The sequence below is a fragment of the Lycium barbarum genome, chromosome 6 (assembly GCF_019175385.1).
Source record: "Lycium barbarum isolate Lr01 chromosome 6, ASM1917538v2, whole genome shotgun sequence".
In the NCBI taxonomy this organism is placed as follows: Eukaryota; Viridiplantae; Streptophyta; class Magnoliopsida; order Solanales; family Solanaceae; genus Lycium; species Lycium barbarum.
In genome coordinates, this window is record NC_083342.1 from 121,963,366 (window position 1) to 122,022,376 (window position 59,011).

The window sequence follows — 59,011 nt, forward strand, 5'->3', positions numbered from 1 at the left end:
TTTGCCTCCTATTATATGCATTTCTTTTTTATTTGCATCACATCTTTGCAAAAGTTAAATTATATCAGTAGTATGTAAAGATTGTAATAAGAGCCCGTTTGGATTGGTTTATAAGTTGCTTATGAGCTGTTTTCAGTTTTTTTGAGTGTTTGGCTGGCCAGCTTAAAGTCATTTTGTGTTTAAAATAAGCTCAAAAAAATAATTGGGCTCATTTGACTTAGCTTATCTAAAGCAGCTTATAAGCTGAAAACAGCTTATAAGCCAAAAAAAAAATAAGTTAGACTACCCAACTTATTTTTTTTTAACTTATAAGCTATTTGGAGCTTTAGGCATAAGCGTATCCAAACAGGCTCTTCTCATTCACAAACTATGTACCAAAGCTGCGTAATGCATCAAGAAGTCAAATCATGAGACTATGTTTTTTCTCCTGTCAAAACGTTGACTTTCCTTCTTCCCCCTTCTTTATGTAAACTTTATGTGTTAATTTTGACAGCCTAAAATCCTTAATTCCAGTTTCTTGAGCTTTGTTCTATGGCTACTGAACTAAAGTCTCAAGTGTTCTTGAGTTTCAAAGGCAAAGACACTGGAAATACTTTTGCAGATCATCTCTATGAAGCTCTGCTGGGAGCAGGATTTGCAACATTTCGAAGTGGTGATGAAAATGAGGGAAGAGAAGAAATCAAGTTGGAATTGCAAAAGGGTATTAAAGAATCAGGGGTTTCAATTATAATCTTCTCAAATGATTATGTGTCTTCAAGTTTGTGTCTTGATGAGTTAGTAATGATCTTGGATTGTAAAAGGATATCAAGGCGTGCAGTTCTTCCCATATTTTACCATGTGGATCCTTCTGATGTTAGGAAACAAAAGGGGAGAATTGGTGAAGCATTTGATAGGCATGAAAGTGGAAATGAGTGGAAAGCTATGGTTAGAAAATGGAGGGAAGCACTCAAAGAAGTTGCAGATTTGGGAGGAATGGTCTTACAGAACCAAGCTGATGGGTAAGTTCACTAACTTTAAATACACTTGAGCAATGCTTCATCGACGATTATGAGTTTCTTTTAAACACAAATGTCTACTTTGTTAAAGTTGAAACATGACGATGATGATTTATGACAATTAACTGAGAAAATGTATTTGATTGGGGAGCAATCCTAATTAGAAGAATAGAGGAATTAAACATTGCTAAATATAATTTGGTGCTTCATTCGTAAACGTTCTAAATCAAAATGCTAGAGTTCTAAAAGTTGAAGTTTGACTGTTAACCAAGTAAAACACTCCTCCCCCTCTCCAAGAGGGAATGGGATAAGAGGAAGTTCCTCTAAACAAGTTGGTACTTCAATTTTCTCTGCTTTATGACATCAATTCTTCTCTCTTCATTTCCTTTTGAACTAAGGAGAAGTTTTAATCTATGTTAGACTTTTCTATACCATTATCTTTATTATAATTGCTTAAGATGTCTTTCCCTTAGTCTTTCTGATAACAATTTATGTACACTCTATTAGGCTTCTGTGTTCCGATCATTCATGCTGCGTGATTTTTGTTAAAACATTTCAGACATGAGTCCAAATTCATCCAGAAGATCCTTAAAGTGGTTGAGAATAAACTGAGCAGGCCAGTCCTGTATGTTTGCCCTCATCTGATAGGAATAGAGCGGCGTGTTGAAAAGATCAACTCATGGCTAGAGGATGGATCTATTGATGTTGACACTCTTGTTATTTCTGGCTTCGGTGGGATAGGCAAGACAACAATGGCAAAGTATGTGTATAATTTGAACTTCAGTAAGTTTGATGGTAGCAGCTTTTTGTCCAAGATTAGAGAAAATTCAACACACCGTAAAGGTTTAGTTACTCTTCAAAGGCAATTTCTTTCTGATATTTGCAAAAGAAAGCAGAAACCTATCTTTTCTGTGGACGAGGGAATGGCTGAGATGAGAGATGCTGCAAGTTGTAAAAGAATCCTTCTTGTTCTTGATGATGTAGATAACCGTGATCAATTGGATGCTTTACTGGAAATGAAGGACTTGTTATACCCCGGAAGTAAAGTCATTGTGACAACTAGGAACAAGAGATTGCTTAGGCCTGTTGATGTGCATAAGCTTTATGAGATTGAAGCTTTGAATAGAGACGAATCGGTTGAGCTCTTAAGTTGGCATGCATTTGGTCAACATTGTCCTATTAAAGGCTTTGAAGTGTTTTCTGAACAAGTAGCAATCCATTGTGGAGGGCTTCCATTAGCACTTGAAGTTCTAGGTGCTACTTTGGCAGGAAGAAACATGGATATTTGGAGAAGTACAATACAGAAACTGGAAACAATTCCGAATCATCAAATTATCAGGAAACTAACAATAAGTTACGAATCTCTGGAGGATGATCATGATAAAAATTTATTTCTCCACCTAGCTTGCTTTTTCGTTGGGGAGGACAGAGATCTAGCAATAGCTATTCTCAATAGGTGCAACTTTTACACTGTAATCGGAATTGAGAATCTCATTGACAGAAATTTTATAAAAGTTAGTACGTCTAACAGGTTGATTATGCATCAAATGATTCGAGATATGGGAAGAAACATTGTTCGTCAAGAATCACCAGCCGAGCCTGGGAAACGCTCTAGACTGTGGCGTTCGAAGGATTCCTTTAATGTCTTAATCCAGAACCGTGTAAGGAATGCTCTCTTATATGTCTCTTAAAGTAACAATTCAAGGGAATTAAGTTGATTTTCACTGATAGCTTATCCTTTGCTAAAACTAGCGCTATTCATGTTGATTCAGTAGTTAACATAGTTCTCAATTAAGTTCAATAAAATGGGTTGAAGATGAGGAGTACCTTTGCTTCACAGTTATATATTCTTGAACCAGCAATATTTGTAAATTTTCATTTATTGAGCTAACTATTTCTTCTTCCTCTCAGGACTGGTTATGTTCATCATCTTCTTTTTTTGTCATTCCCTTCTTAATGCCTACTTGCCTTTACTCATCATTTTCTGTCCTCTATCTGAACAGGCCACTCAAACAATTCAGGGCATTATCCTCGACATGGATATGCTCATGGAGAATGACATAGTTAACTCAAGCTTTTCCGCCATTGATTTCAAGAAACACAAAGCAAAAAACTTTCTCAAATATTCTAATCCTGAGAGAGGTCAATTCAAACAGAAAAGGTTTGGTTTTTCTCCACGGCATTTGGCAGATGCCAAAGAAGTAACAAATGAGCTGATTTTGGAAACAGATGTATTTGCAAATATGCAAAAGTTAAGACTGCTCCAATTCGATCACGTTGAGCTTCAAGGATCTTTTGATGTTTTTCCTAAGAGATTAAGATGGTTGCGCTGGTCAGAGCTGCAACTAGAATGCGTGCCAATTGATTTTCCTCTAGAGAGCCTTGTAGTGATTGAATTACAACGTAGCAGCTTGAGGAAAATTTGGCATGGAGTCAAGGTGTGTTGATAATATGCTTCATTCTTTAAGGTGTAGAAGAAACTAACTTAGTTTTATCTAACACGGTTTTCATTTCTATCTTTGTCATTCAGTTCCTTAAATATCTGAAAATTTTCGATCTCAGCCATTCCTACGAGCTTCTAAGAACACCTGATTTTTCCGGACTCCCCAATCTTGAGAAATTGATCCTTCGATATTGTACAAGCTTGATTGAGCTTCATGAGACCATCGGATGTCTAGAATCACTTACTCTGTTGAACCTCAAAAATTGCAAAAATCTGCAGAGACTTCCAGATAGCATTTGCATGCTAAAATGTCTGGAGACACTAAATATCTCTGGTTGCTCAAATCTTGAATATGTACCGATGGATCTGGATAAAATGGATTCGCTGAGAGAGCTGAATGCTGATGAAATTGCAGTTCACGAAATGATTTCTACTGCAGAAGAGGTCCAACCATGGTATGGATTCCTTCGATCCTGGATGTGGAAGGGGACAATATGTCCTAAAGTTTCACATATTAGTTTACCTAATTCTTTGGTTACTTTGAGCCTTGCCAAATGCAATCTATCTGACGATGCTTTTCCAGTTGCTTTCAGTAGCCTCTCCTTATTGCAAAACTTAGATTTGAGCCAAAATAAATTTTGCAGTCTACCAAAGGGCATAACTTATCTTACTAGACTTCAGAAGCTAGAAGTGGAAAGCTGTGGAAAGCTCAAGTCGCTCTTAGGGCTTCCCAGTATAGAACATCTTAATGTTACTAACTGCAGGTTGTTAGAGAAAATATCATATCAATCTAAATCATCTAGACTGAAGGATTTGCTTGTGTCAAATTGCGTTGAATTAGTTGAAATAGACGGAAATTTCAAGTTAGAACCCTTGAGAAATACTGAAGCAGAGATGCTTTGCAAGTTGGGCTTGTGGAACTTGGCTCCTATGGACAATGTCATGATCAATCTTACATCTAATATACTGAGTTACTACCGAATACACGGTAAAGGTTGGACTCCATCAAGGAAGACGAAGAAAGTTGTTCTTCAGGTATGTCCTGCTACCTATACAGGCGTATCTTCTCTTAAATGCAACATATGCAAATGCTTAATTAGTTATAAAGGATATGATATTTTATTTTCACTTTATCTTGCTCGTCTTTTTTCGTCTTTTGTGAGCACACACCTGGAATATTCACATAGACAAGAACTTATAAATGTTTATGGGTTATTTTTTTGCAGGGACTGTACCAACCAGGTGTCTTTAGCACTTTTCTTCCAGGTGAACATGTTCCTTCTTGGTTTAGCTCAAAGTTTACAAAAGAATCACGCACATCCTTCAAAGTGCCTACCTGTAATTCCAGAATCGAAGGCTTGAGTTTTTGTATTGCGTACAAGCGTTCCACGATTGGGCTCTCACCAAGCATTCTCCGTCCCCCACGCCTAACTCCGTCTCCAAGAATAGCTCAACTTCCCATGCGCAAAGCTCAAGGAAGACCCCTTCGTTATCGGCCAGTGCAAAATAAACCATATGAATCAACTTTTGACTGCCCATGCATTACAGTTAATAACTTAACTCGGAGTTTGAAATGGTCTTACCAGCCCTTGTTCTACGGAGTTCCAGAAGGGAAGAAGGGAATGACGTGGTTAAGCCATTGGAAACTTGAGAATCAGTTGAGTAGTGATGATGGTATAGAGGTCACAGTTACCTCAGGAGATGGAATCACAGTTATGGAGTTTGGGATCAAAATTCTGCATGGTGAAGAGCCAAAAGTGCTAGGAGAACCAAGCTGCGAAGATGCAAGTGGAGAGAGAGATATTGTTAATCCATTCTGGGATGATGTTTTGGGAGATACTAGCTCGAAGAATACTTGTTCTGTTCGGCTTCCTCCTACTTATCGTTCCATACGTGCTGCTCATGAGCCCTTTATGGAGATGGCACTGAAGAGAAATATGTCGGACTGTAACTAGGAACCTACTAATAGGCAATTACATTTCATTATACACACTCAAAATGCATATCAAAGTAAGAAATATGTTTATATGTCTAGCCATGATGAATTTCAAATAAACTTTGGAGGCTTTAACTAGGTTGGACTTTCTAGCTTCTTCTTTTTCATCTGTATTCTGCTTTTAAGCTTGAGCCTCCATGTCTGTCCAATATGTTCTGAATGTACACACAAGGAATTCATGTCCTTAAGCGAAGAACACGAGGAATCTTTTGATGGAGGAGAAACAACAATCCAGAAAGAAATGGAGGAGAAAATACAATCCAGAAAGAAATGGAGAAGCGCGCGCACCCACGGACATCAGCTTCTATGGGGCAATCAATTGTTATCATCATCAATGTACTCTCTGGACATGCCTATATTCCTCTTATACCACACATTAGAAGTATGTTTTTGCAGTCATCGTTTGGTTTATAGCTTGGAGATCTATTCCAATTACTAAAGGCATGGGAATTAGGATACAACACAAACTGGGTAAATTTGTTTTCCACCGAAAACTAGACAGCTTGCGCATAAATTTAGCAAAATGGAGAAGACCAATTAAAAAGTAATTGATGCTGCTGGAATCCAGTTACACGAGTAGACTTCTATCTATGATACGTATTACCAAAACTCAGATCAAGACATGTTACGTGAGATAGATGTCCCGGAAAGCAGAAAACAAAGGAACTTCTAATTCATACATGAACTGCACCACTACTGAAACAAATTGATTGAAGGACAGGTAGATACTGCTTGATTTTGAGGTCAAGGAGCTTGAACGATAATGCATAAAAGTAACTTTCAATGCCCATATCCAGATCTCAAAAGATATCCCTGTGACAAAAGATGCTTGTATGCTTAAATCTGGAATACAAAGGACATACACTAAAAATAAATCCAGGGGAACCAACCCACATCAAAGGAAAGCAATCACAGTAAGGCCATTCTGATTTTCTGATATTAATAACGAAGATGAGAGTTTGGTACATAGCTCTCTAGCAATACTAACTTCGTTCACAAAGCAAAACTGGAAGAACCTACGAATAGAAAAAGGGGGTGTGGGTGGGCATACAAGCACTATTTTGAAGAGGTGAGGAAGAACGTCAAGACCAAGGTTGGAAAAATTGTACATTTATTCATCATCTTGGACTTTGGACTTCTTTTTCTTCTTTTTACTTTCAACTGCAGCTTGGAGTTCCTCTCCATTTTCCTCCTTTTTCTTCTTTTTCTTCTTCTTCTTCGCTGTTCCATCCTCATGCACACCATTTGCGTTATCAACAGTCTGATCCTCTTCATGCTCTGCCTCCTGTTCTGATTTCCGTTTCTCCTTCTTCTTCTTTTCGGGCTTTGGTTCTTCGGAGGCATCGCCATTTGTGTCCTCAATCATGGGTTGAGCATATTCCACTGTCTCAACTTTGGATTTCTTTTTCTTGCTTTTCTTTGCGGAAGTCTCATCGACGTCCATTTCTGTGTCTGCAGCACACAACAAATGGTTGATAGATACCCAATGCGGAAGCCAAAATATGTATATCCAACGAAAATTCTAGGAATTAATTGAAACTGATGTTCAGCCAATAAACATACATTTAATCCATCTTTAATAATGCATGCAGATAAAGCCTAATAGCATTTACTGAGCAAGTACAAGAGAAGCATGACACAACATTCAAAACTTTTATTATACTAGCAACAAGTTGTCAAGAATGTGCACCATTCAGGTATACTTGTACCAATTCCATCTATTTGAACAACATTAAGTCTATGAGCCTGTTTGGATGGACTTATGCGTATAAGCTGCAATACAGCTTATAAGCTAAAAAAAAAAAAGTTGGGATAGTCTAACTAATTTTTTTTTGGCTTACAGCTTATAAGCTGCTTTAGATAAGCTAAGTCAAATGGGCCCAATTATTTTTTTGAGCTTATTTTAAGCACAAAATGACTTTAAGCTGACCAGCCAAACACTCAAAAAAGCTGAAAACAGCTTATAAGTCAATCCAAACGGGCTCTATATATTCTCCTTATATCTTAGGAAATGAGCATTTCATTGTGTTACGTTTAGTATGTCCAGTGTAGAGATTGTAACTCAATATGAAACCTAGCATCATGCTCCCAAAACTCACCTTTGTCTTGGACTGTTTCAATAGCAGATTTCATCACATCTAGGTTTTTTCGTGGTGCAACCCCCTTGTCATAAAAGTCTAGGCGCTCCTCAACTTGTTCACGGAGTTTCTCTCCAAAAGTAGTAGTACTGTTATCTGTAGACAAATACGGGAAAGGAAGTGAGAACGAAAAAAACGAAGAAACAAAATCTTGTATGAAAACCATTAGGTAATGAAGTGACAGAAATGTTGGCCTCTAGTCTGTAAGACACTGACCTAAGAAACAGTCGAGACGAGAAGCAATAGAACACTTGTTTGCGAGATAACGAGCCATTCGACCTTTGTTTTTTGCAGAGGCACGGCCAATGAATGAAGAATGGAATATGAGTCCATATTTTGGCGTATTCCCTTTGGTTTTCAAGGCCCTGAAACAAAATGATAGGAAGTGACACTTAGAATGTGATTAGACAAAATGTTGGTATCATGTGTAGCTGAATGAAGCAAACCTGACATGAGACAATGAGCAAGTGCAAACTAAAATTCATAAGAGCAGATTACCTGAATAGTGCCTTCTCAGCACCAAGGATCTGAAGGGTAGAAGAAGGGCACTTTGCCAAATTTGTGAGACTGCCAGCATGAGAAATTAAGCGAGCACCCACAACTTCACCAATCAGAGCAGCCAAATTTGGTGCTATGTCGTTCATTTTGGCAACCAGATAATCATAAAGATTCTTCCTGTATTCAACAAGGTCCATTACCCTCTGTGCAAATAGGTTGACATTAATCATGTCAACTGGCGACAAATCCTGGCCTGGGAATTAGAACCAAACGAGTTAACAGAAGGAATAGGCATCTTTTCCATGACTTGTAAAAGGTTAATATTATACCCATGGATGCTTTTGCTGCTTCTACAATTTCTTTTGCTTTATCTTCATCTCCAACTATTTCGGTCAGTGCTGAAATTTTGTCTTCAGACAATTGGGATTTGTCATCAACAAATTTCACAACTCTGGCATATAGGTAATTGTCATTGACAATCTTGACCAACTCCGGGAAATGCCAAGAGTACCATTCTCTGCATCAATATGTATTCAATTCAGGAATCAAAATAGAATGAGATTGAGAGTGGCCTTCAAACAAACATATGTTTCATCCATATTCCAGAAAGCCATGCAGACGCAAGAACATCGGATCTGATACCAAATAGTGGCCTAAATATTTTTTGAAATATATTATCTGTTACTGAGATAAGTTGAACTGATAGAGAAACGGCAAGGAAGTTCCAAGCATGCATCAGACTCTCCATGCAATTACACGCATGTCATACAAACACATATTCATTTGAAGACACGAAAACTACAAACCAAGCATCAGCAATGTAAGTTTACATTAGTACCAATCTGATTATGGTATGGCACGTCGTCTGTATCGTGTTAATACTGAGAACATATGAGTCGAGATAAGGCAAAGAAGAAACATACCTGACTCTCATGGCAAAGGTATTTATATCTTTATCAAGAGTATCAAGTAGGACAATTGCCTGAGTAACCATATTGTCAACACGATTAACATTGAACTTGACCTTTGCTCTGCTGTAACTGTGACTCAGACCAAGTTGGGCTTTCTCCAAATCACCGGGCTACAAGAAAAATTGCAAAATAATAAGTAGGAGTTCACATATCTGAGAATGTTTTAAACTTTTAAGATATACACTGGTTTAAGATATATACTCCTGATTGGCCTATGTTAGATAATCAAGCAATAAAGAATAGTGAATAACAAGGCTCAACTGCCTGTTTGCTGTTCCTTTTTTTATCCCAAACAAAGGCCAAAATATCAATTAAAGGCCCAAGCCACTCGAACAGATGAGATAAAAACAAAACTAGGGATACTTCAAAGTGAACTAAGGCAAGGATAAATTGTTTGGCAAGCAAAGGGAGAAAATAAACCTTTAGGTTTTCAATGAACTTCCCAAAATGCGATCGTACTCCACGCAAAATCTCTTCAACAAACCCGTTACATTGGCATGGAATCTTAGTTACTTCATGGATATGAGACCCAAGCTTAGAATCTGCCACTCCTAAACTGAACTTAGCTTTCTTACCCTCCTTGACTTTTGGGAGACTACGCTCCAAGAAGTTCTGTAGCTCCTCAGTCATTCGGCCTGGAACACCAATTCAAAAAATCCGGTCAGCACAATAAACTAACAAACAAAACTGAGGAAAAATGAAAAATAAAGTACATCAAATAGCTCGGCCTGACAGACCATTGCTTCAACCACATTTCTCAGCATTTTAACACTATCCAGTTACTTAAAACCCAACTAAAAGTAACAATTAATAGTAAATGAGGATTGGACCTGGAAACTAAAGTAGGTTAATTCTAGTAGCAGTAAAATCACACCAATAGTGCAAAAAATTCGATACATTGCACAACATATCCAGTGAATAAAACTTAAAAACAACATATTTTCAGCTTCTAAATTCGTCATTGGTAATTTTGGTGCATAAATACTTAGCTAATGCAACACAAAAATATATCAAAAGCATAATTGTTTGACCGCATGAAAATCTTGGAACACGAAAAGATATACTCTCTCGTTTCATAATAAGTGGTGTTTTTATCCTTACAAAATCAAGATAGTAAGTAATAACCCTTTTTTTTCTTCCAATTTTAACTTTGTATAAATAAGTAGAGTTTTATATATTAAAGAACAACTTCTTTTTTTCAGGAAGTTGTAAGCCCTAAGAGTGAGTAGCTTTCTTAAGGGATAAAAACACAAAAAATATGAGACTTTCAACAGCATGCACCACAATATCACTAACTCAGAAAAATTTAAACCCCATTAACATAATAGAGGTAAAACCACACATGCATTCACACAAAAGTCATACAGAAGCAAAAAAAAAAATATGAACCTTCAGAAACAGCGTTGCATTGATTGAGAGCATCAAGTGCAGATTCAAAAGGGTTAAAAGCTTCAATCTTTACTACTTTGCCAAAGCGAACAAGGTCAGTAATAGAGTTCCTAACAGCCTCAGTGTTCTGACCAATTTCATCAATACCATGAGCCAAGAACAACCCATAACCAGACGCCGACTCGTACAATAGATACAACGTCATTCTACACAGTTGCTACGAATTTCGCTTCGTTTCTCCTGTGAGCAAATGTGTTAGGTTTAGGGTTTATAAGAAGAGGTTTATAGTGGGAAAAAAAATTACGGGAAGGGAAATAAGGCTTGGGCTGTTGAGAAAAATAAGGTTTGGGCTGCATTATTTAGGGCTTCGATATGAATTGGGCTATTTGAGATTAATATGGATCATTTTTTTCCGCGGATTGTCCTTGTTCGGCGGTGGTCTTTTAATTGTTTCCTCTCAAATTGCTGGTCTTAAATTATTGTCCTTCGCTTAAAATATTTCAAAGTTTTGGGTGCAAATTAGGCTCAGTAAAAAAATAATCACAAGGCAGAGTTTCGCAGAAAAATTAAGCCTATTTGGGTGAAAGTTAGGGCCTAGCTTTTATAGAATTCCAGCAAAGTCAAAAACAAAAAATTCAGCCTTGCAAAATTTCGCAAGGCAAAAGTTTGCCTTAAAGGCTGAATTTTCGCGAAGCCTTGCCTTATGATTTTTTTTTTTAACTGAGCGAGGGTTCGAACCCAAAACCTTGGAGTATTTTCGTTCACTTTTTTAGGCGAAGGGAAAAATCAAAGACTGGCAATTTGAGGGCAAAAATTAAAGATTAGCTCCTTTGAAGGGCAAAAAAAATACTGAAATAGGTTGAATCATGACCCGCCTAACTCGTCCCAATTTTTATAACTGATTCTTTTCTGCTAAAAGTGGACATAGTTTTAATGCATTGTGGTTAACACTATACATACATTAATAGAAATCAGATGTCCGATTATGAGAATTCATTGCACATTTCAAAAACTAACTCGGAAGTTAAAGTAAATTTACTATTTGAGACAAAAAGAAATGGAATCAAATACCATCAAAATTAAATCACCGCAGTAAAGTAAAAAAATTCATCTACGCTAACTATTCTCTCATAGAAAAAACAATAAGCAATTTCCAAGATTCAGAATGATATTCTCAATGGTCGCCATACATGCTCTTAAAGAATTAAAAAGGCAAAAGTCGTAGATAGCCCTAAATTTTGCCACATTTTTCATTGAAGCACTTAAACCGAGAGTTGTACTTATTTGGTACCTAAAATTCTCTGAATTTGTACCCATTGGGTACTTTTTGCTGATGTGGCAAAAAAAGTGAAGCACACTTTCCTTGGACGTGTGGGCCACTCTTAAATGTTAATTTTCTTTTTCTTTTTTTGATTAAAAACTCACCTTTTGACTTTTCTTTTTCTTGTTTTCATTAAAAACTCACCTTTTGACTTTAATTAAAATTAAGAAGAAGAAAAAACATTGGTCCACTCTTCAGCTCCCCTCCTTCCCTCTTCGTCTTCTCCACTTTGTCTTCTTCAATTTTTTTATTTTTTTTTAGTTTCTTTATATTTTGTTCATAAAAATTAACTTAAAAAAAGGAGGAAGACAACTGGACCGATCTTCCTCCTCAATTCTTCCATCCAACTATTTTCTCACCCCTCTATTCCCATCATCTCTCTCGATTCGACTTCTTCTATTTTTTTTTTTTTTTAGTTTCTTTGTATTTTGTTCATTTGGAATATGTATCAGATTTAAGTCTCAAAAATTTCTGGCGAAGCTCCATTTTTTCCGGCAAGATTGACACAAATTAATTATTTTTTTCGGGTGAAAGTCCGTTCTTGCCCCTCGTAATTGTGGGAAATGGGATGGGGAAAATGGTTACTAGTTGGGAAGAAGGTGAAATGGGGGGTGCAGCCAGTGGGAGTTGTGCCGGCGCCGGTGGGCGGTGGTATGGGGTTCGGTGGGGAAGAAGAAGTGCATTGGGGGAGGGGGGGGGGGGGGTTGTTTGGGGTAATTAAAAAAAAGTTTTAAATATATTTTTGATTTATTTTACTAAAGTGTCACGTGTCACATTCTCATTGGACAAAGTAGCCATGTCATAGAGAGTGTAATACACTCTCTTAATTTTGCTGATTATTGTGAAAAAGGTATTCAATGGGTACAAATTCAGAGGAGTTTAGGTATCCAATAGGTACAACCCTCGGTTTAGGTACCCCAGAGGAAAATGTGGCAAAGTTATGTTGGATGGGCTAAAAATCAACTCAATATGAAATTATCTTGTGTCTGACCTATTAGATTTTCCGTTGATGGGCCATAAGCTTTTGGGCCATATTTGTTACTCCTTACCTGAAGTGAATGTACTGATATGACTAAAACATTACAACAACAACAACAACCCAGTGAAATCCCACAACGTGGGGTCTGGGGAGGGTAGAGTGTACGCAGACCTTATTCCTACCAAGGTAGGACGGCTGTTTCCGAAAGACCCTCGGCTCAATAAAGAAAAAGCATAAAAAGAGGTCAGATAAGGCTAAGAGATTCAAAGCGATATGGAAATGAAATAATGCAAGCGACACAGATAACATAGGATAATCAAAGCACAGGAAATAACAGATAATAGCAGAAATCAGAGCACAAGAAATTATACTGCGATAATGCGACTACTAATAAGACAGGATAACGAGACTAAAACATTGTCTGAACTAATAAGTATCCTATATGTAAATATTTTCTTTACTTGCGCCCCATCTTTTGTTATGTTGGGATGAATTAAGAGATTGAAGATTTACGGAGATAACTTCCTTTCAAGTGATTTTAAGTTTACTCATCTCCTTTTAATACCTTAATTCACCATGATTTCGCACCTAAAATCGGGTGAATCTAGAGATCGACAAAAGGACATGACCGTATGAACGTAAGCCACCTTCTCTCCTTTTTATTCTCGATTTTTGCTACTTGCAGCTTCTTTTGAATGTAGTCATTTGCAATTGTATCTAATCTCGAATGACCACACATCCATTCTTAGCATATGCATCTCATTAATATCATCTCCTAGATATGTTATACATTAGTGGTCCCACACTTATTCCATATAACACCTTTTTGTCTTATAATTGCTTTATATAACCTATTTTTCATTTTGATAGGTACCTTTTGTCACATAACACTTCTCTATTTTGACAATCTTGTTCTGATCATATGCGCAGATCTTTATCCGACATACTATTTTCATGGAACGTTTAGCCTAAATTTCCAACTTGATTGCATTTACAATTTAGACGCCATAATCCCATTTAATCTCAATTCAACTTCAATTTTCTTAGCATGACTAATAGCATGTTGGCCAAGGTTCTAAAATCAGCTTATTTTAAAAAGTACTTTTCAAAAAAACACTTTTGGCGAAAAGCAGTTTGTGTTTGGCCAATTAATTAAAAAAACACTTTTGAGCAGTCATTAGTGTTTGACCAAGCTTTTAAAAAGCGCTTCTATTTATATTTTTCTCAAAAGTACTTTTCAAAAAAATTCTTTTGGGTAAAAACTGTTTTTTTAGCTTCTGAAAAACTGCTTTTGTTACTCCGTAAAAACACTTATTTTCTCTCAAAAGCTTGGTCAAACACCTCACTTTTTTTCAATAAGCATTATTGAAAAAATAATTACTTTTGGGGAGAAAATAAGCTTCGTCAAACAGGCTATAAATTTGCAATGCAAATTAGTCTTACATTTGCTTATATCATAACTTGTTACTTTATAGAGCGGTTCTTCACAATTCAAACATTTGATCGACATGCCTGTTGATTTCGTCAATTAACACCTCAATCATAAGAGAAAGTAGAGAAATCACTTGTTAGGAATTACTTTGCTTTTCCTGCTCCTTGGAATGACTTTTGTAAAATTTAAGTTTACACTCGAATAATATCTAATTGAGGCTGTAAACTTTAAGTTTACTCTCGAATAACATTTGTCCCCGCCGGTGAGCCACCATTAATCTCCACCATCCTTTCCTCTATTGAAATAGCCCAAAACCTGCATTAAAACCACCATCTTAACACCGCTCATCCTAATGGCCCATCGAGCCACCACTGACTAGCCAATATTCTTGTAAACGGAGGACATTTTAGAGCGCAAAGATAAATGGAGGGGATTTTTGTACCAAATTTCACGGTTCGAGGGCATTTTTTTCCGTTGATTTTGAGAAGGGCGAAATAGGATTCTCTCTTCCTTGGCTTTGTATTTCCAGCACTTGGTAATTAATAAAGTCTCTTTCAATTGCCAAACAAACAAAAAAAACGTTGTTTAGATAATACACGTATTAAGTTATGTTTATGTATATTTTATGCATATTATGTAAAATAAGAATACATTTATTAACAATACGAATATTAAACTATTTAAAGACGTAAATATGTTTTTTTCAAAAGTAATTAATCCATAATAATTTTTCATTATTAATCACCACACAAACAATTCTAGAATTATAATCCCCACCTGACTAACATAAAAATTAAACAGTCCCTTACTTGTTTACTGCTACAATTAATTTTAACGGTTTTGTACTTTTCCTAATCTTGGAATGAAGGTAACCACTTTTGTAAACTTTAAAAATCAATAATGTCAAAGTTTTATATTAAGGACCAAAATAATTCTACCTTTATATTTAACCTCATTTTCAAGCCTCGAAAAGAAAAATGTTCTGATAATAAACGCTTTTCTTTTAATGGAGTTTATGCATGTAAAATTGGATTAATCGAACTTTCAAATAAAAAATTATTTAACCAAAATACATAAAAGTTCTACACTAGGAACCAAAATAATTCTACCTCTATGCTTATTGACTAGTAATTAGTGCGAGAAATGTTTGTAGTGTCTTCACACCTCAAACTTAATAAATTTCAACTTTTTCCCACCAATGTTTAAACTAAAACTTTAAATACTATCGATAAGCATCTAAAATAATGAAGTCACCTTGTCAATTGCTCTCAGACTTTTAAACAATAAATTACGGTGAAAGATTTAAAAGAGAAAATATCGAACAATAAAATATAAGCTGGAAATCTTGGATATAATAATGGAAAAGAACACGCTTAGATAAGTAAAACATAAATTATACAGCCTTTTTCACTACATTAAATTTTTTGGTGACATAGAGTTTACAAAAAAAGGAGTAAAAGTTAATTGAATAGTTATAGAAGTAACAAAATTCGCAATTTACGATTCAGTGGTAAATTAGTACATCTTCGTGCTGAAATAACAGTGGAAATTTCACTGAGTCTCCCTAATATCCTCTGAAAAATTCAAATTATATGCAGACTTTTTTTTTAATTGAAAACTTATAGAACCCATACCAATAAGTTATATAGTAATATATGACCAATGTCATGCTATAAAATTTCATCTTTCTGACAAAAAAATAAAATAAAATTATGTATTGGTTATTTTCCAGAAATCTGTAGTCCTAGTTATGTCATTTTGGTTAACTTTTGCATTTTTCAACTTCATCTTAAATGGTGATGTTAAATTTTGAATTAGTTAGGTTAAAAACTCGGAAGTTCTTTCTCCAACGTCATGCTAATTAAAACAGAAACATTTCATTCTCGTAAAACCCTAGTTAAACCCATCCGCAACTTAGAGCCTAGCAGCTAAAAACGGCTTATTTGAGAATTGTTTTTTTTTAAAGTATTTTTGGAGAGAAGTAGTTTGTGTTTAGCTAATTTATTTAAAAAGTGCTTTTGACTCCTTTTAATAAACAGATTGTATTTGTCTAATCTTCTTAAAAAAATGCTTTTGAGTGTCAAATTACTGAAAAGGACAAGTATCAACAAATTACTGAAAAGGACAAGTATCAATGAAACGTTTACTATCAATATTATTTTACGGAGAGAAATTATTTTAAATATCTATTATGAAAGACTTCAATTAAGTTAATACTTTTATTTAATTCAAATTTAAAAGTACATATTAAAATGTTCAATTAGTATAATACATAGAACTAATAGGTTTGGTCTTGCCCTTCAGGTATCTATCTTGCCCTTCAGGTAACGCCTGAGCTCGATTAACCCCGTGCCCGGGTATACCTTTCTGTCCGGCAGGTGCGCAAACAAGATAATCTGTTCCAACTCTTCTACGGTAGACTTAGTTGCGTCCGAATAATCCGGTAGCACGAACGATCTGGGCACACCGAAATCGTCTTCTTTGAAGTTCAGGCTCATATCTTCCTTTTCTTCACTCGAATTGGCCGAGCCTCCATTCTGTAATTGCTATTTGGTGTCTTTTCCTTTATTTGGTTCAGTAGCCTTTAGGGACGGTTCCCTTTGATTAGGGGGGTGCTTTTTCGACTGTGAACATCTCCCTTGTCGCGGGTTGCTCGCCACGAACCGTTTTTATCCCTTTCGAGATTAGAAATCTCAATATTTGATGCAATGTCAAGGGTACTGCCCTCATGCTATGAATCCACAGTCTGTCGAGCAACGCGTTGTATTTCATCTCACCCTTGGTGCCATAGAACACCGTTGTTAAATAGTCCCGGCGATGTTTACCAGCAAAGAGATTTCTCCCTTAGTAGTTTCGCTTGCCATGTTGAATCCGCTGAGAACCGAGCCGCCGGCATGATTTGATCCAACAATCCAAGTTGCTCTACAACTCTCCATCGGATAATATTGGCCGAACTACCTGGATCAATAAAATACGTTTAACTTGAGATTTAAAAATAAGGATTGAAATTACCAAAGCATTGTTGTAGGAGTGAATGATGCCCTCTACATCCTCATCGTTGAAGGAAATAGATCCTTCGAGTACATAATCCCTGGTCCGTTTCTCTCGATCAACCGAAACTTTGGTCCTCTTCATCATCGGATCTCGTGGCATTTCCGTTCTTCCGATTATCATATTGATCACGTGTTGAGGCTCCATGGGCTCAACCTGTTTGTGATTTTCCCTGCCTTTGTAATGTCCTTTGGCTCAGTCACTTAAGAATTCGCGAAGGTGACCATTTTTTAATAACCGAGCCACCTCCTCTCTCAATTGGCGACAATCCTCGGTCCTATGACCATGAGTACCGTGATATTCACACATCATGCTTAGATCTCGTTGAGCTGGATCGGATCTTAGTGGCCTCGGCCACCTTGCATCCTTAATATCCAAGACAAGATCTGTGACGTTAATACTGAAGCTGTACTCGGATAATCTCGAGTTGTTCCCATTGTTAACCGACCCGCTGGCGTCGTCTCTCAATAGCAGATCTCGACTGCTCGGACCGCGATCAGTTCGCCCGTCACTCCTGTTCGAATGATGACTGGGATCGTTTTTTCCTCTTTCCGACCTAAAGCTGGATTTCTCTGGTTTAGCATAAGATCGGTATCTATCCTTCGATGGGCTCGTCTCTGATTCGAAAGTCCTTCTCGACCTTTCAGAATTCTTACTTCCGCCTATCGGATCTGGGGGAAGTTCAAGTTGATCATCCTCTACCCGAATATTGGATTCGCACCTGTTATGAACATCGGGCCAAGTCACTGCTTCGTACTCCAACAAGTTTTTCTTTAATTTAAACGAGGCAGTAGAGCTTTGGGGGTTGAGACCCTTGGTAAAGGATTGGGTGGCCCATTCTTCCGGGACCGGAGGGAGTTCCATTCGTTCCTTTTGGAACCTATTCACGAATTCTCGGAGCAATTCGTTATCTCTTTGGGTGATTCTGAAGATGTCTGCTTTCCTTGCCTGTACCTTCTTGGCTCCGACATGGGCTTTGATAAACGCATCTGCGAGCATATCAAAAGAAGTGATGGAATGCTCGAGCTGGTGGTTATACCAGGTCAGTGCCCCTTTAGACAACGTTTCACCGAACTTTTTTAGTAGCACTAATTCGATTTCATCTTCTTCAACGTCGTTGCCTTTTATGGCACAAGTATACGAAGTCACATGTTCCTGTGGGTCCGTCGTTCCATCATACTTTGGGATATTGGGCATTTTAAACCTCTTCGAGATCAGCTTCGGGGCCGCGAAAAGGCCTTTGAATGTATCTTTTTGAGTCCGGTCCTTTCAAGATCGGAGGTGCCCCCAGGATCTGGTCTACTCGAGAGTTGTACGTTTCTACCATTTTCTCATTAGATTCGATCCGTTTAGCCAATGCTTCAAGCATTTTTAGGACCTCGATAGATGCACCGGACGCCAATCTGTTATCACTATCAACGACCCGATCTTCCTCTCGGCTTGCCTTGGTAGCCCAACTTGGCTCTGCCGATATTGTTCTGTTGTCTTTCTTTTGGAGATGAGCTATAGCCACCTATTGTTCCTGCAACATTTCAAATATCAAACGTAAGTTAATTTCCTCTATGACATCTGGTGTTTTCGGGCTCATGCCAGAGGCAAAATTGTTGAATTATTGCTATTTAAATGATCTGTGGCCGGATTGCTGGCAGTGTTCTGGTTGACTGTATTCTGGTTAATGCCCTCGGTCGAGTTGACAACATTTGGATCGACTGGATCAGCCGGGGGAGCATTCTGGTTTGGCAACCCGTTGTTGTCGTTTTCGCCGTGATGACTCATCAGTTCGTTGTTGTTCGCGTGTCCTGATTGACCGCTGCTCGCCATCTTAAAATTATCTGGAATCACAAGCTTTCAAAGAACAAGTGAAAGATAGAGTTGTAAATTAATCACCACTATTATCCTACGCCCCATGGTGGGAGCCAAACTGTTTTCCCTTAAAACGGTAACAATTAAATTTATATGTGGTTTATAGGATATGTGGCTAGATTAGTAATTTATGTATAATAATAATATGCAATAATAAACGATATATTGATGAATAAGAGAGAAAACAACTTAAGAAACCGAAATATAGACTCTGTGAATTTGGTACGGTCTTTGAAATAACGTCTCTATCCCGAGCTTTGCCAATGAGTAAGAAAGCTTTCATCTCTACTTTTCAGATTACAAGTATGAATATGAATCAAAGACTCGCCCTAAAATGAAGGGAGTTCACCCTATTTATAGCAAATAATAGACGAGCCTTTGTACAACCATAAAAAGACCTTTTAAGAAAACCCTAAAATGGATAAAATGGCGCCCCGTACGGATGTCACAGGTTCTGTACGGATGTCAGCGCAAATCACGGAGCGGTTAGGCGACGTGTGACCTGGCTCGTAATGGATACTCCGAATCTGTGTCGATTGTCTTCCCCTCAGGCTCGAGTTTTCCGTGCCTATTAACATACCCTCGGTTTCATGACATTTAATTGAAAAAACTCACAACTCCTTGGCCCTCGTCCTTCGAACTTACCCGAGGCTAATGATCTTGTTTTTCTTCGGCCTCGTACCGAACAACCACAATATTTACTTTGTTTTTCACCGTATGCGAATTACTTCGGTTTTTACCGTATACATATACATTAGGATCCTACCTCTATACTCATTGTTACTTCTTTTGTTTTTTGAAGATCACTCATTGTTACTTCGTTTGTTCCTCTTCTCATTTTTTTTCTTCTTATTTAATAACATGGCCTAGCTTCCGTACGTATCCTATTCTTCAAATTTACTACTACTACTACTTGTTATCTTCATTCTCTTTGTCTATCTTGCTATTATAATGTCGTTATTTTTCTGACTATCTTGTTTTGTTACACTTTTTTTGACCTGGAGGTCTATCGAAAAAAACCGAAATCCTGCCTCTCACTTTGTCCGAGCTAAATTACATCCACCCTCTTATCGGATATGAATTCCTAAATCCATTTGCCTCGACTAGGATCAACTCCTTCTATGTCCAAGAAAAAAGCAAAAAATAAAACAGTCATCAAGTCAAAACTAGTTTCACAGTTGCTGATTCGCACCCGCTGGTTAAAAGAGACAAATAAAATATGGATCTCTGCCCTATAAAGGTAGGAGCGGTTTAATCGGAGGTTAATTTTTGAGTGAGTTAGGTTAAACACTGGCCAAGTACTTTCTTCAAACGACGCCGTACTTGTTAAAATTGAAACATTTCATTCTAGTAAAACCCTAGTTAAACCCACCCATTCTTGTTCATCTCAAAACACCAGGGAAAAAAAATGGTGAGCAGAGCTACCTGTTTGAAGTTTCTCCGATCAACGACGTCGTATCGCCGATGCTTCTCAACTGAAACTCCGGCAACATCTCCGGTGACGGTGTCAACTCCGGCGATTACCCAATACAACCGAAGAAACGCCGGTCGCCGGAAATTGTCGGACCTATTAAACAGAACAGACACAGAAACTAACTTCAAAGATGCTTTAAACAAATTGCATAACGAAGGGAAACCCTTAAGAAAGCTAGATATTATTGACTGTATCAACCATTTACGTAGAACCGATAGGTTTGATCTTGCCCTTCAGGTATCTATCTTTTATCTCTTCCTGTCTTTATTCTTTTATCAGGCATAATACAAAATTTATGTCCACCACCAAAAATAGAGGTTTTTCTCACTAATATTCAGTGGGAAATTTGAAATTTGTGTTATAAAACATGATTTTCTCACCTCATTCGCACTTAACCGTTTCACTAAGGAAACACATGGTAAGAAACTGGTTCCCATTGAAAGCTAGGAAATTTTCTAATTTTTCTGTATGAAAACACTGCTACATTCACGGGGAAATTTCAGTGGGAAAATGGTGATTTTTTGGTAGTGGTCGGGTGTCTAGGAGACACAATGCAGACGAGTTAAGTTGTCTAGATGTGCATTCTCGTGTTTAGTTGTCAATTGAGGCCAAGTTAAGGTGATAGGTATTATGTCTTTTTATTATTCAAGTGATTAAGTATTTATCAATTTATTATTAGTTCACTTTTGCAAAGTAGCTAATTGGACGCAGTATTGTATGATAAAGTTTACATTCCATGGAGATGTGTTTTCCTGAAAAATCTTTACATTTCAACTGTTTGGTTGGTGAATGGAAAATATTTTCTGCATAATAATGTCAGCAAATTGGATAGTGTTCTGGTGAAATTTATGAGTATTAAAGATTGATAATAATGCCTAAAAGTGTTGACTAGAGCAAGTGATATGGAGTAAGAATGGGGGAAGTATACTAAGAAAAATGACTTCCGCCCATAAGTGAGTTATGGAAATCAGTGTTTCCTTTAAACAAACACCAAAAAATGACTTCTTAATGTAAATGTATTCATGCCAAACACACCCAACTGAGTTTTCCTTGAACATTTAGCATGAGAAAATTGTACTAGTTTTTTTTTTCCCCCGAGGTAATAAAATGTATTAGAAAAGGCATCAAGAAGATGCAAAAACTACAGATAGGTAAACTGTTAAACTCAAAGTACAGAACTATTTGGAGCTGAACAAAGCAAAAAAGCAAAAGCCTGTATTAAAAAATTGTAAGTTTTTTCTAATTCTTCATTGCCTTTGTCTTTGTTTGAGATTCAGAGTGGAAAGACATAACCCTTTTACTGGTTTTGTCAAACATTCAATACATTTGCAATTAGTGGAGTCTCGAATAAATATGCTTGTTGACTTATTGTCTCCAATATCACATTTTTGCTTCAGAAATTAATTCTTTAATCTGCTATAAATCTCTCACTAGCAAAACGAAAATCAAGCTAATTTCACTCATAAACTACTGATCCTAGTCAGCTAGGAGTAGAAACTTGTACTCCAAATAAAAGAGGAAACAGGAGAATATTCTGTGACTTGCATAGTGCTGAATGCATTTGCAAAAACTATGTGTGGAATTGAACTCGGTTTGACCAGAATGGAAAAGAAAAGACATGGACAAAGAATTGAAGCTAAATGTATTGTCTAGTTCTACATGCATAGGAAAATATAGGTGCTGCAGAATTGGAAAAAAAATACCTACTAGAGATGACTTGGTGGTAAGATGCAGGTAGTGTGTTTTTTTAATTTGTGGTGTTCAGTTGGCAGCTCCAAGACTAACTTTATCATGCGATTTAAGATTTGGAAGCTATGGAGTACAGCAGGCTTTGGTTCCTAAAAGGACACTAATTAGCCTAGACATGTTCGAGTTCCTTTATTTATGCCAAAAAATATGTATATGTATGACATCTTTTATTGGGCTTGGAGAAGAACGGCTAAAGTTATAAGCTATATATGGTTTATGCATCATAATCTAGACTTGTGTTGACATACAAATTTATTGCTTGTGTTATCGTGTTTTCATTTTAGTGTCTCGATCTTTGACCAGTTAATAATGAAATGACTATGATATATTACTAATAATCACAGCAAAAGAAGAGCAGAAGACTTGCTTGGATCTGCGTTAGTCCAATTTTTTAGACTGTCTGCTATATCTACTATATTCCAGTGACTGCTGCAATTCAAACTACTCTTGTTTCAAGAATCATCTGATAGTCTTATCTATCTTATCTAAGTTGATCTCTTTCTTTTTCCCCTTTAATTGCATAAGCTGCTATTTCCGTCTTGGACATATTGTCTTAATCATTAAACTTCCAAATGCAGCTGTCTGAATGGATGGAAAGCAGCAAAATTATGATCACCAACGGTGATCGTGCAATACGGATAGACCTTCTGGCCAAGACAAAGGGCACAGATTCAGCCGAAAAGTATTTCGACAGCCTGCAAGAATCTGAAAAAACTATTAAAACTTATGGAGCACTTCTCAGCTGTTATTGCAGGCAGAAAAAGGTTGATAAAGTTTTGAAGCTTTTTGAGAAGATGAAAGAGCTCAATTTTACATCTACCTTAAATTATAACAATGTGATATCTCTTCATTTAAACAATGGCCAGCCTGGAAAAGTCTCTGCACTAGTTCAAGAAATGGAGCAGAGAAATGTTGCAGCTGATTTGTACACCTATAATCAGTTGATGAACAGTTATGCTTCAATGAAGGATATAGTATCAGTTGAGGACGTTCTTGAAAAGATGGAAAAGCAGCAGGTAAAGTTTGACTGGTTCACATATGGAAACCTAGCTGGGATATATATCAATACCGGGTGCCTTGATAAGGCGAATGATACTCTCCAAAAAATGGAGAAAATGGAAGATATGCACGACCGTGAGGCTTTCCATTCCTTAATCACATTGTATGAGAAAGCTTCTAATCCGTCAGGAGTCGATCGCGCATGGGAATTATTAAAGAAAGTTTTCCCAACTCCCAGCAAGATTAGCTATCTCATCACGCTTTTGGCTCTATCCAAACTGGGGGACTTGGAAACCCTTGAAAAGTGTTTTAGAGAATGGGAATCAGGCTGTAAATTCTATGACATCAAAATTTCAAATGTGATGATAGAGTCCTATCTCAACAGAAATATGATTGAAGAAGCAAATTTGCTTTATGAGAATGTGTTGAAACAAGGTGTTGAACCCAACTTAAGGACTTTCGATGCATTCACAAATTTCCATATAAAAAATTCGCAGATAGATTCCGCTCTGAAGTATTTGGAGATGGGTGCCAGCAAGGAAAATCCTAAGAAAAAAAGTTGGTTCCCTATGGATGAAACCGTCAAGATGTTTCTAGCATATTTTGAGGAAAATAATGACCCTGTTAGAGTTGAGAAGTTCTGCGAGATTATGAAGAAGATCAATCGCCTCGATTCTATTGTATATGACTCTCTTTTATGCACAAACTCTGCAGCCTCTGAAGTAGAATTATGAACACCTTCATGGTCGAGACTCAAGAGCATGAGAGGCTCATAGCTCAAAGTTTCTCAATCCAGTTCCAAGTTTATGGAATCTGATAATATCGGTCTACATTTACACCAATCCGCTATTTTCCATGCTCTTTATGCTTTACATTATTAACATTGAACTATTGAAGGATGATACTGATTTACCAAGAGAGTTATGTCAACTCACTGATATTTCTCCCCCATATTCGGTGTGAAGTCATTTAAGTGAGATGGAGCATATATAAGATAAGTAATGCTTCTATATTCTCTATACTTGATTTGATAGCTCAAAGTTATTTCATTTTAGTCTTTCTGATGTGTATTATTTGGAAGAAGAGTCTACTCCTTATTAACTTGTCATAGTTAGGCTTGAAGTTCTGGATTATATATTATTTGTTGAATTACCCAGGAAAAGGAGATTGGGTTTCAGATCGAGGTGCTAGCAAGAAGGCGATGAACCATAGTTTTCTTTTGGAGAGATTGGGTTTTCAGTTCCTTCCCCTTCCCTCATGAGATAGAAATTTTCGTTTTCCGGGAAAAAAATATCAACGTTTCATTGGGTTTTCAACACTAAGGCCTCATTTTATGCTTTTATTAAGATTAAGATGTATAAATCTGAATGGACATCTGAAATCTGGGGCCCTTTTTTCTGGACTATGGTTACTGAAGACTCGGAAATGGCGAGGGGTTTATTCCTGCAGCATTGAGAACTAGCACTAGTTGATCAATTAATGGACATTTTCGGTTTCTTTACATTCTGTATACTTGAACATATTGGGTACAACCCAATGCTTTTCAGTTTGTTGTGGTAATTTGATTAATACTAATTACTATCTAATATGCATCATATATTGCTTTACTACTATATAAATAAAAGAGGAAAAAAAGATTTTGTAGTCCTCAGAATTTACTTTTTTGAATTACCTTTTCCATGCAAATTACTTTTCTTTGATACGTGGGCCTTTGTAGTTGGTCTATGCTACTGCAACTTTTTTGTGGATTACTTTTGCCCTTATTAGGTTTTATTTTTCATTATTTGTGTTTATGCATTTTAGTGAGTTTAAGTAATTTTGGAGCCAAATTTTTGTTTCCGGTTGGGCATTTGTTATGTCTTACCAAATATTGTTGGGCTTTAAAGATGAGTGTAGTGTGAATTGCGAGATGGTGGGAAAATAAAATGGAGGGAAATGAAATTCAAATAAATTTCATTTAACAAAGACACTTTGTGACACTTTGTCCCTTATTGGTGGGAGAAAGCACTTCTTGAGCGTATATAGAATCACCTCTTCTAGCTCTTAAAGAGTTGAGAACAGGGACTCCCCTCGCGCCGTCGTCATCGTTCGGCTTTGGATTTGGTCTGATTGATTGTAATATTTTTGGACCAAATTTATTTTCTAAATGCCATTATTTATTTTCTCAAATTCTGATATTTTTCGCGTTATTTTAAATTAAAAAATATATAATTCACGGAATTTAATTGTTTTTTCCAAATAGTAATAACCGAATGGACACTACCGAACATACATTGCCTTTGACGAACATGCATGTCTTCCCAAACCTGTGGATATAAATTCCGAGGCTCTGCCTCCATTTTCTTCACTGAAAATCTGCTTTTTTACTCCCCTCTCTCTTCTGCATTCTGCACATTTTCCAAAGAAAAAAACGTAAGTGTCCAGTGTGATTTGCTGCCACTATTTGAGTTCGTCGAAGTTCTGCAATTTGCATTGCCGCTATTGCAGAATAGTTTTTCTGTTCTATCCTGGGAGAAATTAATCCATTAACCTTGGCAACAGTGAGGGGATTAGATTTCTTAAGGATACACAAAAAACATGTGGCTTGAAAATTTCTGTTCATCTACCTTCTGTTCTTAACATTGTTTCTAGTTCTTTTTGTTGTTTAACAGAAACTAATTTTACTAAAATACTGCTTTGAACACTTAGACATAACAATATTTAAATTACGTCATATTTTACTCCCAATATTCTTCTATCTGTTTGTTTTAAAACCTTTAAAATTTTGCTTCTTTCGTGAGTTTATATAATCTGTCCAAGAATCATTTTTAGGTAGAGTTTTAATTTTTTAACTTTAGTAATTTACTTGAATTAATATTTATTAATATTCCTATAAAACCATTACTCCCTCTGTCCCCATTCATGTGATATAATTTGACAAGACACGGAGTTTAAAAAAGAAACGAACACTTTTAAAACTTGTGATCTATAACAAGCCATAGTTACTTATATGGCTATAAATTATTTCATTAACGGTAAAAGAGGAAGTTTTAAGTTAAATTTATCTCTATATATGAAAATGTATAATTCTTTTTTGGACAGACTAAAAAGGAACAGAGGGACTGACTGAGTAGGTTTATTTGCCTAAAAATTTACACACACACAATTTTTACACCGACTCAACAAATATATAACACGTGTTTTAATTTGTATCATTATTGTTGAATCATAGTTAACTAATACATATCCTAACCTTAATTTTTGACCTAACAATAGTAAAATAATGTGATTTGGTGTAAACACTGGGCGCAAATATAATTTTAGATAATTATTGAAGATGAAAACGAGTACATATCAAAATTTCAAATCATATATGAGTTCTTATATAAGCATAACACGAGTTTGAAGTACTAATTTTATCTACAATGAAAGTTAAAATGCTAAACAACAACATACCCAGTGAAATTCCACAAAGTGAGGCCTGGGAAAGGTAGAGTAGGTAGAGTGTACGCAGACCTTACTCCTACCTTGGGAGGTAGAGATGTTGTTACCAATAGACCCTCGGTTAAAGTTAAAATGCCAAACGCCTTATGTGCGTTAAAATCCTCTTTCTTAAGAGAACGCTTTTGAGTGAACAACATGGACTTGGATGAATGTAAGGGTTTCTCTTCCTTCAAAGTAGCTGAAACCTAATGATGTCCATCCATCTGATATTACAATTCCACCATGATAGCAACCAGATAGACCATTAGAAATTCTATCTGATATTTTCATCTATAGTACAAGTTACATGTATATCTTTAATTCATCAAAATGTAACCCCGTCCAGATTCAGACAATGTGGGTTCCAAGCATGTAAATCAACTAGATGACCAAATCTGTTGACCATGTGAACAGAGTAAAGATAAGTTGGAGAATTTTGCAAGTGCTTATGAAACAAGATAATAGTGTATTCAAATTTACCTGTCTCCCCCATTAACATCTCTGTTGTCCACTAGGGTTCCACCATACAATCTGCCATGGATCAATTTTTGTTGTTGCATGTATCAGGTGATAGTTTACACCCACCATCTATTCCGACAAGTTTAATCCACATATTAAGCAATGAAAGATACCAAACAAAAATATTTTTTCTTTCCATAAATGAATGAGCACAACTTACATTATGATATGTGGCACTCTCTCCAACTTGAAACTCTAGTTTCACATAGTAATTAGAATGACTTGATTAAGCAAAGAATTAGCCGAGCTATAACTTATAATTAGGAAAATATATTCATAGCGAGGGTGCAAGGGTGAGTCAATTTGCATATTTAGACTGACATGTCGTACAAATTTAATGTATTACTAATTATAGGTTGCGAGCATGAACTAGCAGAACAACAAAAATGGAGAGAGAAAGAGCGACCAGACACCTTTGAGTTTATAAGATCTAGAAGAGGTCTATGTGCGGATTTTTTTTTTGATAATTTGGATTCGTCATCACATAAATCCAAGTATTCACCGCTATGGATTGTATAGAATGGGTACCGACATCTAATAGACTTGTGATGTGTGAGTGTGTGTGTGTAAACCGAAAAATCGGAACCAAAAACCAAGCCAAACCTATGGTTCTCGGCCACAGTTGCAGTCAATACATCTTAGGTGAATTAATCGAATCAGATATGTATCCAACATTCAAGTCGTGCAACGTAGACATGGCGGCGGCTGGACGTGTTGAATGATCCACGTTAAATAGGAAGAGCTATCTCCTCAAGGAGTTATATTCAGATTAAGACGAAGAACCACAAAATTCTGAGTAAAAGGTCTTTTTGAGATCCCAAAAGTTTCTGAAAAAAGTCCTAAAAAGGGAACAACGTAATGTAACAAATTCTTCAAGAACTGAAGACAAAGACATAGTGACTTAACTTTCTAACATCAAGGAAAACCACAAATAATTATCATGTCAAAAGTTAGAAAAAGAAAAATCCCAACATGCCCTTAAAACTTCAATTTTTCAGTGGTTTTTTTTTTTGGATAATGAAGTAATCCAGTAAGTGACCATCTCTTGCACTTGTGACAAATCAAAAGTTCGAATAAGTCACCGTCATATTTCATAAAAACAGTTACAAAAGATAGCGGTCATGAGTAACGATTTCAGCATGATTAGGAATGAGCACAAAATAGCTTATCGAGAAAATGCATGAGCACAAAATGGACGACAAGTAAATGATAGTACACACAAAAAAGTAAAAAAGACCATGCAACAGTTTTTCTTTTTGCCCAAAACATACAATTAGTCTTTATTCTACAGTCTATCAACCCTCCCTCTCTCTCTCTCTATATATATAGCTATGTCCATAACATCATTTAAGACAAGGTTTATGCAATAAAAGTATACCAGTGCAGATAGAAATGATTTGTAGGGTTGCATTAATTGTTGACTGACGGCGATAGAACCGCACTCCACAATGCCAGAGTAATCATACGGCTCCTCCTACCCCACCCCGGAAAGTGTATGCTAGACCTACATTTGTACACTCTGTAAGTTAATATTAGTCAAATTTGTATTAGAAGTAAAGAAAGTTCATTTTCCACGCATCACCTCATCTTACAACCTTATACGATTTTGTCACACGGATAGGCTCTTTCTGCTAAATGCCAATATGCAAATATGATAAAGAATCATATACCAAATTCTAGTCGTGTGCTCCTTATGTCTATTCATTAATATCGCTTAAATGTTGTCTTGAATTTATATGGGCGAACGCCAAGCACTGTCAAGGAATACTGAGGCCCTGGCAGGGCAAAGGGAAAAGTAACAGCAGCAGGAAAGCATTGAGAACTATTCCTCAACCTAACCATTCTCTTCCCTTCTTGGTCTATGGTGATTTCTAGTATCACCAAAGTCATAAAGAAGCTTGGCTTCCCTATTTAGGTTATCACATCAGTAATATTCCTTCGCTCTCTCATCCTGCTCTCTTATCCTCAAGACTTCTCTCATGCTAATAGACTAATCTTTTCCATTCGCTTTAGGTTGTTCTAAACTAAACTAGACCCAAGAAAATCATCATCTCTAAAGTATTGAGGAACTTCAGCTCAATCCAATGTGACTTTCTTTCTTTTCTTCGTTTTATTTTAGAAGTCCATCTCTAACTCCCTATTCTGGCTTCCCTTTTATTCCCACTCACAACTAGAAAATAGTGCACATTGCTGCAATCAAATCCTTGTATGTCATATTGCTACCTCAAAATCACGATTTCTCACAACTTTAGGTAGAAAAGGACGTAAACTGGCAGATCTGCATTTTTTGAAAGACAGCACCAGAGGATATTTTCAGTACTTCATGACATGTCAAAGGATTTACATATAAAAGAAAGAGTACGAACATGAAATTTGGGCTTAACTCAACCCCGAAAGTTAGCTCATGAGTTTAGGATTGTCCAAGACCGTACAAGGAGACAACAACCTCTATTAGCGTGGGGCAATCTAATAGAGGTGAAGGCGGGAGTAAGGGGAAGGATCATATGACAGCTTTATGATGCATGAATAGGAAAAGGAGGAGGGAGGCACCCTGTTCACACAATATCATTTCTACTGGGTACTGACATGCAGATGAGAATATAACTTGCTCTTATGCTTAATTAGTTTGACAATTTTCATTTATCTATTTCCTAATTGATTTACAACTTCATTGAGTTTAGTTTCTTTTTAAGGAGTTTGTTGAACAAAAAGAATATGAGTACTTATTTTTCCTATAAATAGAGCAAGCTACAAGATATATTAAAATCATTCAACTTCTTCTAATTATGGAATTTACCCTTAGGCTATCGAGTTCTATCGTAGAAATATGTTTTTTTGGCTTAATCGGCAACCCTCTCTGGGTCTTCCTACGAAGAACTAGTCTTTGACATAAACTGAAGTAGATGTATCCCTCCGGCACTCCTATTTAAATTTTCCTAAATATGAGGGGAAAAGTGAGATTTCACTTTCAACTGAAACACTGATCGTCAAGCCTTGGTAATTGTGGTAGGTGTGCAACAAAGGAAATCTTTGCTTCTTACATCTGTTATCTGTTTCAGGCTTCCTTAATGGCTTACCACACTGCTAAAGTTGTAACCTTTGAAATGAAAGATCCACAAATTCATATCGTGCATTGCAAATGCCTCTATTTGCAGGAAATGATTTCTTTATTACACTAACCCCAAATATAGGATATTTCTATTTTTCTTGGCACCTTTTCTATACAAGAAATCAGTTTGTAAATTATAGGAAAATTTTCTTCAAGTGTCTATGAAATAATCTGTTTTAGGAAAAGTCTCTCAAAGCCAAGAAGTAGCAATGCATTGATTCACTCACACGAAAAGAGAGGAAATCACAAAATGCTAAAGAAGCATGAGTATCCATGGCTATCAATTTAATTCCTTTTAGGATTTACCATTCAAAATACCATCCTAAAGAAAGAAACGAAAATTACACCATCAAGTAATTTGCTAGGTGATGAGGATCATTTAGAGAAACCATGTCAAAAACATCCTCTCTATAAGAAACAAGAGTCCCTAAAACTAGAATATTTGCAGCTCGAGAAGCATTAATCACTAATTGAATCCTAAATCTCACAAGTACTACATATATAGCAAGAGCATGTTCTTCAATCTAATAAATTGAACAGAGGATAAGAAATATTAACAACATGTACTCACCCTTTCTTGTATACAAATTCTCCCTCTACTTGCAACAAAAAATACACATCTTTCCTATCATGCAAAGCCTAATTAAGAACAAAATCAAGAACCCCAAATAAGCAACCCAAAAAAAAAAAAAACATTACAATAATTTCTAAAAAGAGAAAGTAATTATGAACAAAATTAATAGTACCTTAACAGTAATCTTTCCCCTTTGTATTCATGGTCATGATCTGGGTCAAGAGCAGTAAGGAGAGAAAACTTAACATGGATTAATTATCCATTTAAATCGTGTCATGTCATTTTAGTCGTCCAAATCATATTATACACACCCAAAAAATTTAAAGAGAAAAACAGAAGGGCCAAAACACTTGACTTAGTGTCTAATGAATCGATGACACGTGGCCTGTTTTGCTCAATAATTAAAAAACGATTTTGACCAACTAAAATGAGGTAGGAGCGGGAGTTAGTGGTTGGAAAAATGAGGGAGAAGAAGTTTGAAAATAAAATAAAAATTGGCTAAATAAAGCCTTTCACCATCACTAATGAGTATGTCATACTCACTAAGAGCCCGTTTGGATTGGCTTATAAGTTGGCTTATAAGCTGTTTTCAGCTTTTTTGAGTGTTTGACTGGCCAGCTTAAAGTCATTTTATGTTTAAAATAAGCTCAAAAAAATAATTGGACCCATTTGACTTAGTTTATCTAAAGCAGCTTATAAGCTGAAAACAGCTTATAAGCCAAAAAAAATAAGTTGGACTACCTCAACTTATTTTTTTCAGCTTATAAGCTGCAAACAGCTTTAAGCTGTAAGCCAATCCAAACGGGCTCTAAGTCATGTCAACAAAAAGTGCTTAATTGGTACTTAAGTCCCCTTTTCTCCGGTCGTCGCTCGATCAAACCATTTCCGATCTCGTCTGTTTCAAGCTCTCTAGTCTTTGCTCCACATCTAAGTTTCTGAAGCTGGATATCGTCCTTTTCAGGTCTTACATCGATAAACTTGTAGTTTTCATGCAACCATTGCCTTTAGAAACTCCTTATTCTCGTGAAAGCTGTTAAAAGTTTTTTTTCTTTTTTTCAAAGCTCCATTCTTGATAAAGCAGTGTCATAAAGTTCTTAATTTTTCAAATCTTTGAAACCTTAACCTATCTTTTCTCGAAATATGTGTTATTCTTAATTATTTTTTATTCATAATGATTTTTCTTCTTTGGATGTTGTAACATAATGCGATAATCCTTTTTTCTGTTTCTTTCAAAGCTCCACTCTTGATAAAGTAGTGTCATGAAGTTCTTTTTTTCAATTTTTTGAAATCTTAGCCTGTCTTTTCTCGATATATGTGTTATTTCTAATGATTTTTGCTTCTTTGGCTTAGTTGTGCCATAATGCGATAATTTTTTAATTTTTTTTTGGTTTCTGTTTTGTAAATTCATCTTGGGTAATATATTTTTCTGTTTTATGAATGAGTTTGCTGAATTGGGTTATGTTTGTTGTTCCCTGTAGCCTCGACCTATTGGGGCTATTACGAATATGTTTTATTTAATTAATTATATCTAAACGTAAAAAAAGAGATGAGTTTGACTCTAAAACACATGTTGAAGCGTGTGTAATTATGTCATTTTAAAAGTTTTATTTTCAGAAAAAAAATATGAAAAAAGAAAGATCTCATTTTACTTGACATATTTACTTCCGTTTAAATAACGAGCCATCTTTGTTAGTTATACTGTATTTACTTAATTAAGATATGAATGTAGAACTATATTAAATTTAATTTCATCTCAAATATTCAATTTAGTGTAATCTCATTAGAAGAACATCAAAAATTTCAAATTTCAAATTAATTCATTTGTTAGTATTAATTTCACTCTTACCTTCTCATTAATTAAATTAATCCAACCATATAACATGAATTGTTCAAGAATATATAAGGAGAGAAATCATCCACATCTCTTTGATGTATGACAATTCAACACCCTTCCGTATGCCATCAATTGGAGCTTGGACAACGTAATATAGGAGGATCGATATAAGGTAAAACAAGAGTTTGGATAAGTCTAGCTCTAATATCACATTATAAAATAAAAACTATGAAGTAAATACACAGAAAAAATATGTAGAGAGAATATGTAGAGAGATATCAGATTATATTCCTTCTGCTCTTTCAACATTGCATCTGTGCATCCTATTTATAGGAGCAACAGGACATGGGATATTTTGAGATATTTTGGGATATTTTGGGATATTTATAACTTAATGGATATCCACTATTTGGGATATTTATAACACTCCCCCTTGGATGTCCATTAATAGATGATGTACCTCGTTAAAACCTTATTAAAAAAAAAAAATCCTGTGGGAAAAAGTCCTAATGAAGGAAAAAGAGTGCACATATCTAGAAATACGCTTTGAGAGCTGCCTCATTAAAAACCTTACCAAGAAAACCCAATGGGACAAAACTTGGTTAAGGGAAAAAGAGTACAACACGTATTTCACTCCCCCTCACGAAGACCAAGATTCAGATGTCGGAGTCTTCGCATTCCAATCTTGAATATCATCTTCTCAAGAGTTGAAGTTGGCAAAGATTTAGTGAACAAATCTGCAGGATTGTCACTTGAACGGATTTGTTGCACATCAATATCACCATTCTTCTGGAGATCATGTGTGAAAAATAACTTTGGTGAAATGTGCTTTGTTCTATCTCCTTTTATAAAACCTCCTTTTAATTGAGCTATGCATGCAGCATTATCTTCATATAATACTGTTGGTATTTTTGTATCACACTTCAAGCCACATCTTTCTCTGATGAAATGTATCACTGATTTCAACCACACACATTCTCTACTTGCTTCATGAATAGCGATTATTTCAGCATGATTTGAAGAAGTAGCAACAATGGACTGCTTGGTCGATCGCCATGATATAGCAGTACCTCCGCATGTAAACAGATAGCCCGTTTGAGATCGAGCTTTATGTGGATCAGATAAATAACCTGCATCTGCATAACCAACAAGATCTGTACTACCTTTGTTAGTATAAAACAGACCCATATCGCTAGTTCCCTTCAGATATCGCAATATATGCTTAATCCCATTCCAATGCCTCCGTGTAGGAGAAGAGCTATATCTTGCTAGCAAATTAACAGAAAATGCTATGTCAGGTCTTGTAGCATTAGCAAGATACATAAGTGCACCTATTGCACTAAGATATGGTACTTCAGGACCAAGTAGCTCTTCGTTTTCTTCCTGAGGTCGGAACGGATCTTTGCTCACTTCAAGTGAGCGAACAACCATAGGAGTACTTAAAGGATGCGAATTGTCCATGTAAAACCGATTTAAAACTTTCTCAGTATAGGCAGATTGATGGATAAAGATCCCTTTTGCGAAATGTTCAATTTGCAGACCAAGACAGTGTTTTGTCTTTCCGAGATCTTTCATCTCAAATTCTTTCTTCAAATATTCAATCGCCTTTTGGAGCTCTTCTGGAGTTCCAATGAGGTTTATGTCATCAACATAAACAACAAGTATAATGAATCTTGATTTTGTTTTCTTAATAAAAACACATGGACAAATGACATCATTTATATATCCTTCATTTATCAAGTACTCACTTAGGCAATTATACCACATACGCCCTGATTGTTTTAAACCATATAATGATCTTTGTAATCTGATTGAATACATTTCCCGAGACTTTAAACCAAATGCTTCAGGCATTTTATATCCTTCAGGAATTTTCATATAAATTTCATTATCAAGTGAACCATAAAGATAAGCTGTAACCACATCCATAAGATGTATTTCAAGGGTTTCATATACAACTAAACCCATGAGGTATCGAAATGTTATAGCATCCATAACTGGTGAATATGTTTCTTCATAGTCGACGCCGGGTCTTTGAGAGAATCCTTGTGCAACAAGGCGTGCTTTGTATCGCACAATTTCATTTCTCTCATTTCTTTTCCGTACAAAGACCCATTTGTGACCAACTGGTTTTACACCATTAGGCGTTTGGACTACAGGTCCAAAAACCTCACGTTTAGCAAGTGAATTCAATTCTGATTGAATTGATTCTTGCCATTTTGGCCAATTATATCTTCGTCGACATTCTCCGACAGATTGAGGTTCCTGATCCTCATTGCCTTTTATAATATTTAGTGCAACATTATATGCAAAAACACTATTCACCACAATTTTCGAACGATATAGTTCTTCACTCACTGAAGTCTCGGGTTTGCTGATTTCTTCAGGAATATCAAAATTAATCAGATCTTGAATCTCTTCATGAGATCCTTTCATAGTGTCATTCTGATCATTGTTTGCATTTTTTTTTCTTGGATTTTTATCCTTGGAGCCCAATGGCCTACCACGCTTCAGGCGTGGATGAGATTCAGAGGCTATGACACTAGTAGATTGTCCCTTTGGAACATCAATTCGAATAGGCACATTCTCTGCAGGGATATGCGACTTAGTTATTCTTTTCAAATCAGTAAATCCGTCTGGCATTTGATTTGCTATTTTCTGTAAGTGGATGATCTTCTGGATCTCCTGCTCACATATAGGGGTACGTGGATCAAAATGAGATAGTGATGGAACTCTCCACGCAATTTCTCTTTTGATTTCTTTTCTCTCTCCCCCTAATTGTGGAAAATTTATTTCATCAAATCGACAATCTGCAAATCGGGCAGTGAATAAATCTCCCGTCAATGGCTCAAGATAGCGAATAATGGAGGGTGATTCAAACCCAACATATATTCCTAACCTTCTTTGGGGGCTCATCTTAGTGCGTTGTGGTGGTGCTACAGGCACATATACAGCACAGCCAAAGATTCGGAGATGAGCAATATTTGGTTCATGACCAAATACTAATTGTGACGGGGAGTATTTATTATAATGAGTCGGTCTAAGACGAACAAGAGATGCTGCATGTAAAATATCATGACCCCAGACGGTTGTAGGCAACCGTGTTTTCATAAGTAATGGTCTTGCTATCAATTGCACACGCTTAATAAATGATTCAGCAAGGCCATTTTGGGTATGAACATGTGCTACAGGATGTTCAACCTTTATCCCAACTGATAAACAATAATCATCAAAAACTTGGGATGTAAATTCTCCAGCATTATCAAGACGTATAGCCTTTATAGGATAATCTGGGAAGTGTGCCCTTAAGCGTATTATTTGTGCCAATAATTTCGCAAACGCCAGGTTGCGAGACGATATGAGGCACACATGAGACCATCTCGAAGACGCATATATTAGAACCATAAAATATCTGAATGACCCACAAGATGGGTGAATAGGTCCACATATATCCCTATGTATACGATCTAGAAAAGTAGGGGATTCAATGTCAACTTTCATTGGTGATGGCCTGGTTATCAATTTTCCCTGATGACAAGCGACACATGAAAATTCACTACTTTCAAGAATCTTCAGGTTCTTAAGTGGATGCCCTTTTGAATTTTCAATAATTCGTCTCATCATTATTGATCCAGGATGACCCATTCGGTCATGCCAAAGCACAAAAGTTCCTGAATCGTTAAACTTCTGGTTTACGATTGAGTGTGCTTCCATTGTACTAATTTTTGCATAGTACATGCCAGAAGACAAAGTTGGTAATTTCTCCAAAACATATTTCTGACCGGAGATATTCTTTGTAATGATAAGATATTCATCATTTGTTTAATTTAATGTCTCAACGTGATACCCATTACGGCGGATATCTTTGAAACTCAACAAGTTTCTTGGGGATCTAGAAGAGAATAATGCATCTTCTATAACAAGTTTCGTCCCCTTAGGTAGAAATATAGTAGCTCTTCCGGAGCCTTCAATTAATTTCGAATTGCCAGAAATTGTATTAATATTTCCCCTTTTTCTACGCAAGTGAGAAAAGTATTTATCATCTTTGAATATAGCATGCGTTGTTCCACTATCAATCACACAAATATCTTCATGATTGATCATTGATCCAAATAATATTTGAAGATTTTCCATATATTCTTCAAAACGAAAGAATAGGCAAAGTAAACATCGAAGTAGATATTATGATTAGACAAAGTATTACACACACTTTATTTCATATATTACTATGGAAACATAACCACATTAGCTAATACAAATGACATGTATGAAATATCTAAGTTAATACAGATCCATCACCGATTAGATGATCTATTTTCCCTTCAGGGAGTTCAAAGAAATCCGCCTCATCTAGATGCATGGGCTCAACATTATCTTCAGAAATAAAATTTGCTTCGGCATCCTTTTCTGCCTTTTTGAGGGAGACTTGATATAGCTCAACAAGGTGCTTTGGCGTACGACAGGTACGAGACCAGTGCCCTTTTCCTCCACATCGGAAGCAATTATTTTCTGAATTTTTCTTTTGCACAACTTCATGCTTTTCATCCTTCCTTTTACACTGCTGGTGGTGAAGGGTATTATATGGTGCAAAACGAGAATTATGATTAAAATTCCTTCCTCGACCACGACCATGACCACGACTGGGGCCACGACCTCTTCCACGCCTAGAATGGCGAAAATTTGCCTCATTCACTTCAGGGAATGGGGCAGTACCAGTGGGTCGGCTTTCATGATTTTTCATCAGTAATTCATTATGTTGTTCAACCACTAGAAGATGTGAGATTAGATCAGCATATTTCTTGAACTTCATCTCTCGGTATTGCTGCTGCAGGAGCATACTCGAGGCAGGAAAAATGGAGAATGTTTTCTCTAGCATATCATTATCAGTAATATTTTCACCACATAATTTCAATTGAGAAATAATTTTAAACATTGCAGAATTATATGCCTTAATAGATTTAAAGTCTTGGAACCTTAAATGGAGCCAATCAAAACGTGCTTGTGGAAGTATGACCATCTTCAGGTGATCATATCTATCTTTCAGATCATTCCACAGCGTAAGAGGATCTTTAACCGTGAGATATTCCATTTTCAAATTCTCATCAAGATGACGGCGGAGGAATATCATTGCCTTAGCACGGTTTTGGTTTGATGCCTCATTTTTATCTTTGATGGTGTCTTCCAGACCCATCACATTAAGGAGAATCTCGGCATCAAGAATCCAAGACATATAGCTATTACCGGATATATCTAAGGCTACAAATTCACATTTAGTAAGATTTGCCATTAGTAAAGGAAAACGAAGAAATCAATACCTTTGAGGTTTTGAAGTATTTGCTCGAGATAATAGAGTCTCGTGCTAATAACGTGATATAAAATAAAAACTATGAAGTAAATACACAGAAGAAATATGTAGAGAGAACATGTAGAGAGATATCAGATTATATTCCTTCTGCTCTTTCAACATTGCATCTGTGCATCCTATTTATAGGAGCAACAGGACATGGGATATTTTGAGATATTTTGGGATATTTATAACTTAATGGATATCCACTATTTGAGATATTTATAACAAATTTAGTGTAATCTCATTAGAAGAACATCAGAAATTTCAAATTTCAAATTAATTCATTTGTTAGTATTAATTTCACTCTTACCTTCTCATTAATTAAATTAATCCAACCATATAACATGAATTGTTCAAGAATATATAAGGAGAGAAATCATCCACATCTCTTTGATGTATGACAATTCAACACCCTTCCGTATGCCATCAATTGGAGCTTGGACAACGTAATATAGGAGGATCGATATAAGGTAAAACAAGAGTTTGGATAAGTCTAGCTCTAATATCACATTTTGGCTCTGATACCACATATTGGCTATGATATCATATGTTGAAGTGAGTGTAATCATCTAATTTAAAAGTTTGAATTGTTAGAGAAAATACGTGTTTCATTACTTAGTTATATTTTGATCATTTTTTAAAAAAAAATTATGTGAAAGAATTTTTTTTTTAGAAAGATTTAAAACATTGATTACGTTACCGGCATTTAAAACAAGTTCTATTTGTTATCTGTACTATATCAATTTATCTAAAATGTATACGTAGAACTAGGGGTGACAAAACTAGCCAAAACCTATTTGATTAGCCCAACCCGTCCAAGCTTTAATGGTTTTAGGCCAGAGTGATTTTGAAAATGGGCTGAATTTTGTTTTTTAAGAAAACCCAAAAACAAATGATCAAAAAGTACGAGGCTCCATGAATGTAATTCAATAATTTTATGTGAAAAGTCCCACATCAATGCAACAACACAAATGTTGAGTGTTTATATTGGTAAACCTTCATGTGGTATATCAGTGATGGAGCTTTGTATAATTTTCAGACTAACGCAATAGTTGGGTACGTGACCCAGCCGTGAGCCCAAACTGACCCATCAATTATCCTCTATTCATAAGTATAAAAGCTACAAAATATGATCAACTTCTTTTTTAATTATTATTTAAATTTATTTTTGTAATTATTTTTATTTTTTAAAATGTTTATTTTTATTTTTTTATTTCCTTATTTTAAATTTTTTGCTAGTAATTTTTTTTAAAGTTTTTTACCCCTTGAGGGTCTATGCTTATCGTTTTTGTCTAACCTATATTTGACCCAATCATATTTGACACACGTTTGCCACTCTTAGTTATGTACAAGACAACCATAAAAATAAATAAATAAGATAAAGGGGTAAAAGAGAGGAATCTGACAGAATCACTATTCACTACGTCAATTAACATTAAATTTTCTTTTGATTTACTTATCGGAATAATTTCGAATATAATTTATGTACTGGGATAACTTATGAGGAAATATTTACAGTGAATATCTTTATTATTTTGAGTAAAAGCATACATTTGAGTTTTTTTTAATATCCAAAAAGTAGTTAAATTTGATTTTCAAAACACCGTTTATTTAGAAAAGCAAGAGCGAGAGAATAATTGCAATCAAAGAATATCAATATTTTTAGCTTCTCAAAATGTTGAAAAGGTGAGTTAAATTGAGCGGGTTGGGTTATGACTCTTCATTTAGCCCATCTTGACCCAGCCCATCTTAGTTCAAATAAACTTTGGACAGGGTTGAGCTTTGGCCCATCTATAGGTTTAGCCTATCTTGACTCGCTCAATTTTAACCCAAATGGCCCATTTGCCACCCCTACGTAGAACTACATTAAATGTGATTTTAGCTCAAAACATTTAATTTAGTGTAATCTAATACTAGATTATCTAAATTTTTAAATTTTAAATTAATTCATTGATTATTAATAATTTCACTCTTATCTGTTGAATTTATAACAATAATCCGGCCATATTACATGAATCTAAATACAGCTCTTCTCCCCCTATATATACGGTACAAAATCTTAGAGTGTTTTTCATCTCATATACATTCCTCTTTTCTTGATATTTATGCAAAGAAAATCCGTATAAAACGTGAGCTCAGTTGTTTAGATTTTTTTTTTTTAATTTCTTTCTAGTTCTTTCGCAATACTCTTTTTTGCTTTTATGAATTTTCAAACTTTATGTGTGTTTGCAAAAAAAAAATGTCTCTACCATTTTTATCCGTTGACATCATCATTTCAATTCTCTTGCTTCTCCCTGCTAGAGCACTAATTAGGTTTCTAGGTGCATGCATATCTTGGTGTGAAACGATAAAAACTCAAGATTTCATCACAAAACATTTTGAGACGTCAATTGCAACAGGTAAAAACTACATTCTTTATGTGTCTGTCCTAAGCAATCCTGAAAAGACCTTTAGTTTGCTTAATCACAAAACTTTTCAGTATGAGTCTGAATTAAGAGTCCCCTTTAACTTACCTGGCATTTTAAATTGCAATGTTGTGAGTTCAGTCAATGGTCTAATTTGTCTCACTGATATTACCCATTTTGGTCATACCATATATTTGACTAATCCGTCTAAAAATAAGTACTTGATCCTCCCCCTTTCAAGTACTTATTGTAATGAATTTGATCTTTAGATTATACAAGTGAGTCTTGGATTTGGTTATCATAAAATAGCCAATGATTTTAAGGTTGTTAGAATTGAATTAATTGAACATGATGATTATGGGTTAAATGAAGATTATAAAGAGCCAATTATACCTCCTTATGGATATGATGTTGTGGTTAGGGCTGAGGTATTCTCATTAAATACCAAGGTCTAGACAGCACTTGAACTAAGTCCTAATCTTTCCTACAGTAGAATTGACATGGTTTCAGGAGTTGTTGTTAATGAACGTTTGCACTGGAAGACTATTAAGAGCAACACTTATGAGGATGAAATTGTCATTTTGTCATTTCACATGGGGGAAGAGACATTTCAAGAAATTGAACGCCCAAAATTTCATGGTGAAACAGGAATTAATCTAACAACATGTATTGGTGAGTTTAAAGGTAAACTCGGGCTTTTTGTATTTTGTCCAGTTTGGTCTGGGCTAGGGGAATAACCTTGTCACCTTTGGGTCATGGAGGAGTATGATAACAAGAATTCTTGGACTTGTCATGCTACTGTTGTACTAGCAATGACGATCTATATGCCCTTGGTTTTCACAAGAAATGGAGAAATCATAATGCAAAATATATTTGTAAATATATTTTGCTATAATTTCTACGATAATCAGCTGCTTGATTTGCACATACAAGATAAAGGGCATGATTTGAATTTTGTCGAGTTCACTGATAGCCTAGTTTTAGTTGATTTTAATGACAATCCAATGACCCATAACCCTTTAAATTAACAATGTTGATGGTTCTTAGTATGTATCTATCTTTATCTTTTTTTCTCTTGTTGAATTTTCTTTTCAATGAAATGGCATGACTTCTGGTTTTGGTGCTTATAATCCATTGTCTTTAAATTCAGTAGTACATTTAAATTTCTTTTCTGATAACTTAGAAGGATTTAATCTCTAATCTCTATTTTATCGTCCCTTAAAAACTTGAAATATCAACTAGCTAAAACAAAAAAAAATCATACTTTTTCTTTTTCAAACAATGATGGTATCTTTGTGCACATACCTTCTATTTTTTGACCAAACTTCTTGTCTTTTTAGTTAGTGGAGGTTCGAGCGTTGAAGAAATATCTTCTTTAAGGCTAACTTTCAAGTTGTACCGAGTTGCACTTGTCTTAAGAAACACGTACCTCCTAACTAGATGATTTTCTTTTTTCGATATGCTAACTTGCAAAAGTAATACAAGATGGAGTTATCTCCTAATGAAATTGCAAATCCACTATTTTGACATTCAATGAGTACAGGATATAAGCACCAGATAAGTATACAAAACTGCACTTATTACAAAAGAATATACCTTGTCCATCATCCCGCTATATAAAAAGGTAAAGACAATACTAAAATTCCGTATTAAGAAAAGGAAAAAAATAGGAATATATGGGGGGAAGAAGCACTCAAAAGAGTCTAACCACCGATGCGTTGAAAAGAGGTGGAATCTTTCTTATGAACCCAATACCCAATAAAAATGGTTACACCAAATGAAACAATAGATAACAGAAAAGCAAAACCACTGGAAACAGCATCCCAAGAGCTTCTTGATACCACTTTGGCTCCTGCAGATGAACCTGGAGGAACATCTAGAGGTACCCAGTCACAGCTAATCGTGTAATGTCCTGATCCGTGCCATGCATTTCCATCCTCCGGATACCAAAATGCAGCTGAAAACTTGCTCATCTGACCGATAGTGAATTGCACATCCTACACCCCCATAGCAAACTTAATTAATGCATTCTTTCTTAACATATATATTTCCTTCTCCAGGCGCTAATAAAGTGGGAAAGAAAATATGAAGTAGCAATGCTAATGGATGTTTTGTTTAGTGAACTTTTCTATTTACTTCTGTGTCTCATTGACAATGTTTATATACACACGTGTCCACCTTTGGATGTGGGACCTTCAAGGTGTTTATATTAAATGCCGAGATTCCTAAATGCATGACCAAATTTCATTAAGACAATCGATAATGAAATACATCAGTGTAATAGAATACCTGCTGAAGACGATCCATGGTTCTCAGAGGCCTAGAAAATTCAAAATAGAATGTTCCCTTTTGACCCTTTGTCGAATAAGGACTGTCTTCCTCAGAATAACCTGTCAATACAAGTTCGTTTGAGAAATGAAGAAGAACCAACTTCACAGCATCACCAAGAAGGATCACTGAAGAAACCCAAAGCTGATTTGACATGGGGTGAGAGATGTTACCTGAATGGGTTGTGAAGCTGCTATGCCACCATGCACCCCTCCAGTCATTCTGAGCAGAAGTATCATTTACTAAGAATAAAAGATAAGGGTAAGTACTAACAGATTCGAGTCAAAAATCGCAGGTCAAGAATGTTGTGTCCTCCTAATAGAATTTAGCAGAAACAAGATCGCCAAAATCACAAGAATGAAGTGCATGCATATAATAGTCGAAGAAGACACTGATGCCAAATTTGTGTGCGTTAAAGTCCTCTTTCTTAAGAGACCACTTCTGAGTCAACAAGCAGGGACTAGGATGAATGCAAGGTTTTCTCTTCCTTCAAACTGGCTTAGACGTAATGATGCCTATCCATCTGATATTACATTAGAAATTATATCTGATATTTATATCTATCGTTCAAGTTACATGCATATCTTTAATTCAACAAAATGTAATTTTCACTTTTCTTGAGCCGATGGTCTATCTGAAACAACCTCTCTACCTCCCAAGGTAGGGGTATGGTCTGTGTACACTCTACCCTCCCCAGACCCCACTTTGTGGGATTATAATGGGTATATTGTTGTTGTTGTTGTAACAAAATGTAATTTTCCTTCTAGTGCCAATAACTCCAATGACATTCTTACCTTTAGGACTAACCCCGTCCAGATTCAGACAGTGTGGGCTCCATGCATACAAATCAACTAGATGACCAAATCTGTTGGCCATGTGAACATAGTAAAGATAAGTTGGAGAATTTCGCAAGTGTTTATGAAACAAGATAATAGTGTATCCAAATTTACCTGTCTCCACCATTACCATCTCGGTTGTCGACTGGATTTCCACCATACAATCTGCCAGGGATAGCATTTCCAATAGAGAAGTGCATGATATCGACTTCGTGCCCACGACAAGTTTTTTTGTTGCATGCATCAGGTGATTGCTTACACCCACCCATCTAATCCAACAAATTTAATCCACATTTTAGGCAAAAAAGATACCGAACAGAAATATAAGAAAGTTGTATTTTATCTTTAAATGAATGAGCACAACTTACACTATGATATGTGGCACTCTCACCAATTTGAAACATCAGTGCTACAGATGGGCAATTCTTGTCATTTCTGCATCATTAAGAAAGAAACCCTAAGTATGGTGGCATGAAATAAACAATATAACACAATTAAGTTGATAACGTGTTATATCTGTTGTACAAGTACCATATAGAAAATATGAAGTATCTCAGACATAAAATATAGAGAGTTAGCAATTACAAAATATAGACAGTTACTCAATCATGTACCACAGCGAAACTTGCCATGAAACAAGTCAGATCAGTTTCAATCCCCAGGATGCACATATCAGCTTATATAGACCTCAGTTTAATAGAGATGAAGAAATTAAAAGTGCATGCCTTTTGGTCAAATAACTTATGTAGCACGATAACGTGTATTTTTTATGCATTACATTTCAAAACTTCTATTGAATGTTGTACACATTCCGTAATGTATTTAAGCATCAAATTAAGACAGAATATCAATATTTGTATGTAGATACCAATACCACGCAGACACTTCTTTAAGCAGAATTACAAGTTTCGATTACCTTGGCCAAACTTCATGTACTTCATCCCTCAAATAAGAAAGATATTCAATAAAAACAAAATCTTCCTCCTTAAGAATCAAGAAATATATACATGCATATTATATATGTGTGTGCGAGCGTGCACATAGTTTTAAGACGTGATTTCACCCACACTTTTATGACCAGGTTTGACCAACGATAAGGAAAGAAAGTCCTTATGAGGGTTCTGTAATATTTGAGTTGGCTGAAGGTATTTTTAAATGATTGTCAAAAGGTGTAAGGAAGGTTCATTTAACATCATATCAAGTTGCACATCATAATTAGGATGACTTGAGCAAGGAAAGAAGTGGCCAAGCTTTGACATGATTAGGAAAGATATTCATACCGAGGGTGCAAGTGTGAGTCTGTTTACATACTTAGAATGACATATTGTAGATATTTAATGTTTCACTAATTATAGGCTACAAGCATGAACTAAACAGAAGTACAGAACAGCCAAAAAGAGAAGAGAAATTCAAGTATTTGAGTTTACAAGACCTTGAAGAGGTCTACCTGCAGATTTCGAAGCTCGATTCATCATCACATTTTTTTTTTTTGGATAAGTAGGATTCACTGTCGGCTGTCACATAGATCTCACAATTCAGGAATATGGTAAGTAGTACGGGCAGGGGTGTCCAAATATGGTTAATAGATGTATACTGTGTTTGGTGTGTGTATAAACCTCAAAAATCGAAACTGAAAACCTGGTCAACCTATGGTTATCAGCCATAGTTGTAGTCCATACATCCGAGGTGAACAAACCAAATCCGGTATGTACCATAACGACACCCACATTCAAGTCAAGTATGATCAGAACGGGCAGTTGGGCAAGTTGAAAGATCTGTGTTAAATGAGGAAGAGGTATGTCCTTAAGGAGTTATATTTATATCTATAAAAAGCCTATTAACTTATTAAGAGGAAGAGCTAAAAAAAATCTGGGTAAAAGATGTTTTTGATGTCACAAAAGTTGCTTTAAAGGTCCCAAAAATGATAACAAATCATTGAGATTTAACTTCCTAAAATCAATGAAAAACATAATCAAATCTTAATAAAAAAAAATCCAAACTACCCTCAAACTTTGATTTTCCAGTAAGTGAGAGTTCTGAATAAAAAACCATCTTTGAATAAGTCACCACCATTTTACTTAAGAAAAGTTACAGAGATAGTAGCCATGAGTAATGACTTTAGCATGATAAGGCATAAGCAGAAAATGGCTTATCAAAAGAATGCATAAGCACAAAATGGCCGACAAATAAATGATATTACGCATACCAAAAGAAAAAAACATGCAACCGTTTTCCTTTTTTTACACAAAATACAACTAATATTTGTTCTGCAGTCCTTCAAAACTACATATCGCCAAGTTCACAACAACATTTGGAACTAGGTTCCCAGTGCAGCTAGAAATGATTTACTAGGGCACATGCTTGCAGTAATTATTGACTGACCTCAATGGAAGCTCTGGTCCCCCTAACCCACCCTGGATAGGTAGTATAGCAGACCTAGATTTGTAGGCTCTGTAAGTTGATATCAGTCAAAGTGTTTTTACACGTAAAGAAAGCTCATTATCCACACATCACCTCATTTTACAACCTTCCACTCTGGAAAACAGTTCTTAGGAAGTATGATTCTGTCACATGGTACGCATGGTTCTGCACATATGCAATTAGTACCAAGAACTCTGTACCAAATTCTACTTACAGGCAGGCCAAAGGGAAGAGGAACAGAAGCAGGAAAGCAAGTAGAATTATTCCTCAAACTGTTATATGGTATATCTGGTAAGAGCAAAAAAAGAAAGCAACGTGGCTACCCTTTTTAGTTTACCTCGTCAAACTATTCGTTCACTCTCTCATCTCACTTGCTTGTCTTTTCTCCCTCAATACTTCCCTTGAGCTTCACTAAAATACTCTTTACATTTATCTTAGTCATCCTAAACTAAACTAGACCCAAGAAAATGTTCCTACTTTCTCACCCAAAAATCAGGCACATGGTGGTCAATCTTGTTCACAACCCTGAAATAATCTTGGAAGGGATAAAAGTACATATATAAATACATGAAAGGCAAGACTGAGTATGAACAATATGACACCAAATCAAGAGGGAGTCACCTATCTCTTAAAGTATCTACTCCACCTTTTTATTCCTACAAGCAACCAATCTAGCTAGAGTTAATCCTTAAAGCTGTTTTCACATCATCGAAGGTCAAAATAGAGCAGAAAATTGTGCTGTTGAGGTGAAAAATATGGAAACGAGATAGGTACCTTATCAATGGTACTTTCTAAACACTTTTGAGCTTGAATTCTCAAGCTATTTGACAGATTTTTCTGTCATGACTATGAGTGAGTGTTGCTTCACAATTAACTCTTACCCCCCCCCCCCCACCCCCCCACCAAAACACACACACAATCCCATTTCATTTGATAGTTTTTGACTGGCTAGAGTTCAAGATATTAATATGACATATATATTAGTTATTGTGGAAGAAAATATAGAAGTGATGATTGAAAAGTTAGGTCATTATAAAAATATCACATTGAAGTTTAAAATTTGAGTTGGCCAGTGAATTTGAATTCTTGAAAGTTCAGAAATTTATATAAAAATAAAATAAGGTCGCACATTGTGGAATTCGGAGTGTCCAAAAATGGGAAAAGTGCAACATAGATTGGGAAAAAGGGACTATTTGTTAACCACTTAATGACTCATCTAGATTGTAACATCTTCAAAATAGCTTCTAGTCTGATTGGTTATCTTTCTTTCACTCAATCAACAACTCAGCTGGAAGTTAAACTAAATCTTGAAGGTTTTTATCTATCCATATAACAATCCTTGCCTACAGATTTGGGTTTCCATCCTTTGTCTAATACTTCCCAAAACCTTTTTGGATTGACATCCATATCATCTACTTCCCAAAAGAGAGAAACTAACCTTGGATATACTCCATCTGAACCACTGATCACCGACCCTTGAAATTGTGATAGGTGTACAGCGAAAAAGGAAATATATTGAATTTTATAATGTGTTGTAAAATGTCTCTACTTGCAGGAAATGATTTTCTGTTCCATTTACCCCAGAATTCATGTAGTAACTAAAGATACATGACATTTATATTCTTCTTTTGATGACAAGGGAACCCGCAGCCGCTACCCTTCGAGTGCGCACAGGTTAAACCCCGCAAACCACACAAAAGAGATAACCCACACTAGGCAAGCCCCGTGCGACGAGCTTGACCCAGAAGGCAAATCCCCTGCTATTGTAGGCAAGGGGTTTCGAACCTGAGACCTCCATTATGTCGTAAATGAAAACGACATTTATATTCTTCTTGGCACCTTTTCTCTAGAAGAAATGCAGGAAAATTTTCTTTAAGTGGCTTTCAGCAAAAGAAAGTTCTGTTTTGGAAACTCTCATACCAAATAAGTAGCAATACATTAGTTAACGCACATGACAAGAAAGGAAACTGAAGAAGCATGATCTTCCATCGCTATCAATTTAATTCCATTAGAGAAACCATAAGAAAGATAGTTACTTTTCCTCTATATAACAAGCAACAGTCCCTAAAACTGGAATATTTCCAGCACAAGAAACACTAGTCACTAGTAGAATATTCCTGACCAAATTTATTGTATAAAAGCCGAGAAGTAGCAATGCATTGATTCATCCACAGGGAAAGAGAGGAAATTAAGCATCCATGGCTATTAATGTAATTCCTTTTAGGATTTACCATACTAAAGAAAGAAACAAAAATTACACCACCAAGCAATTTGCTGTGTGATGACAGCAATCATATTTACCTCAAAACCAAATAAGATATGAAGGATCATTTAGAGAGACCATGTGATTACTAATCAATTTTCCACTATACATGACGCAACAGTCTCTAACACTGGAATAGTTCCATCACAAGAAGCACTAATCACTAATTGAATCCTAAAATCCCACTACTGCATAGCAAGAGCATGTTCTTCAATCTAACAAATTGAATAAAGGATAAGAAATTTTGACGGCATTTACTCACCCTTTCTTGTATACATATTCTCCATCAACTTGCAACAAAAAGTACACATCTTTTCCGTCGTGCAAAGCCTAATTAAGAACAAAAACCCCCAATAAGCAACCAAAAAAAAAAAAAAAAACCCAACAACAACATAGTCAGTGCAATCCCACAAGTGAGGTCTGGGAAGAATAAAATGTACACAGACATTACCTAAAAGAATAACAACGTACCCAGTGTAATCTCAAAAGTGGGGTACGGGAAAGGTAGGATGTACACAGATCTTACCTCTATCTTTTCTTTGTGGGGTTTCGTAAAAATAAGAAACCCAACAACAACCTATCCATAGTAATGCCCCAAGTGGGGCTCTGGAAAGGGTAAGGTGTACACGGATCTGTAACTCTACCTTTACGGGGGGTTTTGCAACAAAAACGAAACCCAACAATAAAGTATCTAGTGTGATGTCACAAGTGGGGGTCTGGGTGACTGGGAAGGATAAGACGTACATACAGCTTAACTCTACCTTTGTGGGGTTTCGGAAAAAGAAAAAAAAAAACCATTGATGTTATTTGTAAAAAGAGAAAGCAATTATGAACAAGAATTCAATAGTACCTTAACAGTCATCTTTCCATGTTTATATTCATGGTCATGATCCGGGTCAAGAGCAGGAAGAAGAGAAAACTCAAACCCATCAATATTCTCCCAATCATCAGCATGTCCATCAAGTGTTACGACTCCAGGCCTGAACTCTGCAGAAACTCGGGATTCCACGTCAGCATCGCAATGCCAGTCACCGGATTCTTGATGGGTAGAGACGAATTGGATCCGGGTTGACCCAAGAACCGCAATTGAGACTAACAAGAGTTTAAGGAGCATGGGTTGCTCCATTTGGTTGAATTTTTGGGAAGAAAGAAGAGATATTGTTTAGTGTTTTTTCGGAGAAATGAAGAGTTGACTCAACTGTAGCATTGGCTGCCATTGAAGATGGCAGTTAATTAGTAATTTGGAGCAAGTACAGAGGGGGACAAATTGTAGATTAGGTACAACTGTTTTTTCGAGGATGTTTCCTTCCTTCACGTGAGTTTGATCCAAATTTTATCTTTTTCTTATTAATAATTCTTTTAGATTTTTCACTTTTATTTATTTAGTGGCTTAATTACTAAGAGCCCGTTTGGATTGGCTTATAAGCTGTTTTCAGCTTTTTTGAGTGTTTGGCTGACCAGCTTAAAGTTATTTTGTGCTTAAAAATAATTGGGCCCATTTGACTTAGCTTATCTAAAGCAGCTTATAAGCTGAAAACAGCTTATAAGCCCAAAAAAATAAGTTAGACTACCCAACTTATTTTTTTTAGCTTATAAGCTGTTTGCAGCTTATAGGCATAAGTCCATCCAAACAGGCTCTAAATGCCCTTCTACATATTCCGCAAAAGGTCCAAAATAGACTTCTAATAGAGGTTCAACCGTTCAATGGCATCCCCTTCTGTTCACAGTACAAACCGGTCAAATCAGCTTATAAGACATTTTTAACTTTTTTGTGTGTTTGGCAAAATAAAAAAGTGCTTAAAATAAGCTAAAAACAAAAAATTAGGAATCCTAACTTTTTTTTTTTTTTGCTTAAAAGCCATTTTGATTTGACCAACAATTTTACTCTTTTATCCCTTATACTTTCTTCTAATTCCAACGTTACCCTCACTACTAAAAATTCTAAGCTATCATCGTTCCCTTTCAACATCTTATTTTCAACTTCAGCACTTTTATCCAAACACGTAACTGTTTATTTATAAAAGAACTTTCATCACTTAAAAAGAACTTTAAGCACTTATGCTTAAAAGTCACTTTTTTCAGTTAATCCAAACGGGCTCTTAATCATCTTATTTTGGTTCAAGTAATATGCAAATTTTAATTAAGGGTAATTAGTTGAAATGCCTAAAGCAGATAGTATTTTCTTAAGGGGTGTGCTAAAGGCTAAGTGGACACTAATTTTCAACCGGAGGAAATACATAATGCATTAAGTAGAGCGCTCATAGAGTCCTCCAAGTTCAATTAAGGGTAATTAGTTGAACATGACATTAACAAAGCTTCAACATGACATGACTAACGGAACTCTTTCTTTATCTCTTTCAATAACAGTAGTCTTCAATTTTTTCCATCAAAATAATCGAGTAGTTAATTGTACGCTATTTAAATGTGAACGAAATTATCTTATAACTGATAGTTCTCAAATCTTTGGTATTGTGGATTTATCTAAGATGATACATTGCAAACTCTTAAGGGAAGTTTCTTACTCACTAAATGACATAAGCTTTTACACGACGTAAATTTCAAGATTCTATGACTTAGAAATTATGGAGAAATTTCCTTCTAACGTACAAGCTCTTAATGAAGTGATGAATTTTAAAACTTTGGTATATAACCAAAGATTTCTAGACCAGTGAGACATTTTAAGGGGATGAATTATTGTCAATATAGATATGGAACCAGAAGTACTATAGTTGTTTTCGTGTCGTCCACTTATCATGATCTAGTCATTCATAGTTGAAACTGCAATCTATCTATATATATAATATAAAGCTAGGCATAAACAAGATGATGTGGCACATCTCTATGGCCTAAAATACTATTTATTCATTTTCTCCTTTTTTTGAATTTTTCCTCATTTTAAAAGTAACATGTTACATATTAAAAAGCCAAAAATTCACTCTTAAATGTATTGATTACCCCTCTTACCCGATCCTCTTACCTCTTCTTTCTCATTATAAGAAAATTAGTTTCACTTTAATTCTATTGCCACCGCTTAAAGAAATGAATATCCTTAACGCCTAATCAATTTTTCTTAATACAACTTTCTTACAATTAATGACTTAATACAATTAAATGAAAATATTCATTGTATATGTTACAATATTTTAGCTGCATCACTTTGGTCACTCAAGCGGTTGTGGTTTATCCATGATAGTTGGATATATGATGATTCATTTTCTTTGAATTTATACAGTATAAGTTTATGTTCTCTTGGACAAAGATATATTTACTAGTCAAGGCAAAGGTCGCCAGATGAACTATAGCTCAAGTACAAAATAGAAGCTCACTTATGTGAATTCGCCAAGAGCGTATCATCAACATTTAGGTACATAATCTCATTTTACTTGCGCTAACATCCTAGCTTATATTTTCTTTTTTTGCCTTTTCTCTTTGAACGTTTTTTTTTTTTGGACAGATTTGATTTTCCGAAGAGGGTGAAGCGGAAGAAGTAATGTTCGTAGGAAAACCTAAGCTTAGGTACAAATTAGATTTTCATGTTTTTGCTTAGTTGTTTATCTATTTGAATCTGTTTACTCTATAATTGTTTGTTATTGGACATTTGTCATTTAAATTGAACATAATTTTCATTCAAATTTATTTTGATTGCAGTTTAACACCTTTATAACTGCTTAAACCAAACTGAAATTGTGACAAGAGTTTTGATAAAGATATTTGAATTTTACAACTGTTGATATCTCTATGATCTTCTTGGCCTTCCATTATGTGTTCATCCAATGGGATGACATGAATTTAGGTGCGCGAAAGTTCTGTGCTTTCATTCCCAAATCAACTATGCTATTTCCATGCGTGCATCTTTGCAGTCTGCAAAAAAGTTTTTTTCTTCTTTTTTTCCCGGAGAAATATGCAGCAAGGAAAAAAGATTCTTCAAGTGGTTTTTATTATCTCTTTCTGATAAATAGTGTAAATATGTAGTAAAAGAATATTTTGTAAATCTTCTATTTTAGGTTAGTATAGTTTGTATCCTAATAGGACATTGTAACTATGGTATATTTACCAACTTAATCAATGAGAATAATCACGGAATTAATCTCTTTCATAGTATCAGATACTAGGGTTTCTTTTCCTTCTCTTCCGCTGCCCTAATTCTCTGACGTCCTCTACCCACTTTTCCGACGTCTTCTTCTTCTTCTTCTTCTTCTTCTTCTTCTTCTTCTTCTTCTTCTTCTTCTTCGATTTCCGTCCATTTTTCTTGCCTTCCATCAATGGCAGACACCAAGTTCCATTCTGCTTTGGCTGTCTCCAACATCAAGAATCACATCCCAATCATTCTTGAGATGGAAACGGATCATTATTCGGCTTGGGCCGAATTATTCAAACTTCATGCCCGGTCTCACCGTGTCCTTTCCCACATTCTGCCAACTGGAAAGGAGAAGGCTCCTACCACCGACGACGAAAATGAGTTGTGGTCCACTTTGGATGCCACGGTACTTCAATGGGTATATGCAACCATCTCCACGGACTTATTGCATACAATCATCGAAGAAGACCTATCGGCAAAGGAGGCCTGGGATCGCCTCCGTAATCTTTTTCAAGACAACAAAAACTCCCGTGCCGTTGCTTTGGAACATGATTTCTCTCATGTCAAGATGCGGGATTTTCCAAACGCTTCGGCGTATTGCCAACGTCTCAAGACCTTGGCCAATCAACTTAAGAGTGTGGGGGCTCCGGTGACCGACAACCGCCTCGTTCTCCAACTGGTGGCTGGACTCCCAGAGGCATACAAGAATTTGGGTACCTACATCCGCCAAAGTAAGCCTCTTCCACCATTCTCCGAAGCTCGGTCAAGTTTGTGCCTTGAGGAAAAGGCGTTGGCTGAAATGCACGATGACTCGCCCGCGGCTATGGTGGCTAATTCCAAACGTGATTTTGATGACTCTTCTCATCTGGAAAATTCTAGTCGTTCTCACCATCATCGAGGCAAAAATAACAACAAAAACCGCGGCTCTAGCGGCGGGAATAATAACGGCGGTGGCCGTGGTTCGGGCGGCGGCAGTGGTAGCCGACGCCGTGGAGGACGCCCCTCAGGTGACTAGCAGCAGTGGCAACAACCCTCCTCACCGTGGCAGTGGGGTTGGATGCCTCAGTCGGCTCCCCCTTACCCGTATCCTACCACGCAGTGGGCTCGGCCATAGCAGCAGTGGCAGCCGCCATCTTCTTCGTCTGGCCCGAGGTCGCTGGCCCAGCCTGGCATTTTGGGCTCGCGACCACAGCAGCAGGCATATGCAGCCGCGGGCCCCCCGACGCAATGGACTCCGACGGATATTGAATCGGCTATGCACACGATGACGTTGAACCAACCCGATTCAAATTGGTATATGGATACCGGCGCCACGTCCCATATGACATCCACAAAAGGTACTCTCTCGTATTATTTTAATTTGAGCAATCGTAATACTGACATTGTTGTTGGTAATGGTAATTCAATTCCAATTCGAGGTTGTGGTCATGCTAAATTGCCTCCCCCAAACCCTCCTTTATTGTTAAACAATGTCCTTCATGCGCCAAAACTCATAAAGAATTTGATATCGGTTCGTAAATTTACTACTGATAACTATGTGAGTGTTGAATTTGATCCTTATGGGTTTTCTGTGAAGGATTTCCGGACGGGAATGGCTCTCATGAGATGTAACAGTAGGGGTGCTCTCTATCCATTGTCCACCTTCAAATTTTCCACCAATTCACCGTCGATTTTTGCTGCCTTGTCTTCTACCCGTTGGCATGATCGTTTGGGCCACCCGGGAGCTTCTATTTTGGATTTTCTTAGGCGTAATAAAAGCATTGAATGTAATAGTTCTAGTTCATCTAGTATTTATCATTCTTGCATTCTTGGTAAACATGTTAAGTTGCCATTTGCTAGTTCTATTTCCGAAACTTTGTTTCCATTTGACATTATTCATAGTGATTTGTGGACTTCTCCAATTTTGAGTTCTATGGGCCATCGTTATTATGTTTTGTTTTTGGATGATTTTACCAACTATTTGTGGACTTTCCCTTTGGCTAGAAAATCTGATGTTTACTCAAAATTCATGGATTTTAAGACCCATATTCTTACTCAATTTGAACGTCCTATCAAGAATGTCCAATGTGATAATGGGAGGGAATATACTAATAGTCAATTCGGAAAATTTTGTGCATCCAATGGGATGTCTTTTCGTCTTTCGTGTCCACATACATCCTCTTAAAATGGGAAAGCAGAAAGAAAAATTCGTTCACTAAATAATGTCATCCGGACTCTTCTTGCTCATGCCTTCATTCCTCCGTCTTTTTGGCATCATGCATTGCAAATGGCGACGTATCTCATTAATATTTTACCAAGTAAGCTATTGGGTCACAAATCACCTTTAGAGGTCCTTTACCAACGGAAACCATCTTATTCTCATCTCCGAGTCTTTGGGTGTTTATGTTATCCCATTTTTCCGTCTACTACTATTCACAAGTTGCACCCTCGGTCAACTCCATGTGTCTTTTTGGGATATCCACCAAACCATCGTGGCTACAAATGTTTTGATTTATCCTCAAATAAAATCATTATTTGTCGTCACGTTTTATTTGATGAGACTCAATTTCCGTTTTCCAAAATCCATACTCCGGCTCCCACCTCTTATGACTTCCTTGATGATGGCCTCTCTCCTTACTTGATCCATCATATAGCCGCCAGCCCTTCACCGCTGCCCTGTCCCCCTCCGTCGCAGCCCGTGACTCAGGCCCACGTCGACCCCTCCCCACCTGGGCAGCAGCCTCCATCGTCCTCTACGCAGGACCAGTCCGCCCCTCTCCCCCACCAGCTTCCCACCACCCCGCAAAACTCGACCATTTCTCCACCTGTCCAGCCCAATACCCACACACGCATGGTCACTCGTAGTCAGCGCGGGATTTTCAAACCCAAGCACCCATTTAATCTACATGCGGCGGTTACCAAGTCCCCCATACCTCGTAAACCGTTGGATGCGCTACGTGACCCGAATTGGAAATTGGCCATGGATGATGAATATGATGCTCTTATTAAAAATAAGACGTGGGATTTGGTACCCCGTCCACCTAATGTGAATGTTATTCGGTCTATGTGGATTTTTACTCATAAAGAAAAGTCTAATGGTGATTTTGAGAGGCATAAAGCCCGTCTTGTAGGTGATGGCAAAACACAACAGGTTGGCATTGATTGTGGTGAGACTTTTAGTCCGGTCGTGAAGCCAGCAACGATCCGCACTGTCTTAAGTCTAGCTCTATCTAAACATTGGCCCATTCATCAGTTGGATGTCAAAAATGCATTTCTTCATGGCGAGCTCAAGGAGACGGTTTATATGCATCAGCCTATGGGTTTTAGAGACCCTTCTCGTCCCGATTATGTGTGTTTGTTGCGCAAGTCCTTATATGGGCTTAAACAGGCACCGAGAGCTTGGTATAAAAGATTTGCTGACTTTGTTTCTTCCATTGGTTTTGCTAATAGCAGGTCTGACCACTCCTTGTTCATCTATCGCAAAGGGCACCACTTGGCTTACATTTTACTATATGTGGATGATATTATTCTTACTGCTTCTTCAGATGCTCTCCGCTGTTCTATTATGGGCCTTCTTGGCTCAGAATTTGCTATGAAGGACTTAGGTCCTTTGAACTATTTTCTTGGCATTGCGGTGACCCGTCACAAGGGTGGTATGTTTCTATCACAACGAAGTTATGCTACGGACATTATTGAACGTGGAGGAATGTCCTCGTGTAAGCCTTTTTCCACTCCGATTGACACTAAACCGAAGGTCAGTGCCTCTTCTGGCGATCTGTGTGACGATCCCACTCATTTCCGGAGCCTTGCAGGTGCTCTTCAGTATCTTACCTTCACCAGACCAGATATTTCTTATGACGTACAGCAGATTTGTCTTCATATGCATGCTCCACGAGATACGCATATGCTTGCTCTTAAGCGGATTATTCGGTATATTTAGGGTACTCTTGATCATGGTTTGCATCTCTACTCATCTTCAGTTACTGATTTGGTTTCATACACTGATGCTGATTGGGGGGGATGTCCAGACACCAGACGCTCGACGTCGGGTTATTGCGTGTTTTTGGGAGATAATTTGATATCTTGGTCATCTAAGCGCCAACCTACTCTTTCCCGCTCTAGTGCGGAAGCAGAATATAGGGGGGTTGCTAATGTTGTCTCTGAATCATGCTGGATACGTAACCTCCTCTTGGAACTACATTGTCCGATCCCTAAGGCTACTTTAGTTTATTGTGATAATGTCAGTGCCATTTACCTGTCAGGAAATCCAGTCCAACATCAGCGCACCAAGCACATTGAGATGGATATACATTTTGTTCGTGAAAAGGTGGCGCGCGACCACGTCTGTGTCCTTCATGTTCCGTCCCGATATCAGCTCGCCGATATTTTCACTAAAGGACTGCCACAGGTCTTATTTGAAGATTTTCGGGACAGTCTCAGCATTCGTAAACCTCCCGTTTCGACTGCGGGGGTGTGATAAATAGTGTAAATATGTAGTAAAAGAATATTTTGTAAATCCTCTATTTTAGGTTAGTATAGTTTGTATCCTAATAGGACATTGTAACTATGGTATATTTACCAACTCAATCAATGAGAATAATCACGGAATTAATCTATTTCACTTTCAAAAGTATCCGGAACAAGGCCGTTTAAACCTCCACCAAACTTGTGATATTCCAAAGCTTTGTGTCGTGGATTTCTCAATAAAAATATATCATTAGTTATGGCCGCTCGACTGCACGAAGAAGCGGGACAAGAAGGACAATAGGAAGATATAGGTGGAAAAATTCTTAAGAACCCAAATGGCCAAATATATGCATTATATATAAACGTATGAATTAACTCTACATGCATGTTATTTATGTATTTTTCTTACTCATAGAAAATAATAATAGTATTTGAATTTATTGTTAAACCAATATGTCTAATATAATACACACCAGAATAGATGAAATGAAAACAATCGATAATCGGGACTATATATTTGGATTTATTGCTTAAAATTGCATTATTTCTAATTTGTTCGATATTGAATGGGTTGGGTTGGATTTTCGTTTCTCATTTGATATCAATCTTCAAAATATTATTAGAATTTAGAACAATTGATAGTGTTTTGATTGGAGTGTAGAGAAAAGAAAAAATTAATCACTGAGTAAAAAATATTTTTTTTATTGCAAATCTTAAAAATATTATAATTTATCCTTATTTTAATTTGCTTTAACCTTCGCGCGAAGCGCGAGCAAATTCACTAGTTACTATTAGTATATGCAAAGTCATTTTAGTTTAGTCATTTGATATTCGAAATTGATTGGGACAACTAACCATTCACGCCAAGTAGACTCTTGTAAGTGGATAAAACGGACAATATCCTCTAATTTCAAAGGTCAAATTTGCAATTTCGAATTAAAAATAGAGGAATTTGAATCATCTCATGGCGCTTTTCGTCGGTGAGAAGGTTGAATCCTAAAACAAATAGTGTATGATGGGATAAGTTTGAGCGATAAATAGTGTATTTTCATAAGTCTGTTTTAACAAAGTAAGGAAAGAACCAACTTCCTGAAGAAACAAAATCTTAAACATAGATATCCTTTTAACTTATTATATTATAATATTCACGCTAGATTACGTGTATATAGTGCTTCAATCAATTCATTGGTATACTTACTATCTCAATCAGTAAATATAGATATATCGAGCAATTATATCCATTAAGATTCGGATAATTAGAAATTTCACTATGTTAGTGCGTCTATGTTGATACTAAGATTGAAATCCTAATTCCTAATATTGTTACTCAAGCCCTCAATAGCCAACCCTCGGGGCATTACATGAAATATTTTGTGACAAAAATCAAGCTGCATAATATATAGTAGTATCCAATAAGACTATCTTGAATCGAACTTTTGAAACCTATAAGGATATGGGCTTAATATGTTTTGTAAATCTACATGGTGTAGATAACATTACGCCTTATTTATATCTAGTAGTTATGCTTTAAATTAATTACATTCCATGACTAAAATGTGTATATCAATTACTGTACATAACTAAAACATTTAAACACAGTTAAAATTAAAAACCAACCGCAACATAAGGCTTGTATTCATATTTTTCCCCTGATCAACTCATTTTCTCTCTCATTGTCTCTCAATCTCTTCCGATTTACTCTCTCCTCCTCTCTCTAACGTTTGGTTCTATTTTGTTTTTTTTCACTCTGATCCTTCTTGTTCATGCAATGTCACGACCCAACCCCGTAGGCCGTGACTAGTGCCCGAATTGGACACTCATGTCACTTGTTAACTATAATCATTTATAACTAGTATGTCATGAACTTATTTGTCTAAAAAGGTATGGTGTTGTTTTAAAGCTGTCAAAATTTTGTTTTTTTTTTGTATGTCGTAGGCACCTGTCTCCTGAGGAGTTACAATTTTTAAACAACAACATATATTTTTCTACGCAAGCCGACAAGGCTGCCACGATATGCAACATACCAAACATACATATATATGCAAGCCGACAAGGTTGCCATTACGAATGGGTACGCCCCAAACATATGTC

The 59,011-nt window shown here is 36.3% G+C and overlaps 5 protein-coding genes and 1 long non-coding RNA gene across 9 annotated transcripts; 2 read left to right on the forward strand and 4 right to left on the reverse strand.

The window, feature by feature from the left end:
* The first annotated feature begins 254 nt into the window (after positions 1–254).
* LOC132598447 (disease resistance protein RUN1-like) lies at positions 255–5,820 on the forward strand. 2 transcript variants are annotated; one of them, XM_060311313.1, is made up of 5 exons: positions 255–998; positions 1,555–2,656; positions 2,999–3,433; positions 3,526–4,473; positions 4,665–5,820. In XM_060311313.1, the coding sequence occupies exons 1-5, from the start codon at positions 532–534 to the stop codon at positions 5,391–5,393; spliced, it is 3,681 nt and encodes a 1,226-aa protein (XP_060167296.1). In that variant the 5' UTR covers positions 255–531; the 3' UTR covers positions 5,394–5,820. The 2 variants fall into 2 exon arrangements, with proteins under 2 accessions (XP_060167296.1, XP_060167297.1); XM_060311314.1 differs by having other exon boundaries at positions 868–998; positions 1,503–2,656.
* A 523-nt stretch (positions 5,821–6,343) lies between these two features.
* LOC132598448 (nucleolar protein 56-like) lies at positions 6,344–10,695 on the reverse strand. Its single transcript, XM_060311315.1, has 8 exons — positions 10,431–10,695; positions 9,462–9,676; positions 8,994–9,151; positions 8,400–8,587; positions 8,071–8,323; positions 7,789–7,937; positions 7,534–7,668; positions 6,344–6,886 (listed from the first exon to the last, which is right to left on the reverse strand). The coding sequence occupies exons 1-8, from the start codon at positions 10,633–10,635 to the stop codon at positions 6,546–6,548; spliced, it is 1,644 nt and encodes a 547-aa protein (XP_060167298.1). The 5' UTR covers positions 10,636–10,695; the 3' UTR covers positions 6,344–6,545.
* A 6,713-nt stretch (positions 10,696–17,408) lies between these two features.
* On the reverse strand, positions 17,409–18,410 carry LOC132644560 (uncharacterized). Its single transcript, XM_060361151.1, has one exon. The coding sequence runs from the start codon at positions 18,408–18,410 to the stop codon at positions 17,409–17,411; it is 1,002 nt and encodes a 333-aa protein (XP_060217134.1).
* A 1,711-nt stretch (positions 18,411–20,121) lies between these two features.
* On the forward strand, positions 20,122–24,614 carry LOC132598450 (pentatricopeptide repeat-containing protein At4g01990, mitochondrial-like). Of its 2 annotated transcripts, XR_009566575.1 has the most exons (3): positions 20,122–20,787; positions 22,878–24,296; positions 24,456–24,614. XR_009566575.1 is itself a non-coding variant. In XM_060311316.1 (2 exons), exons 1-2 carry the CDS (start codon positions 20,485–20,487, stop codon positions 24,030–24,032), a joined length of 1,458 nt encoding a protein of 485 aa, XP_060167299.1. In that variant the 5' UTR covers positions 20,122–20,484; the 3' UTR covers positions 24,033–24,475. The 2 variants fall into 2 exon arrangements, 1 of the variants encoding a protein (XP_060167299.1); XM_060311316.1 differs by having other exon boundaries at positions 22,878–24,475.
* Positions 24,615–26,929: 2,315 nt separating this feature from the next.
* LOC132598451 (uncharacterized) lies at positions 26,930–31,430 on the reverse strand. 2 transcript variants are annotated; one of them, XR_009566576.1, is made up of 4 exons: positions 31,135–31,430; positions 30,960–31,027; positions 27,241–27,348; positions 26,930–27,155 (listed from the first exon to the last, which is right to left on the reverse strand). It is a non-coding gene; the product is annotated as an uncharacterized LOC132598451 (long non-coding RNA). The 2 variants fall into 2 exon arrangements; XR_009566577.1 differs by lacking the exon at positions 30,960–31,027 and having other exon boundaries at positions 31,135–31,429.
* A 10,617-nt stretch (positions 31,431–42,047) lies between these two features.
* On the reverse strand, positions 42,048–49,694 carry LOC132598452 (uncharacterized). Its single transcript, XM_060311317.1, has 8 exons — positions 49,247–49,694; positions 48,659–48,726; positions 44,081–44,147; positions 43,827–43,981; positions 43,671–43,741; positions 43,050–43,118; positions 42,838–42,938; positions 42,048–42,545 (listed from the first exon to the last, which is right to left on the reverse strand). Exons 1-8 carry the CDS (start codon positions 49,520–49,522, stop codon positions 42,252–42,254), a joined length of 1,101 nt encoding a protein of 366 aa, XP_060167300.1. The 5' UTR covers positions 49,523–49,694; the 3' UTR covers positions 42,048–42,251.
* Between the last annotated feature and the right edge of the window lie 9,317 nt (positions 49,695–59,011).

Excerpts from the sequence above, each read along its gene's own strand:
- LOC132598447 (XM_060311313.1), top strand. The coding sequence starts at position 532 with ATGGCTACTGAACTAAAGTCTCAAGTGTTCTTGAGTTTCAAAGGCAAA. Across the intron at positions 2,657-2,998 it reads ATGTCTTAATCCAGAACCGT|GCCACTCAAACAATTCAGGG; the intron begins GTAAGGAATGCT and ends CTATCTGAACAG. Across the intron at positions 3,434-3,525 it reads AAATTTGGCATGGAGTCAAG|TTCCTTAAATATCTGAAAAT; the intron begins GTGTGTTGATAA and ends TTTGTCATTCAG.
- LOC132598448 (XM_060311315.1), bottom strand. The coding sequence starts at position 10,635 with ATGACGTTGTATCTATTGTACGAGTCGGCGTCTGGTTATGGGTTGTTC. Across the intron at positions 9,152-9,461 it reads AGTTCATTGAAAACCTAAAG|CCCGGTGATTTGGAGAAAGC; the intron begins GTTTATTTTCTC and ends TTTTTCTTGTAG. Across the intron at positions 7,669-7,788 it reads TCGTCTCGACTGTTTCTTAG|ATAACAGTACTACTACTTTT; the intron begins GTCAGTGTCTTA and ends ATTTGTCTACAG.
- LOC132644560 (XM_060361151.1), bottom strand. The coding sequence starts at position 18,410 with ATGCCCAATATCCCAAAGTATGATGGAACGACGGACCCACAGGAACAT.
- LOC132598450 (XM_060311316.1), top strand. The coding sequence starts at position 20,485 with ATGGTGAGCAGAGCTACCTGTTTGAAGTTTCTCCGATCAACGACGTCG. Across the intron at positions 20,788-22,877 it reads GGTTTGATCTTGCCCTTCAG|CTGTCTGAATGGATGGAAAG; the intron begins GTATCTATCTTT and ends TTCCAAATGCAG.
- LOC132598452 (XM_060311317.1), bottom strand. The coding sequence starts at position 49,522 with ATGGAGCAACCCATGCTCCTTAAACTCTTGTTAGTCTCAATTGCGGTT. Across the intron at positions 44,148-48,658 it reads GAATATGTATACAAGAAAGG|AAATGACAAGAATTGCCCAT; the intron begins GTGAGTAAATGC and ends TTAATGATGCAG. Across the intron at positions 43,742-43,826 it reads GATGGTAATGGTGGAGACAG|ATTTGGTCATCTAGTTGATT; the intron begins GTAAATTTGGAT and ends CATGGCCAACAG.